This window comes from Eucyclogobius newberryi, unplaced genomic scaffold (assembly GCF_026437365.1).
Source record: "Eucyclogobius newberryi isolate DKJ021-1_F unplaced genomic scaffold, fEucNew1.0.hap1 SCAF_15, whole genome shotgun sequence".
Taxonomy (NCBI): Eukaryota; Metazoa; Chordata; class Actinopteri; order Gobiiformes; family Gobiidae; genus Eucyclogobius; species Eucyclogobius newberryi.
The window spans coordinates 34919074-34976573 of NW_027315779.1; the positions used below are offsets into that span (position 1 = coordinate 34919074).

Sequence of the window (57500 nt, forward strand, 5' to 3'; positions counted from 1 at the left end):
CACTCTATGTTCACTCTATGTTCACTCTATGATCACTCTATGTTCACTCTATGTTCACTCTATGATCACTCTATGATCACTCTATGTTCACTCTATGTTCACTCTATGATCACTCTATGATCACTCTATGTTCACTCTATGTTCACTCTATGATCACTCTATGTTCACTCTATGATCACTCTATGATCACTCTATGTTCACTCTATGTTCACTCTATGATCACTCTATGTTCACTCTATGTTCACTCTATGATCACTCTATGTTCACTCTATGATCACTCTATGATCACTCTATGATCACTCTATGATCACTCTATGATCACTCTATGTTAACTCTATGTTCACTCTATGATCACTCTATGATCACTCTATGATCACTCTATGTTCACTCTATGTTCACTCTATGTTCACTCTATGTTCACTCTATGATCACTCTATGTTCACTCTATGTTCACTCTATGATCACTCTATGTTCACTCTATGATCACTCTATGATCACTCTATGATCACTCTATGATCACTCTATGTTCACTCTATGTTCACTCTATGATCACTCTATGTTCACTCTATGATCACTCTATGTTCACTCTATGATCACTCTATGATCACTCTATGATCACTCTATGTTCACTCTATGTTCACTCTATGATCACTCTATGTTCACTCTATGATCACTCTATGATCACTCTATGATCACTCTATGTTCACTCTATGTTCACTCTATGTTCACTCTATGATCACTCTATGTTCACTCTATGTTCACTCTATGATCACTCTATGTTCACTCTATGATCACTCTATGTTCACTCTATGTTCACTCTATGATCACTCTATGATCACTCTATGATCACTCTATGATCACTCTATGATCACTCTATGTTCACTCTATGTTCACTCTATGATCACTCTATGTTCACTCTATGATCACTCTATGTTCACTCTATGATCACTCTATGATCACTCTATGATCACTCTATGTTCACTCTATGTTCACTCTATGATCACTCTATGTTCACTCTATGATCACTCTATGTTCACTCTATGTTCACTCTATGTTCACTCTATGATCACTCTATGATCACTCTATGTTCACTCTATGATCACTCTATGATCACTCTATGATCACTCTATGATCACGTGTCAGACGCGTGCTCCACCTCACGACACGCTGCATGTGCTGGAACTAATGTTTGATTAAACACGAGTTCAACTCTGACCAGACTCCTCGCTCATTTAGACGTGTCAGAAGATGTCTCGGACCTATCGCTTGTGAGTTTTTTGTCGTCATTTTTGTGAAAGTCCCGACATCAAAGAAAATAAAAGTTACGACCAGCTAAACGTGATGGCGGAGGGATTTCGCAGACCCGACCCGCTCGTTTTTGAAGGCGATATAGCCGAAAACTGCCGTGTTTTTGAGCAGGAATATGACATTTGAGGCGGCACACTCGGACAAAGCTGCGAAGACGAAGGCATACATTCTCCTCAATCTCACAGGAGCAGAAGCCATTGTCCGGGAGCGTTCATTTGTCTACGCCGCAGAAGTTAGAGCACCAGGTGATGGAGCCGTCCTCGCCCCGGCCGAGGCCAGAGAAGACCCGGAATGTCTCAGAAGGAAATTTAAGGATATGTGCAACACAACGAAACAATGGAAAGGCACAAGTTTCACACACGAAATCAAAAACAAGGTGAGACAATCGAGTCGTTCATCAGTGATTTGAAAATAAAAGCCAAAAGTTGTCACTTTGGAGCGCTAACAGATGAACTTGTTTGTGATAAAATCGTGTGGCATCAACAATGACAGTATCAGAAAACGTGATAGTGACTTAACACTTGCCGAAGCCATTTCCATCTGCCGCTTTTATGAAGTGACTGAGGAGAATACGAAAGCCTCAGTGGATGCACTACAACAAAGCTCCACTGGGGGGAGCCAAAGATCAAGGTTTAGACATGGAAACAAAGATGCAAAGTTGATCTCAAACTGTAACAATTGTGGAGGCAGCCACCCAGCACAAAGAGACAAATGTCCAGCATTTGGCCAACAATGCCACAAATGTAATAAGATGAGTCACTACAAAAAGTGCTGCAAATTCAAACCATCCAGTCAACGTTATGAAAAGAAATGTTTCACAAAAGGCTACAACAGGAAACATGTGCACAACTTGGATGTAGAGCAGCCAGAATACACCGTCACTGATGGTGTGTCTGTGGACGCTGTAAATACACAAATGGACAATCGTGATGAAGGTTTTGTGACTCTGCAGGTCAATCATAAATCCATTGAAATTACGTTGCTAAATGCAACGTAATGGCAAAAGACACTTTCCAAACACTTTCTGGACGCGAAATTGTGGCACAAACATCAACCTTGTTGCGTATGGAGGCAGCAAAATAGAAACGGTTTTGTCACACTGCCATGTCATTTTGATGGACAGCTACACACGCTACCTTGCTTCCTACTAGAGCGTGATGTACAACCACTGCTTGGATTTTGCTCATGTATGCGCCTTGGACTAGTCACACTGAGTCCTCACGTTCACCAGATCAGCACAGAGACTAAAGGGGACTAAAGGGGATCAAAGAACAATACAAGGATGTGTTCAACAACGAACTAGGGGAACTTCCAATAACGTACTCTATGACCCTGGATCCAGATGTTCAGTCAGTCGTCCGCCCAGCTCATCGCATTCCACTGGCAATGCAAACGAGGGTAAAAGCGGAGCTTGACAACATGAACAAAGGCGTCATTACTCCTGTCTCTGAGCCCACAGACTGGGTCTCGTCAATGGTCGCAGCACACAAGAAAGACAAAGAGGAGATAAAGACTTGAACACTGCTCTAAAGAGACCCCACTACCTGATGCGTAGTGTGGAAGAGGTTGTCCACTCAAATGCGACTCTATTTTCAGTGCTTGATGCTAAAAACTCGTTCTGGCAAATAAAGCTAGATCAAAAGTCGTCCATGCTAACTACATTCAGTACCCCTTTTGGGCGCTACAGGTTTCCCTGCATGCCATTTGGAATAAACTCAGCAAGTGAAGTCTTTCAACGCTCAATGGAACAGCTATTTGCCGGCTACCCATGTGCTATTATAGTCGACGATATACTTGTGGGAGGCCGGGATGCTGCTGAACATGGCTCTAACCTTAAGAAAGTGCTTGACCGCGCATGCGAGATAAAACTCAAACTAAACCCACAAAAGTGCAAATTTCGTCTAGACCAAGTATGCTATGTGGGACACATGTTCACAAAAGAGGGTTTAAAGGCATCCAACAAAGACTGAAGCGATCTCAAAAATGCCTGTCCCAGAAGATTCTCTTGCAACGTTTCCTCGGCATGGTGAACTATCTCGGAAAGTTTATCCAAAACCTCAGCAGTATTGCTGTACCACTCAGACAACTCACTCATAAGGACACTGAATGGTGTTGGTTTCCACAACAACAACAAGCTTTTGACAACCTCAAGTCATGTCTGTCTAGTGCACCAGTCCTGTCATACTATGATGTTAAAAAAACAGTGACTTTAACCTGCGATGCATCACGTTCTGGACTGGGTGCAGCCTGTTTTCAAAATGAAAAACCTGTTGCATATGCATCTCGAACTCTCTCAGACACAGAAAGCCGCTATGCACAGATAAGAACTGCTTGCAGTCGTCTTTGCGTGCTCAAAGTTCAAAGACTACATTTATGGGAAGCACACAATCATTGAAACAGACCATCAGCCCCTGGTCACCATCTTGAAGAAGCCAATCCAAACAGCTCCTGCTCGTTTGCAAAGGATGCTACTTCGGCTACAAGCCTATGACATCACCCTAGTCTACAAAAAGGGCAAACATATGTATCTAGCCGATACCCTGTCAAGAGCTCCAACCAACACTGGCTCCCAGATGCTAAGTCCAGACAAAACATTTGAAGTGATGTCTGTCAGTTTCATTTCTACAGCCAGGCTCGAAGAGCTCAGGGCACATACAGCTAGAGACAAACTTCTTCAAACTCTCAGCGCTGTGATTCAGAACGGATGGCCGAATAAGGAACACCAGGTACCTCTTGCTGTCCAACCATTCTTTCCCTACAGAGACGAGTTGGTAGTGGAGGATGGCATTGTGGTTAAAGGCCACAGACCAGTCATTCCAGACACACTGCAGCATGAGTAAATCCAAATAATGCACAGTGGTCTTGACTCAACAAAGTGCAGGGCCAGAGGCACAGTGTTTTGGCCAGATATGAACAAGGACATTGCAAAAGAGCTACTGTCTTGTGCAGAATTGTTACTGCAGTTTCCTGTAAACAATGATCAAGTTAAGAGTAACCAGGCAATAACTTGAAGCAGAACAGAACTCGTCCACACCAACAAAAAGAACCTCTGCAACCACACAGTTCCAACTCTGCCATGGTCCACAGTCGCCACCAACCTATTTGAATGGCATGGTCAAAAAATACTTAGTACTGGTAGACTCGTACTCAGGGTGGTTGAAATCAACCTTCAACCTTCTCCGTGACATTTTCTCAGCTAATGTGATCAAAAAGCTAAAGAGACATTTTTCTGTTCATGGAGCACCTCACACCGTGATCTCAGACAATGCGAGACAGTACACAAGCCAACGTTTCAAGGAGTTTGCCAGCACAATGCAGCACCAGCAGTCCGGAATATCCACAATCGAACGGACTAGCTGAACGTGCAGTCCGCAGCGCCAAACAGCTAATGGAAAAGTCTCATAAAGATGGATCAGATGTGTTTCTCAACCTGCTAAACATCAGAAACATCTCTCGTGACGTCACACTGGGCTCACCTGCGGAACGTCTTATGTCTTGACAAACACGTTCTGCATTTCCTCTCAACACTAGACTACTGGCACCTGCGCCAAGGAGCTCAGCGCGAGTCTCTACACAACTCCAAAAGAAAAGACTCATTCAAAAACAGTACTATGACTCAACCAGCCCACTAATGCTACTGACAGAAGGACAAGTCATCAGGCTTCGGACTAAAAAAGGACACGACCGCCATGGCATTGTGATGGAGGTGTGTAAAGAGCCACGTTCATACATTGTTGAATCAAATTGAGGGTTCTACCACAGAAATCGCCGCCACATTCTCCCTGTCACCGAGCCACCACCACCTCAATACGTCGACCCCACTGACTCTTGCCCACAATCGCCGGATGCGGTTAAGCCGGGCATTCTTCCGCCCTCACCGCAGACCCAGCAGGCGTCTCGCCCTTCTCAACCGGTTACTCGACAGTCCACCAGTGAACACTCGAGAGCTCGTTCTCGCACCAAAGTGTCACACAGCGTTACCTCTTATGTGACACGCTCAGGTCGACTTTGTAAGCCAAAGGTACGTACGTACAAGGACTAAATGTTTATGTGAAAAAAAAATGTGACAATGTTTATTTTCATGCCCGACAATGTATATTTGTATACCTAGAATTCATATTTTGATACAAATTTCAAAACTAATACATATGGCACTTGAATGTATTTTTTTGGTTATGTCTAGAAGCCCAATGACATGATACATTTACTTTCTAATTAGAATTACAATTCATTTTACGAATGTCACTCATTTACAAAGTTATGAACAAGTTGTTTGTATTTTCACTAAGCTGTTTGATACTGTTTGTTACGTCAGACTTAAGTTTTATTTTATACAAAAACACAGGAAATGTAGTTCTGATAGAATCTGCTCCACCCAACTTTAAGTTTTAATCTGAAACACGAGAAAACAAAAAAAGGGGGTGGAGTCTGTGCTGTCCTTAGGGATGAAATAATTACCCGCAGGTTGTCTTTTGGGTGTTTCATCATTTGAGTATTTATCCTTTAAAATGGAGCTAAAACAGTCTCATTCTTTTCATTGTTTTATACAAGCCTCTCCAGCACTGCCAAAGTTTTATTGATGATTTTACTGAGATGTTTCAGTCATATGCACAGACTTTGATGGTTTGGTCATTACAGGTGGTTTCAACGTGCATGTTGATAATATTTGTGACAGAAACGCTAAAGAGCTTGATGCTGTCCTAGAAACCTTCAGTCTTACTCAGCATGTGAGAGGCCCCACCCACAGCAGAGTGGCCCCACCCACAGCAGAGGGCAGACTCTAAATCTCATCATTACAAAGGGGGTAAATATTAAAAATGTCAATGTGGTCGATGCTGCTCCGTCTGATCATTTCTGTGTCTTCTTTGACATGTCTGTTTTTCCCAAACCACCGGCTGGTCCTGCAGTTGTTCAGAGGCTGGTCCTGCAGCTGTTCAGAGGCTGGTCCTGCAGTTGTTCAGAGGAGACATAAGTGATGGCACAGGTGCACTGTTTATGGAAATGATAAACTTTGAAAATGTCTCATGTTCCAATGTAAATGATTTGTTGAACTCTGTTACATCTAGTGTTTTGAATGTTCTGGACACCATCGCCCCTATAAAGGCTAAAATGGTTAAAAATAAGCAGAAGGCGCCGTGGAGAAATGATGATTCGGTCAGGGCACAGAAAAGGGAGTGCCGCAGGGCCGAACGGAAATGGCGCAAGTCAAAGCTCCAGGTTCAAAAAGAGATTAACAAAGAGAAGCTGAACATGTACAACCTAATCTTATGTAGAACTAGGGAAAGATATTTTTCTGAAATAATTGGAAGCTGCAGTAACAACTCGCGTGTCCTGTTTGCCACAGTAAACAGATTAACAAACCCTCCAGCTCAGCTGCCGTTAGAACTCATTTCCACATCAAGTGTAATGAGTTTGCATTATTCTTTAATGACAAAGTTCAGGGCATTAAAAATGCTATAAATCCCACAATGCAAAAAATTACCCTAAAACCACCAAGACACTTAGAGCTAACTCACTTTGCACCTGTAACTGACAAAACTGTCCATGAGATCATCACCAGTCTGAGTTCATCTACATGCTGCCTCCATGTGTGACCCTCCAGATTTATAAAGTCTGTGCTGAACAGTTTGTTAGCACCACTCACTCACATAGTTAACATGTCGCTTCAATCTGGAACATTCCCAATGTCTTTGAAAACTGCGGTCATAAAGCCTCTCCTAAAGAAGAGCAGGGGTCAGGGGGAGGGGTCAGTGGTTATAAAGCCTCTCCTAAAGAAGAGCAGTCTTGATGCTGCAGTCCTGAGTCATGACCGGACCATCTCTAATCTGACATTTTGGGGCAAAGTCCTTGAAAAGGTTGTTTACAACAGTCACAGATTTCTTCTTAAGAAACAACTCATTTGATGTTTTTCAGGTTTTAGACCTCATCACAGCACTGAGACTGCTGTTGTCATGGTGACTGAGACTGCTGTTGTCATGGTGACTGAGACTGCTGTTGTCATGGTGACAAATGACATCTGCCTGAACACTGACACGGGCAAAGCCTCAGTCTTAATTCTGTTAGATCTGATGCTGCTTTTGACACTGTCGATCATGTGACCCTCTTACAGAGACTAGAGGACTGGGTGGGCATCACTGGCCCCGCCCTAAACTGGTTAAGGTCCTATCTGGAAGACAAGAAGTACTTTGTGTCTCAGACCACATGACCCTGACCTGTGGGGTGCCCCAAGGTTCAGTCCTGGGTCCCCTTCTGTTCAACCTCTACATGCTGCCGTTAGGTCAGTTGATACGCAGTGAAAATGTGTCCAATCACAATGATGCAGACGAGTCAGATCTATGTTTCACTGTCGCAGATGAATATGGACCAGTGGATTCACTCTGTCACTGCATCCAACAGATCAGTGTGTGGACCGGCCTCCTGCTGGTGCCAGAGGGCCTCCTGCTGGTGCCAGAGTCAGGACTAAACATGGACCGGCCTCCTGCTGGTGCCAGAGTCAGGACTAAACATGGACCGGCCTCCTGCTGGTGCCAGAGGGCCTCCTGCTGGTGCAACAGATCAGTGTGTGGAGGCAGAACAACTTTCTCAGCTGAACTCAGACAAGACTGAAATCACCATCTTTGTTCCACAGAAACAAAGACAAAGTGTTAGCGTCACCTCGAGAGTCTCACTCTAAAACCTACAAACCAAGTTAGGAATCTGGGGGTAATAATGGACTCAGACTTGAACTTTAACACATCAAATCAATAACATCAGCAGCTTTTTACCATCTCAAAAACATTGATAAAATCAAAAATATAGTGTCAAAACCAGACTTGGAGAGATTTATCCATGTGTTTGTCTCCAGTAGATTAGACTGTAACAGCCGCTCACTGGTCTCTCCAAACGAGCTGTAAAACAGCTGCAGTACATCCAGAACGCTGCTGCTCGGGTCCTGACTAGAACCAGGAAGTACCATCACATTAGTCCTGACTAGAACCAGGAAGTACCATCACATTAGTCCTGACCAGAACCAGGAAGTACCATCACATTAGTCCTGACCAGAACCAGGAAGTACCATCACATTAGTCCTGACCAGAACCAGGAAGTACCATCACATTAGTCCTGACTAGAACCAGGAAGTACCATCACATTAGTCCTGACTAGAACCAGGAAGTACCATCGCATTAGTCCTGACCGGAACCAGGAAGTACCATCACATTAGTCCTGACCAGAACCAGGAAGTACCATCACATTAGTCCTGACCAGAACCAGGAAGTACCATCACATTAGTCCTGACCAGAACCAGGAAGTACCATCACATTAGTCCTGACCAGAACCAGGAAGTACCATCACATTAGTCCTGACTAGAACCAGGAAGTACCATCACATTAGTCCTGACTAGAACCAGGAAGTACCATCGCATTAGTCCTGACCGGAACCAGGAAGTACCATCACATTAGTCCTGACCAGAACCAGGAAGTACCATCGCATTAGTCCTGACTAGAACCAGGAAGTACCATCGCATTAGTCCTGACTAGAACCAGGAAGTACCATCACATTAGTCCTGACTAGAACCAGGAAGTACCATCACATTAGTCCTGACTAGAACCAGGAAGTACCATCACATTAGTCCTGACTAGAACCAGGAAGTACCATCACATTAGTCCTGACTAGAACCAGGAAGTACCATCACATTAGTCCTGACCAGAACCAGGAAGTACCATCACATTAGTCCTGACTAGAACCAGGAAGTACCATCACATTAGTCCTGACTAGAACCAGGAAGTACCATCACATTAGTCCTGACTAGAACCAGGAAGTACCATCACATTAGTCCTGACCAGAACCAGGAAGTATCATCACATTAGTCCTGACTAGAACCAGGAAGTACCATCACATTAGTCCTGACTAGAACCAGGAAGTACCATCACATTAGTCTCTGCACTGCCCCCTGTGGCTCAAAGAAGAGACTTTAAAGCAGCTCTGCTTGTGTACAAGTCTCTCCATGGCCTAGCACCAAAGTACATCTTGGACATGTTAGTGCCATATGAACCATCTCAGACTCTGAGGAACTCAGGGACCGACCTCCTGCTGGTGCCAGAGTCAGGACTAAACATGGAGCGGCCTCCTGCTGGTGCCAGAGTCAGGACTAAACATGGACCGGCCTCCTGCTGGTGCCAGAGTCAGGACTAAACATGGAGCGGCCTCCTGCTGGTGCCAGAGTCAGGTCTAAACATGGACCGGCCTCCTGCTGGTGCCAGAGTCAGGACTAAACATGGACCGGCCTCCTGCTGGTGCCAGAGTCAGGACTAAACATGGACCGGCCTCCTGCTGGTGCCAGAGTCAGGACTAAACATGGAGCGGCCTCCTGCTGGTGCCAGAGTCAGGACTAAACATGGACCGGCCTCCTGCTGGTGCCAGAGTCAGGACTAAACATGGAGCGGCCTCCTGCTGGTGCCAGAGTCAGGACTAAACATGGAGCGGCCTCCTGCTGGTGCCAGAGTCAGGACTAAACATGGACCGGCCTCCTGCTGGTGCCAGAGTCAGGACTAAACATGGACCAGCCTCCTGCTGGTGCCAGAGTCAGGACTAAACATGGAGCGGCCTCCTGCTGGTGCCAGAGTCAGGACTAAACATGGAGCGGCCTCCTGCTGGTGCCAGAGTCAGGACTAAACATGGAGCGGCCTCCTGCTGGTGCTAGAGTCAGGACTAAACATGGACCGGCCTCCTGCTGGTGACAGAGTCAGGACTAAACATGGACCGGCCTCCTGCTGGTGCCAGAGTCAGGACTAAACATGGACCGGCCTCCTGCTGGTGCCAGAGTCAGGACTAAACAGAAGATGTGAGACAGGTTCTACTCAGACAATGTTCAAATCTAAGCTAAAAACAGTTTTGTTTAGCTGTGACTGTGACTGAAAGGATTCTTATTTGCACTCTTCTCTTTTATCAATGTCAATTATTTACACGTTACCCTTTTTAATTTTATTTATTTTTTATTGTTGACATTTTAAATACTAAAATATGTATCTGGGACTATTTTGAGGTAGTACCCTGCACCTTTAAATTTTAGCTTAAAAATAGCACCTTTTAAATTGATTCAAATTAAAAAGAGAAAAGTAGAGAAATTCTCTACAATTCTAAAACTCATTTGAACATGTAAATACTTCTGCTGGACACAATAGTCCATTGTGCTGGTGTCCAAGTGCAGCAGCAGGAGCCTGGGGACAGGGTCAGAACACACGCTGGTCAGGTTGTCGGTCAGCACTAAGCCTTCTGTAAAGTCCAGGAAGCACTGACCCACTGACCAATAGCCAGGTTTAATACTAAAGGCTTTGGTCGAGTTTTTGTCTGAGACAATTAGTTTAGCTAAAGCTAAATCTAGGGCGGGGCAGACGAGACTGGGTCCATCGTTAAAGATACAAAGCTCCACATCAGGTGGAGGCGTCGACCAGAGAGTCGTGGTAAAAGAAACATACGCTCAGCACAGACGTGTGCAGTTTGCAGAAAGCGCGTAGATATGGGAACAAATCAATCTACAATTGATGTGTCCATCCCGGAGACGCATGTCACGTCCCGGAGACGCCTGTCATGCTGCAATGTCAAATACATATGGGAAGAGTGTCTGGAATGCTGCCAATGTGGTCAGATAAATTTGGATTTGGCTAGGTGTTTTTTATTATTTTTATTTTTCTATTTAGTTAATTTTATTGTATTTCTGTTTCTGTCATTTCATTGTGATTTTAATGCATTTTTCCTGCTGTGAAGCACTTTGAATTGCCTTGTGTACGAAATGTGCTCTACAAATAAACTGGATGTAGATCATTGCATGATTATATGTTCACTCTATGATCACTCTATGATCACTCTATGATCACTCTATGTTCACTCTATGTTCACTCTATGTTCACTCTATGATCACTCTATGATCACTCTATGATCACTCTATGATCACTCTATGTTCACTCTATGTTCACTCTATGTTCACTCTATGTTCACTCTATGATCACTCTATGATCACTCTATGTTCACTCTATGTTCACTTTATGTTCACTCTATGTTCACTCTATGTTCACTCTATGATCACTCTATGATCACTCTATGATCACTCTATGTTCACTTTATGTTCACTCTATGTTCACTCTATGTTCACTCTATGATCACTCTATGATCACTCTATGTTCACTCTATGTTCACTTTATGTTCACTCTATGTTCACTCTATGTTCACTCTATGATCACTCTATGATCACTCTATGTTCACTCTATGTTCACTCTATGATCACTCTATGATCACTCTATGATCACTCTATGTTCACTCTATGTTCACTCTATGTTCACTCTATGTTCACTCTATGATCACTCTATGATCACTCTATGTTCACTCTATGTTCACTTTATGTTCACTCTATGTTCACTCTATGTTCACTCTATGATCACTCTATGATCACTCTATGATCACTCTATGTTCACTTTATGTTCACTCTATGTTCACTCTATGTTCACTCTATGATCACTCTATGATCACTCTATGTTCACTCTATGATCACTCTATGTTCACTTTATGTTCACTCTATGTTCACTCTATGTTCACTCTATGATCACTCTATGATCACTCTATGATCACTCTATGTTCACTCTATGATCACTCTATGATCACTCTATGATCACTCTATGTTCACTCTATGTTCACTCTATGATCACTCTATGATCACTCTATGTTCACTCTATGTTCACGTGTCAGACGCGTGCTCCACCTCACGACACGCTGCATGTGCTGGAACTAATGTTTGATTAAACACGAGTTCAACTCTGACCAGACTCCTCGCTCATTTAGACAGCCCTTCTTATCCACAGTGGCTAAACCAGACTAAACCAGACTAAACCAGACTAAACCAGACTAAACCATCCCCTGGAGCCGGCCCTGGACCAGCTGAATATAAAAGGCACGTAGGGTCGTCGTTAGGCAGAGACTTGAAGTTAGCAAAAATAGATATGTTTATTTATACATTTGTCAATAAGTTAGTTTCTGGATGGACATTAGAGTTGGAGTAAGTTAAGCACAGTTCATTGTTCGACGCTCATGTCATTCACGTTCAGAAGTCAGATGATTGGAGCGATTGGAACAGTGAAAAAGAACAAGACAAGGCGGCGACGATGCACTCTAGCTCCATGGCTCAGATCTGCAGTTGTAGCTGGACAGGTGCGACGGAGGACTGGACAGACGGCCAACAATGACACGCCCGAGAGCCGGCGTAACGGGCGGCGTAACGGGCGGCGTAACGGGCGGCGTAACGGGCGGCACACAGCGAGCGCGGCGCAGCAGGAAGTGCAGGCTCATGGCAGCAAGCGCTAAAGGAAACAGTTACAGTGAGCGCTACAAATAAGGCTAACGCTCTCACATGTCTGAAGTTTGAATACTACCCGAGAGTGACGTCAGAGCGAGAGGTCAGAGGGCGCAAGGTAAGAAAGGAAGCGCTTTTAAGACTGGTTGACGTCACCGCCAACCAATAGCAAGTCTGATCAGTGGTAGAGCCGGCCTGCGGGCCACAGCGGGCCACAGCGGGCTACTGCGGGCCACAGCGGGCTACTGCGGGCCACAGCGGGCGACAGCGGGCTACTGCGGGCTACAGCGGGCCACAGCGGGCTACTGCGGGCCACAGCGGGCGACAGCGGGCTACTGGGGGCTACAGCGGGCCACAGCGGGCTACTGCGGGCCACAGCGGGCGACAGCGGGCTACTGCGGGCTACAGCGGGCCACAGCGGGCTACTGCGGGCTACTGCGGGCCACAGCGGGCGACAGCGGGCTACTGCGGGCTACAGCGGGCCACAGCGGGCTACTGCGGGCCACAGCGGGCTACAGCGGGCCACAGCGGGCTACAGCGGGCTACTGCGGGCCACAGCGGGCGACAGCGGGCTACTGCGGGCTACAGCGGGCCACAGCGGGCTACTGCGGGCCACAGCGGGCGACAGCGGGCTACTGCGGGCTACAGCGGGCCACAGCGGGCTACAGCGGGCCACAGCGGGCTACAGCGGGCCACAGCGGGCGACAGCGGGCCACAGCGGGCTACAGCGGGCCACAGCGGGCTAGAGTGGGCCACAGCGGGCTACAGCGGGCCACAGCGGGCCACAGCGGGCTACAGCGGGCCACAGCGGGCTACAGCGGGCCACAGCGGGCTACAGCGGGCTACAGCGGGCCACAGCGGGCTACAGCGGGCCACAGCGGGCTACAGCGGGCCACAGCGGGCCACAGCGGGCTACAGCGGGCCACAGCGGGCCACAGCGGGCCACAGCGGGGGCTACAGCGGGCCACAGCGGGCCACAGCGGGCTACAGCGGGCTACAGCGGGCTACAGCGGGCCACAGCGGGGGCTACAGCGGGGGCTACAGCGGGGGCTACAGCGGGGGCCACAGCGGGGGCCACAGCGAGGGCTACAGCGGGGGCCACAGCGGGGGCCACAGCGAGGGCTACAGCGGGGGCCACAGCGAGGGCTACAGCGGGCCACAGCGGGGGCTACAGCGGGCTACAGCGGGCCACAGCGGGCCACAGCGGGCCACAGCGGGCCGCAGCGGGCCACAGCGGGCCACATCGGGCTACTGCGGGCTACTGCGGGCGACAGCGGGCTACTGCGGGCGACAGCGGGCTACTGCGGGCGACAGCGGGCTACAGCGGGCCACAGCGGGCTACTGCGGGCCACAGCGGGCTACTGCGGGATACTGCGGGCTACAGCGGGCCACAGCGGGCGACAGCGGGCTACAGCGGGCTACTGCGGGCTACAGCGGGCCACAGCGGGCGACAGCGGGCTACTGCGGGCCACAGCGGGCTACTGCGGGCCACAGCGGGCTACTGCGGGGGCTACAGCAGGGGCTACAGCGGGCCACAGCGGGCCACAGCGGGCTACAGCGGGCCACAGCGGGCCACAGCGGGCCACAGCGGGCTACAGCAGGCCAGAGCGGGCTACAGCGGGCCACAGCGGGCTACAGCGGGCCACAGCGGGGGCTACAGCGGGCTACAGCGGGCCACAGCGGGCCACAGCGGGCTACAGCGGGCCACAGCGGGCCACAGCGGGCCACAGCGGGCTACAGCAGGCCAGAGCGGGCTACAGCGGGCCACAGCGGGCTACAGCGGGCCACAGCGGGGGCTACAGCGGGCTACAGCGGGCCACAGCGGGCCACAGCGGGCTACAGCGGGCCACAGCGGGCCACAGCGGGCCACAGCGGGCCACAGCGGGCTACAGCAGGCCAGAGCGGGCTACAGCGGGCCACAGCGGGCTACAGCGGGCCACAGCGGGCTACAGCGGGCTACTGCGGGCTACTGCGGGCTACAGCGGGCCACAGCGGGCCACAGCGGGCTACTGCGGGCTACAGCGGGCTACTGCGGGCGACAGCGGGCGACAGCGGGCTACAGCGGGCTACAGCGGGCAACAGCGGGCCACAGCGGGCTACTGCGGGCTACAGCGGGCCACAGCGGGCTACAGCGGGCTACTGCGGGCTACTGCGGGCTACAGCGGGCCACAGCGGGCTACTGCGGGCGACAGCAGGCTACTGCGGGCTACTGCGGGCCACAGCGGGCCACAGCGGGGGCTACAGCGGGGGCCACAGTGTGGCCCAGCGGGCTACAGCGGGCCACAGCGGGGGCTACAGCGGGGGCCACAGCGGGGGCTACAGCGGGGGCCACAGCGGGGGCCACAGCGAGGGCTACAGCGGGGGCCACAGCGAGGGCTACAGCGGGCCACAGCGGGGGCTACAGCGGGCTACAGCGGGCCACAGCGGGCCACAGCGGGCCACAGCGGGCCGCAGCGGGCCACAGCGGGCCACATCGGGCTACTGCGGGCTACTGCGGGCTACAGCGGGCGACAGCGGGCTACTGCGGGCGACAGCGGGCTACTGCGGGCGACAGCGGGCTACAGCGGGCCACAGCGGGCTACTGCGGGCCACAGCGGGCTACTGCGGGCTACTGCGGGCTACAGCGGGCCACAGCGGGCGACAGCGGGCTACAGCGGGCTACTGCGGGCTACAGCGGGCCACAGCGGGCGACAGCGGGCTACTGCGGGCCACAGCGGGCTACTGCGGGCCACAGCGGGCTACTGCGGGGGCTACAGCAGGGGCTACAGCGGGCCACAGCGGGCCACAGCGGGCTACAGCGGGCCACAGCGGGCCACAGCGGGCCACAGCGGGCTACAGCAGGCCAGAGCGGGCTACAGCGGGCCACAGCGGGCTACAGCGGGCCACAGCGGGGGCTACAGCGGGCTACAGCGGGCCACAGCGGGCCACAGCGGGCTACAGCGGGCCACAGCGGGCCACAGCGGGCCACAGCGGGCCACAGCGGGCTACAGCAGGCCAGAGCGGGCTACAGCGGGCCACAGCGGGCTACAGCGGGCCACAGCGGGCTACAGCGGGCTACTGCGGGCTACTGCGGGCTACAGCGGGCCACAGCGGGCCACAGCGGGCTACTGCGGGCTACAGCGGGCTACTGCGGGCGACAGCGGGCGACAGCGGGCTACAGCGGGCTACAGCGGGCAACAGCGGGCCACAGCGGGCTACTGCGGGCTACAGCGGGCCACAGCGGGCTACAGCGGGCTACTGCGGGCTACTGCGGGCTACAGCGGGCCACAGCGGGCTACTGCGGGCGACAGCAGGCTACTGCGGGCTACTGCGGGCCACAGCGGGCCACAGCGGGGGCTACAGCGGGGGCCACAGTGTGGCCCAGCGGGCTACAGCGGGCCACAGCGGGGGCTACAGCGGGGGCCACAGCGGGGGCTACAGCGGGGGCCACAGCGGGGGCCACAGCGAGGGCTACAGCGGGGGCCACAGCGAGGGCTACAGCGGGCCACAGCGGGGGCTACAGCGGGCTACAGCGGGCCACAGCGGGCCACAGCGGGCCGCAGCGGGCCACAGCGGGCCACATCGGGCTACTGCGGGCTACAGCGGGCTACAGCGGGCGACAGCGGGCTACTGCGGGCGACAGCGGGCTACTGCGGGCGACAGCGGGCTACAGCGGGCCACAGCGGGCTACTGCGGGCCACAGCGGGCTACTGCGGGCTACTGCGGGCTACAGCGGGCCACAGCGGGCGACAGCGGGCTACTGCGGGCTACTGCGGGCTACAGCGGGCCACAGCGGGCGACAGCGGGCTACTGCGGGCCACAGCGGGCTACTGCGGGCCACAGCGGGCTACTGCGGGGGCTACAGCAGGGGCTACAGCGGGCCACAGCGGGCCACAGCGGGCTACAGCGGGCCACAGCGGGCCACAGCGGGCCACAGCGGGCTACAGCAGGCCAGAGCGGGCTACAGCGGGCCACAGCGGGCTACAGCGGGCCACAGCGGGGGCTACAGCGGTCTACAGCTGGCGACAGCGGGCCACAGCGGGCCACTGCGGGCTACTGCGGGCTACAGCGGGCTACTGCGGGCTACAGCGGGCAACAGCGGGCCACAGCGGGCTACTGCGGGCTACAGCGGGCCACAGCGGGCTACAGCGGGCTACTGCGGGCTACTGCGGGCTACAGCGGGCCACAGCGGGCCACAGCGGGCTACTGCGGGCTACAGCGGGCTACTGCGGGCGACAGCGGGCGACAGCGGGCTACAGCGGGCTACAGCGGGCAACAGCGGGCCACAGCGGGCTACTGCGGGCTACAGCGGGCCACAGCGGGCCACAGCGGGCTACTGCGGGCTACTGCGGGCTACAGCGGGCCACAGCGGGCTACTGCGGGCGACAGCAGGCTACTGCGGGCTACTGCGGGCCACAGCGGGCTACTGCGGGCGACAGCAGGCTACTGCGGGCTACTGCGGGCCACAGCGGGCTACTGCGGGCGACAGCGTGGGTTTATCGAGGGTTTGAGTTTTTTGACGTGACCTGCAACAGAGGAGAAGACGTACGTCATTTATCCGCGTAACAAAGAATTGAAATGTGAACTCATATGACCGCCATTTTAGGTGTTCCGGCCAATAGAGTCCCCAGGGAGACGGAGCATCTTAATAAGGTTCCTGGGCAGAGCATGGTTGGGGAACAGGAGGTGTGTTTTGTTTTAGGGGGTCAAAGGTTTTGAAATGTAGTGTAAAGTTTAAAATGTGCACGGTAAACTAAACAAAGAATATTTTTTTCATTGGAATTAAGGGTGTATTATTATTTGTTAATTCTTTGCTGTTAAGATAAAGATTATGAATTGACCTGGTCCTAAGATTGAGAAGGTCCAAAAAAAAAGGTGCCCGGTCGCAGTTACGTGTGTGGTTGGTGCTGTGTGAACATGCTGCGTTTCAAATCTCTTTCTTTTTTGTTGTAAATGTCTCTGTAAATAAATTTACCATTGGAACTTGTCACAATCGCTCAGGTTGCTATCTGGGCGCTACAGCTCTAATGGTGTATTTTGGTACATCCAAAGCCATGGCGGGTTATACAAGTCCTCATAGGTCTTCACTTTTTGACAATAACGCTCGATCATGAATTGTAATGTCCCTTGAGAGCCACAAGTTAAAACTACAGTCATTTTTGGAGTGGGTTAAACTTCCTCCTGAACTTTGGTCTCCACATCAATCCACAACACACAAAGGTCAAAGGTCAAATCCGGCTTGTCTTAATTGTTTTCAACTGAAGAAGACACTTAATTTAACTGTGCTAACCATGTACTGCTGTGTGAAGGGCCAGGCATGCCCAGAGTGCCCAGAGTGCCCAGAGTGCCCAGAGTGCCCAGAGTGCCCAGAGTACACAGAGTACTGCTGTAAAAAAGTTCTTCTTCTAGTGGAGTTGTATGGCAGTTGGCAAACTTCAAAAAGTGCATTACCGCCACCTGCTGTTGCAAAAATGCTAACAATGTGTGAAAAATAAAAGCAAAACAAAACAAAATCATGCATGTAGTTCTGTATGTCCTCTAATCACTTCTGGTTGCAAAAACTCTCCTTATGCGTGTTGTTTAGATCTTCCCCCGTAATATCATCCACTTTTAGGAATCTTTTTGCAATATCAAAGTTGATATGCTTTTATTTTGAAGAAACTCTTCATACACGCGTGTTTCCGTGTATTTGTCACGGTAATTGCGCTAACTTCCGGGTTCGTGTTGACCTCCTCGGTGAAGTGTCGCGTGTGTGAGCGCCACTTGGGGCACGACCAATGAGCACGCTCCATAGGTTTCAATGGCGGCCATCTTGGCTTCCGGGGGCTTGGCTTAGGCTCACGTCGATGCTACATGCTAGGCTAGCCCGGTGGTGAAGCTACTAGCCGCAGAGATGTGCTCGCTGTTGCGGCTGCGCGCGGGGGCTCGGGTCGCGGCTGCAGCCTTGAACCGAGGACCGGGACCGGGACGGAGAGCCCGGACCCCCCTGAAAGTCGGGGACAGGGCGCTCCCGGGACATGTCCTCCTCAGTCAGAGCTTAGGCACGAGCGCGGCTCTCCGGAAGGACTTTATGAAAGGTAACCTCGTTTATGTCTTTGCGGGACAGTTTTACACAAGTGACAACTTGGATTTATAAAGACATATTGCGCTCCTTCTTCGTTTGACTTTGTGGCATTTAGGTGCATTTTCGCAACCTACTGTCGTGGAATATGAACCAGAGATTTTTACTCCGCACCAAAAGAAAGTAAGAATAAAAACGAAAAAACCATCAGTCCTGACTCCTTGAAGAATCTAATGAAGGTCTTGTGCTTAACTCCTTTAAACATGCTCATTGATAATACTCTTTGCTCTCTGTACTTGTCACGTCTTCATTGGCGCCCCCTGTTGGGCTGGAGTGTGGCTCAGAGGATCTGCACTTATGTATCTACACCTGAAATTCTATTTATCAGCTTTGTTTCCCTTAAGAATTGTATTATAGGAAGTCATTGCATTCCGTGGTTTTCAATATATTTAAATATAAACTAAACTCTTCTTCTCTGCTCCTGATAAAATCCCGCTTAAAAACCTCCCTCTTTGCTTGCCTGAGCCGCCAGCCCCGCCCACATTCTGTTCGAATGCGTCCAGCTTTACCGCTCCAACCACCGCCGCTAATTTGTGTCACGTGTCTCTCTAATGCGGAAGACGTTCTGTCACGTGTCTCTCTAATGCGGAAGACGTTCTGTCACGTGTCTCTCTAATGCGGAAGACGTTCTGTCACGTGTCTCTCTAATGCGGAAGACGTTCTGTCACGTGTCTCTCTAATGCGGAAGACGTTCTGTCACGTGTCTCTCTAATGCGGAAGACGTTCTGTCACGTGTCTCTAATGCGGAAGACGTTCTGTCACGTGTCTAATGCGGAAGACGTTCTGTCACGTGTCTCTCTAATGCGGAAGACGTTCTGTCACGTGTCTCTCAAATGCGGAAGACGTTCTGTCACGTGTCTCTCTAATGCGGAAGACGTTCTGTCACGTGTCTCTCTAATGCGGAAGACGTTCTGTCACGTGTCTCTCTAATGCGGAAGACGTTCTGTCACGTGTCTCTCTAATGCGGAAGACGTTCTGTCACGTGTCTCTCAAATGCGGAAGATGTTCTGTCACGTGTCTCTAATGCGGAAGACGTTCTGTCACGTGTCTCTCTAATGCGGAAGACGTTCTGTCACGTGTCTCTCTAATGCGGAAGACGTTCTGTCACGTGTCTCTCAAATGCGGAAGACGTTCTGTCACGTGTCTCTCTAATGCGGAAGACGTTCTGTCACGTGTCTCTCTAATGCGGAAGACGTTCTGTCACGTGTCTCTCTAATGCGGAAGACGTTCTGTCACGTGTCTAATGCGGAAGACGTTCTGTCACGTGTCTCTCTAATGCGGAAGACGTTCTGTCACGTGTCTCTCTAATGCGGAAGACGTTCTGTCACGTGTCTCTCTAATGCGGAAGACGTTCTGTCACGTGTCTCTCTAATGCGGAAGACGTTCTGTCACGTGTCTCTCAAATGCGGAAGACGTTCTGTCACGTGTCTCTAATGCGGAAGACGTTCTGTCACGTGTCTCTCTAATGCGGAAGACGTTCTGTCACGTGTCTCTCTAATGCGGAAGACGTTCTGTCACGTGTCTCTCAAATGCGGAAGACGTTCTGTCACGTGTCTCTCTAATGCGGAAGACGTTCTGTCACGTGTCTCTCAAATGCGGAAGACGTTCTGTCACGTGTCTCTCTAATGCGGAAGACGTTCTGTCACGTGTCTCTCTAATGCGGAAGACGTTCTGTCACGTGTCTCTCAAATGCGGAAGACGTTCTGTCACGTGTCTCTAATGCGGAAGACGTTCTGTCACGTGTCTCTCTAATGCGGAAGACGTTCTGTCACGTGTCTCTCTAATGCGGAAGACGTTCTGTCACGTGTCTCTCTAATGCGGAAGACGTTCTGTCACGTGTCTCTCTAATGCGGAAGACGTTCTGTCACGTGTCTCTCTAATGCGGAAGACGTTCTGTCACGTGTCTCTCTAATGCGGAAGACGTTCTGTCACGTGTCTCTCAAATGCGGAAGACGTTCTGTCACGTGTCTCTCTAATGCGGAAGACGTTCTGTCACGTGTCTCTCAAATGCGGAAGACGTTCTGTCACGTGTCTCTCTAATGCGGAAGACGTTCTGTCACGTGTCTCTCTAATGCGGAAGACGTTCTGTCACGTGTCTCTAATGCGGAAGACGTTCTGTCACGTGTCTCTCTAATGCGGAAGACGTTCTGTCACGTGTCTCTAATGCGGAAGACGTTCTGTCACGTGTCTCTAATGCGGAAGACGTTCTGTCACGTGTCTCTCTAATGCGGAAGACGTTCTGTCACGTGTCTCTCTAATGCGGAAGACGTTCTGTCACGTGTCTCTAATGCGGAAGACGTTCTGTCACGTGTCTCTCTAATGCGGAAGATGTTCTGTCACGTGTCTCTCTAATGCGGAAGACGTTCTGTCACGTGTCTCTCTAATGCGGAAGACGTTCTGTCACGTGTCTCTCTAATGCGGAAGACGTTCTGTCACGTGTCTCTCTAATGCGGAAGACGTTCTGTCACGTGTCTCTCTAATGCGGAAGACGTTCTGTCACGTGTCTCTCTAATGCGGAAGACGTTCTGTCACGTGTCTCTCTAATGCGGAAGACGTTCTGTCACGTGTCTCTCAAATGCGGAAGACGTTCTGTCACGTGTCTCTCAAATGCGGAAGACGTTCTGTCACGTGTCTCTAATGCGGAAGACGTTCTGTCACGTGTCTCTAATGCGGAAGACGTTCTGTCACGTGTCTCTAATGCGGAAGACGTTCTGTCACGTGTCTCTAATGCGGAAGACGTTCTGTCACGTGTCTCTAATGCGGAAGACGTTCTGTCACGTGTCTAATGCGGAAGACGTTCTGTCACGTGTCTCTCTAATGCGGAAGACGTTCTGTCACGTGTCTCTCTAATGCGGAAGACGTTCTGTCACGTGTCTCTCTAATGCGGAAGACGTTCTGTCACGTGTCTCTCTAATGCGGAAGACGTTCTGTCACGTGTCTCTCTAATGCGGAAGACGTTCTGTCACGTGTCTCTCTAATGCGGAAGACGTTCTGTCACGTGTCTCTCAAATGCGGAAGACGTTCTGTCACGTGTCTCTCTAATGCGGAAGACGTTCTGTCACGTGTCTCTCTAATGCGGAAGACGTTCTGTCACGTGTCTCTCTAATGCGGAAGACGTTCTGTCACGTGTCTCTCTAATGCGGAAGACGTTCTGTCACGTGTCTCTCTAATGCGGAAGACGTTCTGTCACGTGTCTCTCTAATGCGGAAGACGTTCTGTCACGTGTCTCTAATGCGGAAGACGTTCTGTCACGTGTCTCTCTAATGCGGAAGACGTTCTGTCACGTGTCTCTCTAATGCGGAAGACGTTCTGTCACGTGTCTCTCTAATGCGGAAGACGTTCTGTCACGTGTCTCTCTAATGCGGAAGACGTTCTGTCACGTGTCTCTCTAATGCGGAAGACGTTCTGTCACGTGTCTCTCTAATGCGGAAGACGTTCTGTCACGTGTCTCTCTAATGCGGAAGACGTTCTGTCACGTGTCTCTCTAATGCGGAAGACGTTCTGTCACGTGTCTCTCTAATGCGGAAGACGTTCTGTCACGTGTCTCTCTAATGCGGAAGACGTTCTGTCACGTGTCTCTCTAATGCGGAAGACGTTCTGTCACGTGTCTCTCTAATGCGGAAGACGTTCTGTCACGTGTCTCTCTAATGCGGAAGACGTTCTGTCACGTGTCTCTCTAATGCGGAAGACGTTCTGTCACGTGTCTCTCTAATGCGGAAGACGTTCTGTCACGTGTCTCTCTAATGCGGAAGACGTTCTGTCACGTGTCTCTCTAATGCGGAAGACGTTCTGTCACGTGTCTCAAATGCGGAAGACGTTCTGTCACGTGTCTCTAATGCGGAAGACGTTCTGTCACGTGTCTCTAATGCGGAAGACGTTCTGTCACGTGTCTCTCTAATGCGGAAGACGTTCTGTCACGTGTCTCTCAAATGCGGAAGATGTTCTGTCACGTGTCTCTCTAATGCGGAAGACGTTCTGTCACGTGTCTCTCTAATGCGGAAGATGTTCTGTCACGTGTCTCTCTAATGCGGAAGACGTTCTGTCACGTGTCTCTAATGCGGAAGACGTTCTGTCACGTGTCTCTAATGCGGAAGACGTTCTGTCACGTGTCTCTCTAATGCGGAAGACGTTCTGTCACGTGTCTCTCTAATGCGGAAGACGTTCTGTCACGTGTCTCTCTAATGCGGAAGACGTTCTGTCACGTGTCTCTAATGCGGAAGACGTTCTGTCACGTGTCTCTAATGCGGAAGACGTTCTGTCACGTGTCTCTAATGCGGAAGACGTTCTGTCACGTGTCTCTAATGCGGAAGACGTTCTGTCACGTGTCTCTAATGCGGAAGATGTTCTGTCACGTGTCTCTCTAATGCGGAAGACGTTCTGTCACGTGTCTCTCTAATGCGGAAGACGTTCTGTCACGTGTCTCTAATGCGGAAGACGTTCTGTCACGTGTCTCTAATGCGGAAGACGTTCTGTCACGTGTCTCTCAGAACATTCAAAACAAAATCTGACTTAATTTACCTCAGTTTAGTGCGTCGCTTGTTGAATCAGCAGAAGTGTTAATTTTTTTCTTTCCTCGTGATCCTCCATGTTTGTTTAGACACACAGGCACAATGCGTCTGTCTGATTGGTTAACCCGCCTGTCAATCACTCCCTTTGGAAATTGGCGCGACTGGGTTGGATCCCAGACCCTCAGGTTTTGTAAAGTCAGTCCAAACGTGTCGGGAGCGGCTGGTCAGGCAACGTCTTTACCTCAAACCTACTGCATCTTAAAACCAGTAACATTCTGTACTCGTCACACTGAACCATGCTTTATTCTTCTTCACTGCAGCGATCACAAAGTCTTGTCGGATGCTGGTTCGTTTCCACTCGCTCTTGTGACTTTGGACATTGTTCTTAACTATGGACTGTGTTAATTGGGTTAATTACATCATATTGACCTTATTCCGCCCCGCCCCCTTTTCCCTCTTTTCCCATGTGATCGCCACTTTCGTCGTAATCGCACGTGCGGTCCAGCAGGAGCTTTGTTGGTTTAAATGGAGAACGAGGGAAAAGTCTCTCCGCTAAAACATGTTGTGATGTAATAAAGTAGATTTATTTGTATATGATGTCCAACAGTGTACGGATTCCCTGGGCGGCACGAAAACTGCTTTTAGTCTGTGTAGAACTTCTTTTCTCTCAAGCTCAGCAGCCCTGTGTTCACTTGTATAACTGATCCATGATGGCGGCGCCCAGAGACGCCTCTGTATTATTATTGTGTCCTGCAACGACCAGCAACGCTATTTATTGCCAAATGAACAAAGCAGCCATGTCTATTGACCTTATTCCCCAGCACACTTTCCTCTTTTTCCACGTCATCCATCGTAATCGCACTTCTGATCCAGCAGGAACCCCCGGTGGTTTAAATGGAGATCGAGGGAAAAGTCTTGCTGCTAAAACATGCTCCAAAGTCGGTTGATTTGTGTAAAATATCCAACATTCGGCTTTTAAGTCTGTATAGAACTTATTTTCTCTGTAGGTCGGCAGCCCTGTGCGTTTGTGAGGCGTGGCGACGCCCACACGGGCTTCTGGAGGGAGCTGGATATGGTCAAATGTGACGGGCAGTAAACGTGTCGAATGCAAACATTGACCCGAAGCATTGTACCAGTCGTAGTGTAGTTGTCACTGTCATGTTTTCTCATGCGGTGGTGACGTGTGAGTCAGACACTATGTCCTGCATGAACGTGACATGTGGTTCACTTTCTACATGAACTAGTTCAGTTCTTTTTTTCAATATGTTGCGAGATATCTAAATTATTTCCACAGCCCAAATACAACCACAGCAGCAATTATTTTATTAGTTTAAGCTGAAAATATGTGTCGGATTCATCTTCATCCAATTTTGAATCCTTCCCCTGGATTTACATTCACACTGAAGACAGACTTCCCCAGAGGCAACGTTTACACAGAAGTGTTAGATCGTTCCATCCTCACCGACCGCATCATAAAACTCACTGCTCGTAGGGCGACTCCTTGTAACTGCTCGTAGGGCGACTCCTTGTAACTGCTCGTAGGGCGACTCCTTGTAACTGCTCGTAGGGCGACTCCTTGTAACTGCTCGTAGGGCGACTCCTTGTAACTGCTCGTAGGGCGACTCCTTGTAACTGCGCGTAGGGCGTCTCCTTGTAACTGCTCGTAAGGCGACTCCTTGTAACTGCTCATAGGGCGACTCCTTGTAACTGCTCGTAGGGCGACTCCTTGTAACTGCTCGTAGGGCGTCTCCTTGTAACTGCTCGTAGGGCGTCTCCTTGTAACTGCTCGTAGGGCGACTCCTTGTAACTGCTCGTAGGGCGTCTCCTTGTAACTGCTCGTAGGGCGACTCCTTGCTGCTCTGTTGCTGTTGCAGTGTGGTGCGACACTTGAAATCTCGATCTGTCTGCAATAGCGCTATCGCCTCTACAACTGGAGCTCTCACACTTGCCAGACAAGGCCGTGGCTGGAGAGCCGCGGCGCGGTCAAATGGCCGCGCAGTTTCAGGGACCGCGGCATTTCCCTTTATAGCCTCATGGCTAACCCTAACCCTAACCTTAACCTTAACCTTAACCTTAACCCTAACCTTAACCCTAACCTTAACCCTAACCTTAACCCTAACCCTAACCCTAACCCTAACCCGGTCTAAAACGGCGCTAAAACGCGGTCAAATATCGGCGCAGTTTCAGGAGCCGCGGCGCGCGGCCGGCACAAAAATAACATGGCAGTTTCGGCCGCGGCTCTGCAGACACTCCCGCCAGACAAAGGCTCTTTTTGGGCAACATAACGGTGTGTTTTTCACCTGGAAGTCTCTAGAAATCTGACACTTTATTGAATGAAATAGATAAAAAGAATGAACGTGCCGTTCACAGACACCAGAATGAACGCGTTCACAGTGTCGTTCGTTGGCAGTAATACAGTGCGTTCAGTTCACGTTCACCAAAATTCAATGAACACGTTCAGGCACAACACTGGTGGCATGCATAACCATAGTTAATAACAACATGCCAGACCCCCAAGGTTGAAGCTAGGACTGCACAATTTTGGGTTAAAAATGGCAATAGGGTCGTCAAGTACTTCACCGACCATTTTAACACCTCCTGGAGTCATGCCATGTCCCAGCTTCAAATCGTCCATGATTGTCCCTGTCCCCAAGAAGCCCCGGATCACTGGACAAAATGACTACAGACCTGTGGCCCCCCAGCCCCCCCTCACAATCACAGACTCCCCCATCTCCAATGGGGACTCCCTCCTTCCTCGGCACCACCATCACCCGGGACCTGAAGTGGGAGCCACCATCACCAGGACCTGAAGTGGGAGCCACCATCACCAGGACCTGAAGTGGGAGCCACCATCACCAGGACCTGAAGTGGGAGCCACCATCACCAGGACCTGAAGTGGGAGCCACCATCACCAGGACCTGAAGTGGGGGCCCACCATCGCCAGAACCTGAAGTGGGAGGAGCCACCATCAGCTCCTCATCAAGAAGATCCAGCAGAGGATGTACTTCCTGCGGCAGCTGAGGAAAGACAAGCTGATGATGAAGATAATGGTGCAGTTCTACACTAATCATTGAGTCCATCCTCACCTCCTCCATCACCTCCTCCATCACCTCCTCCATCACCTCCTCCATCACCGTGTGGTACACTGGAGCCACAACCAGGGACAAACAGAGACTACAGCGCCCTCTGCAGGACCTGTATGTCTCCAGGGTTCTGGGACGTACAGGTCAGATTATAGCTGACCCTTCTCACCCTGGATATGGACTATGGAGCCACTCCCCTCAGGCAGGGAGCCACTCCCCTCAGGCAGGAGGCCACTCCCCTCAGGCAGGAGGCCACTCCCCTCAGGCAGGAGGCCACTCCCCTCAGGCAGGAGGCCACTCCCCTCAGGCAGGAGGCCACTCCCCTCAGGCAGGAGGCTACGGTCCATCAGGACCAGAACCTCCCTCCACAGGAACAGTTTATTTCCCTCTGCTGTTGGACTCATGAACACTTCTTAACACTTTAACAATTATTCAACCAATACTATTAATCCGCCTGTCAATCACTCCCTTTGGAAACTGGAGCAACTGGATTGGATTCCAGATCAAAACTTCTTTGTGAATTATTTTCTAAGCGTGTGGTCTTGGCTGGTCAGGCGACCTTGTTTGCGCGTCAGTCATTAGCTTGTGTTCCGGCAGATTGAGCAGCTTCTACTTTTCCTGCAGGACGGTAACGGCGCGCCCCTCTACAGGAGTTCTCTTCTAAATGGCTGCCTGGACAATTTGTAGTAAATTAACATTGTTTAAAAGTATCGATACTGTGACTCAGTCCATGACGATATATTGCCGTATCAATTTTAACGCAACCCTAGTGTAAGGATCATCTTATGTTGTCTCATGTTTGTCGTTTGGTAATGAATCCTGTCTGATCATTGTGGATTAAGTTTGGAAATATTTGTTCCATTCTTTTGGACATAATTGAGGTGTATAAACGATAGTCCACATTCAGAATAGAAATAGTCTATATGAGGCACAGTCCAGTCGCTCCTTCCCTTCTTTTGGCATCAGGGATGTGATGGCCTCTTTCACACTAGGAGGAAGAGTTTTCTTAAGTGCCCAGTTGCCAGTTCAGTTGTTCAGCAGTGCCATTCACTTTGAAGGATGCTATTGTAACACCTCTGATGCCATTGGGGTTGATTTTATAGATTTTACCATTGATAATATTTGAATGTTTTTAATCGCTCTGGTCAAAAACACCATCATACACAAGAACCATAAGAACACTGAACAGATGAAATGATCAAATAAAACCAGCCCCGAACCCAAATTGTCTGAAATACGCTGCTCAGCTTCGTCCATGCGTGCTCCGCTTACTCCCCCCGATTTCAGCGCTGCGGCTTTGGCAGCTGTCATGTCGCCGTATCATGCAGCATTTTGCGTCTTCTTTCACAAATCATGAAATGATGATTCGTCATATTCTCTCCACCTCCGGATGTAAAGAAGGTGCGAAAATCTTTATCTTCTCCGGTGGGACCCCATTTCTCCAACGGGAAAGGACTGCGAGCCCGCTAGCCATGTGACCCTTGTAAGCTTGAGAATCGGACTGTTTTCCAAACCTCAAAACTCCTTTGTTACAAAAAAGAGGAGAACACAGACGGCTTCGACAATCGAGGACTGGACCAAAATTATAACTGACATCCGAAAAATGGAAAGGAAATCCCATTTGGACTTGAAAATTGACCTTTTTGACAAGACTATGGTCAAATGGTACTCCTATTATGATATGTACGTGCCTTGATTTTTTATTTTATTTTTTAGATGCTACGTACTTCTTGTGTCATTTTTACTTTGCTCTCTGGTCCGTGTTCTATGACCTGTATTAAAATGTTATTATTTAAAGAAAAAAAAAGAGAATAAAAATGGCATTGACTGCAAATAAGTCGCGTGACTGAACCCCATGGATATCTGTTGAATGCAAAAAAGTCTTCAGAAAGGAAGCTGAACTGTAAGCTGAAACCCATATATAAGAAAATGAAGAAGTGAAAAGTGTAGTTGACCTTTTCAGTTCGAACAGTCAAGGTCATTGACTATTTTGCAGACACTAATTTGGAGAATTTTTTTTTTTTCCCCAGAAGTGGAGTCCCAGCTGAGCTCCATAAAGCAGACCGCGCTTGACGCTTTGCCAGGCAGCAGCTGGACGCCCTTGCAGGTCAACCCTAACCTGCCCCCGGAGCGAGCGGACATCGTGATCGTGGGAGGCGGTGTGGTGGGCTGGTCCGTGGCCTACTGGCTCAAGCAGAAGGAGCGTGTGAGAGAAGAGGTCAAGGTGGTGGTGGTGGAGAGAGACCCCACGGTGAGACCCCTTCAGATGATGTGACAATATTCTATCGTCCAATATTATTTGATACAGATAAGGAGCAGATAACATTTATATTGTTAGAATGCATTATTTTGTTATAATAAAGGGGGTAAATGAGTCTCATCTGGTCAAATCATCAGGTTGAATATTTGTGAATTTTTCTGTAGGATATTTCCTGACAAATATAAGGTCATACATTACTAGGATTCAGATGACATCGCAGCATTCATAGTCCTAGTATAGATGTGTTGCTCTGCCTCGACAAAGCGCGTGGTGTGGTGCTGCCTCTTCCTGCCGCTTTCAGCTCTAGTATCCCTGCCTCTATTGGGCTCGCTGTTCACCGCTCTGACTCCCGCCCGGTGCGTACTCCACATCGGTGTACAGCAGCAGCACATTCTCGTCTCCTCATCGTCATTCTCATCTGCTCTTTTTTCATGGTCTGACGAGGCTCAGGCTCAAATATATGAGGCAGCAGCTGCAGGACATGTTCTTCAACATACGCTGTTCATCATCTGTTGAAATCCGCTCACTTGATGAGGATTTAGTTGTATTTTGCTCTCGCTCTCGCTGTCCACTTCAGTGTAAATATCCTCAGTGTTGGCTGGACAATGTCCCGCTGTGACCACACATTTCCGGGTGAAGGCAAAAACACGGACACAACAAAAGAGCGTAATTCTTTAAAAAATAATGGACAAGTTAGTCACGTGAAATAGCAGATTTAAACATGGCGGTTCATTCAATCTCGAGGCGCAGGGGTAGAATTGGGAAAGGGCTGCAGCAGGTCAGTAGTTAAGTTGTCTAAACCTTATTTATTCTGTGTTGACATCAACTTACTGTTCACCCAAACCTTTATAGAAGTTGTCGAGGTCATTTGATGCGAGTGTCATGCTCATATTAGTCACTTTGTGATGGTGAGCGTTTATTTACTAAATGCTAATCCGGCGCTAGCCGCATTCCATTCATTTAATAGCTTACCATTAGCTCGACATTAGCTGCTAACCATGTATTCCTATGGGCGCTGTTAGCTTCACGCTATGCTATGCTAACATTAGCTTTTGGCTCCGCATTGCTTTGATGTACTGAATAGCGTAACTTGAACAGTTACTAATGTAACCACAGTTCTTTGAACCACATGTTTATTATTATTTGAAATGTATTAGCATTATTATTATGACAAGAGTGCACTGTCAATGCCAATAGGTATTTTAAACATTTTGCATCTTGATATATTGTTAATGAATACAGGCTAAGTTTTCTCTTGACGGTGAGTTTACCAGACCAGGACTCTGAACAACCAATCAGCTGCTCCGCCAGTGTGGCAGGAGATGCGCACGCTGAGCCCATTGTCCCCTGTTTTAATCTCGGTCTATTACTCCATCTGCTGGATCATTGGACACTTGCTGTATAAACATTGTATTGATATATTCGGTAACCTAAGCCAAAATTGTAAATATGTAAATACTAACTTATCCACTTAAAAGAAAAAAACACCTGTGATTGTTTCGTTGGTTATTTTGCCAGATACTTCTGATTCTAGCCATTTATCATTTTATTCTGCCAAGGTTTTAGAGTACCTTAGTTGCACATTAATAGGTAAACTTTGTAGAAAAAGCTTCAGTCATCTGGACTCAGTTAGAAAAAATAGACGTTTCGACTCTCATCCAAGAGTCATTGTCAATAAAAGAATTTAGATCGAGAACTCCGATATTTATACTATTCTGTGGTAAGTCCAGCCCATTGGGCGGAGCCTTCCTGAAGTAGAAAAATTTGTTTGTTTCAACAGAAACTCGCCCCTTGTATCTACCGAGCCTATTCAGAATCTTAATGGGCTATTAGAATCCTCTTTGTCTTTGTGAGACCCTGGCTCACAAAGACAAAGAGGTGTGGTTGCAGGAGGAGGGGCTGAATGTTGGAGGAGGTGTGGTTGCAGGAGGAGGGGCTGAATGTTGGAGGCGGTGTGGTTGCAGGAGGAGGGGCTGAGTGTTGGAGGAGGTGTGGTTGCAGGAGGAGGGGCTGAATGTTGGAGGAGGTGTGGTTGCAGGAGGAGGGGCTGAATGTTGGAGGAGGTGTGGTTGCAGGAGGAGGGGCTGAATGTTGGAGGAGGTGTGGTGGAAGAAGGAGGGGCTGAATGTTGGAGAAGGTGTGTTTGCAGGAGGAGGGGCTGAATGTTTGAGGAGGTGTGGTTGCAGGAGGAGGGGCTGAATGTTGGAGGAGGTGTGGTTGCAGGGAGGAGGGGCTGAATGTTGGAGGAGGTGTGGTTGCAGGAGGAGGGGCTGAATGTTGGAGGAGGTGTGGTTGCAGGAGGAGGGGCTGAGTGTTGGAGGAGGTGTGGTTGCAGGAGGAGGGGCTGAATGTTGGAGGAGGTGTGGTTGCTGGAGGAGGTGTGGTTGCTGGAGGAGGTGTGGTTGCTGGAGGAGGTGTGGTTGCAGGAGGAGGTGTGGTGGCAGGAGGAGGGGCTGAATGTTGGAGGAGGTGTGGTTGCAGGAGGAGGGGCTGGATGTTGGAGGAGGTGTGGTTGCAGGAGGAGGGGCTGGATGTTGGAGGAGGTGTGTTTGCAGGAGAAGGGGCTGAATGTTGGAGGAGGTGTGGTTGCAGGAGGAGGGGCTGAATGTTGGAGGTGTGGTTGCCAGGAGGAGGGGCTGAATGTTGGAGGAGGTGGGGTTGCCGGGAGGAGGGGCTGAATGTTGGAGGAGGTGTGGTGGCAGGGAGGAGGGGCTGAATGTTGGAGGAGGTGTGGTTGCAGGAGGAGTGGTTGCAGGAGGAGGGGCTGAATGTTGGAGGAGGTGTGGTTTCACGAGGAGGGGCTGAATGTTGGAGGAGGTGTGGTTGCAGGAGGAGGTGCTGAATGTTGGAGGAGGTGTGTTTGCAGGAGGAGGGGCTGAATGTTGGAGGAGGTGTGGTTGCAGGAGGAGGGGCTGAATGTTGGAGGAGGTGTGGTGGCAGGAGGAGGGGCTGAATGTTGGAGGAGGTGTGGTTGCAGGAGGAGGGGCTGAATGTTGGAGGAGGTGTGGTTTCACGAGGAGGGGCTGAATGTTGGAGGAGGTGTGGTTTCACGAAGAGGGTCTGAATGTTGGAGGAGGTGTGGTTGCAGGAGGAGGGGCTGAATGTTGGAGGATGTGTGGTTGCAGGAGGAAGGGCTGAATGTTGGAGGAGGTGTGGTTGCAGGAGGAGGGGCTGAATGTTGGAGGTGGTGTGGTTGCCAGGAGGAGGGGCTGAATGTTGGAGGAGGTGTGGTTGCAAGAGGAGGGGCTGAATGTTGGAGGAGGTGTGGTTGCAGGAGGAGGGGCTGAATGTTGGAGGAGGTGTGGTGGCAGGAGGAGGGGCTGAATGTTGGAGGAGGTGTGGTGGCAGGAGGAGGGGCTGAATGTTGGAGGAGGTGTGGTTGCAGGAGGAGGGGCTGAATGTTGGAGGAGGTGTGGTTGCAGGAGGGGCTGAATGTTGGAGGAGTTGTGGTGGCAGGAGGAGGGGCTGAATGTTGGAGGAGGTGTGGTTGCCAGGAGGAGGGGCTGAATGTTGGAGGAGGTGTGGTTTCACGAGGAGGGGCTGAATGTTGGAGGAGGTGTGGTTGCAGGAGGAGGGGCTGAATGTTGGAGGAGGTGTGGTTGCAGGAGGAGGGGCTGAATGTTGGAGGAGGTGTGGTTGCAGGAGGAGGGGCTGAATGTTGGAGGAGGTGTGGTTGCAGGAGGAGGGGCTGAATGTTGGAGGAGGTGTGGTTGCAGGAGGAGGGGCTGAATGTTGGAGGAGGTGTGGTTGCAGGAGGAGGGGCTGAATGTTGGAGGAGGTGTGGTTGCAGGAGGAGGGGCTGAATGTTGGAGGAGGTGTGGTTGCAGGAGGAGGGGCTGAATGTTGGAGGAGGTGTGGTTGCAGGAGGAGGGGCTGAATGTTGGAGGAGGTGTGGTTGCAGGAGGAGGGGCTGAATGTTGGAGGAGGTGTGGTTGCAGGAGGAGGGGCTGAATGTTGGAGGAGGTGTGGTTGCAGGAGGAGGGGCTGAATGTTGGAGGAGGTGTGGTGGCAGGAGGAGGGGCTGAATGTTGGAGGAGGTGTGGTTGCAGGAGGAGGGGCTGAATGTTGGAGGAGGTGTGGTTGCAGGAGGAGGTGCTGAATGTTGGAGGAGGTGTGGTTGCAGGAGGAGGGGCTGAATGTTGGAGGAGGTGTGGTTGCAGGAGGAGGGGCTGAATGTTGGAGGAGGTGTGGTTGCAGGAGGAGGGGCTGAATGTTGGAGGAGGTGTGGTTGCAGGAGGAGGGGCTGAATGTTGGAGGAGGTGTGGTTGCAGGAGGAGGGGCTGAATGTTGGAGGAGGTGTGGTTGCAGGAGGAGGGGCTGAATGTTGGAGGAGGTGTGGTGGCAGGAGGAGGGGCTGAATGTTGGAGGAGGTGTGGTTGCAGGAGGAGGGGCTGAATGTTGGAGGAGGTGTGGTGGCAGGAGGAGGGGCTGAATGTTGGAGGAGGTGTGGTTGCAGGAGGAGGGGCTGAATGTTGGAGGAGGTGTGGTTGCAGGAGGAGGGGCTGAATGTTGGAGGAGGTGTGGTTGCAGGAGGAGGGGCTGAATGTTGGAGGAGGTGTGGTTGCAGGAGGAGGGGCTGAATGTTGGAGGAGGTGTGGTTGCAGGAGGAGGGGCTGAATGTTGGAGGAGGTGTGGTTGCAGGAGGAGGGGCTGAATGTTGGAGGAGGTGTGGTTGCAGGAGGCCCATCATTATCATGTATTTAGGGACTGTCCTGTTGTACAGACACTACGATCCCGTCAGACTTTAGATCCATGTATTTGGGTCTCAGAACTCCTGCCATGGACTTTGGGAATGGATATCTCTGGAGGACACTTTTGGCGGCCGGGAAAAAGGCCATCACAAAAAATGGATGAGACATACTGGACCGACATCTTACTGGACGTACGGAAAATGGAAAAAATCACTTGGAAATGAACAAATTGGACATAAACAGGACTAAATGGGACTCACATTATGGATCAGGTGCTTTAACCTTGTATTTTATTTTCATCTGGATGCATTTGTTTCATCTCAAACAATACACACTTAGTATTTTCTCTGGTTCCGCCCACTCCGCCCTTTTTTTCCATTTTTTTTTCTCTTCTTCCTCTCTTTTTGTCTTTTTCTTCTCCTGCCGTTGCTGTTGTTGACAATGTTACTGGACTGTGTCTTTATTTACACACAAGTTTTGATTGCTCGGTGTTTTTTCTTTCAATTAAAAATAAAGAATAATTCTAAATACAACTTTGAGCTGGTAAATGAGAAGGGAAAGCTCTTAAACATGGTTGAAATCACTTCAAAGGAAATGTGCATGATGATCAAATGTCAACTGTCATTTCAGTAATAAGGTTGGTGGTGCTGTGTGGCCCTAACACCATCTGTGCTGTTTGTGTTGCAGTACTCCCGGGCCTCCACTGTGCTGTCAGCTGGAGGCATCAGGCAGCAGTTCTCCTTGTCCGAGAACATCCTCCTGTCCTTGCACTCTGCTCACTTCATGAGGAACATCAATGTATGTCATTTTCCCCTGACCACAACTTGTAATCACACTGCAGTAGGACTGCAGCGATTGATTGGAATTATCCAGAGTAGTCCACTATTATTAAAATTATAGTACTATTTTGATAATTGAACACATCAACATTGGGATCTAACTGGGACTCAATCTGGATAAGACAAGAGGCCCAAACAATGAAGCAGGCTGAACATATACTAGATAGGTTGTATCATTCATGGTTAAAACAGACTCATACAAACACACAAACACACAAACGCAAGCAAACAAATGCAAAGAAAGAAAGAAAGCTAAGATAGCAAAGATAGCTAAGATCTACCACTACTGTGTACTGTGTTCTGCTGTGCAAAGGGACCTGAGACAATCCCTCACATAACGGCAGGTGCAGATGCTGCAGGTGCAGATGCTGCAGGGACAGCACACATGGAGCTCCATCACCAAGAGGCTGGCATAGTGAACAGAAACATCTGTGCAGAGCACGAGCTGGAGACCCCAAGGACAAAGTGGGAAACACCACCAAAGGTGGACATACCACTTTGGGCAAGAACTCTGCACCCTCCCGGAGGGGGCGGGGCTATTCACGGTTGAGAACCATGGCCTCGGATTTGGAGGTGCTCATCCCAGCTGCTTCACACTTTGCTGCAAACCGTCCCAGTGCATGTTGCAGATCTGTTCAAACCAAATTCAATACATTTTTGTACTTTTCCGGTGCGCCTCCCTTAGGAGATACACAATGTATGCACTATGCACTAGGACTATGTAAATAGTGTGTAGTATTGTTAAGTTCCTTGTTCTGTTTTGTTTATTGTATATAAAAAGAAAAAAGATTAAACAGTGCAATTTGTCCTAGTTGTTTAGTAAGTGATGTGGACTGTGCTCTCAGGATCATCTGGGTGTGCTGCATGAGGAGCCTGTGGATCTACACTTTAACCACTCCGGTTATCTGTTTTTGGCCAGTGAAGAGGGGGCTCACATCATGGAAGAGAACTACAGGACACAGAGGTCATTTAAGAAAATACTTTCATAAGACAAAACATTTGAGCTTTTACACAAGTCTTCAACATAAAAGTGAAATTCTTGTTGATATTGTGAACACAGATATGCCGGAGCCAAAGTGTCCCTTCTCTCTCCTACTCAACTCAAAGAGAAGTTCCCTTGGATCAACACAGATGGAGTGGTGCTGGCTTCATATGGTGAGCCCACATACGCTGTCTTTACATACAACAACATGAAAGAAACATATTCTTTTTTCAGGTACTTAGTTTTGAACCATTAAAAGTATTTGTACCCCTGGAACTCATTTTGTCATGTCACAACCACAAACTTAATCAGAATAGGTTTATTGGCATTGTCAGGGAACAAAATTCATAAACTAAAAACTTGCTTTGGCATTAAGATGCAACATTCACCAATTATTGATAATAATGATAATAATAATAATAGCAAAATATATCAAATAAGGCATGCATAAAATTAAGAATTTACTACGGTCAGAACAGTCAGAATAGTCAGAAAAAAGTAAACAGTGCAATGAATAGTTATTGGTTTAAATAATAGTTAAAGTGGCAGGTGTTAAATGTTCATGAGTCCAACGACAGAGGGGGTTCATACTGAGTCAGACCTGGGCAAACTACGGCCCGCAGGCCATATACGGCCCGTTTGTCTTTATAATCCGGCCCACCAAACATGCCAAGTAATATTAATATTATATATTAATAATATATAGGAAGATTTTTTTGCCCTTAGGCCAGACCTGGGCATTTGTGGCCCCAGGGGAAAGATGTGGCCATGTTTTAATCTGGCCCCTAGAAAGATTTTAGTTTCTTTTTTCTGACTGTAACATCTGTCTGCACTTGTATCCTTAATAAAGATGACATGAAATGAAGTAAATAATAGATCCAATTGCCTATATTTGACAGAAAAGTTATATTTTATTTGATATTTAATAAATATATATATATTTATTTATTTTTTCACACCAATGATTGGGGCCGGCCCTCCGCTACTTGCCTGGATTTGAATATGGACCTCGGAGGAAAATAATTGCCCACCCCTGGTCTAAGTTCAGGATGAGAAGGTCGGCTGTGATCCGACCTTCTCATCCCAGAGGCCTGGAGACGTACAGGACCTGCAGAGATGCAACTCTGCAGAGTTCTCAGCAGAGGGCGCTGTAGTCTCAGTTTGTCCCTGGCTGTGGCTCCACCGTACCACACGGTGATGGAGGAGGTGATGGAGGAGGTGAGGATGGACTCAATGATGACCGTGTAGAACTGCACCGTCATCTGCACTGCCCATCAGTTATGGGAGTAGACAGTGAAAGTTATTAAGAGATTATTATGTGTCCTAAAAATTAGTTATGTATACATTGGTTTTATTTGCCACAGCAGTGGTCATAATTATGATCATTTACAGTACATATTTTCAAACATTTGGGATTATATGTAATTAAGGTGGAATTCCTTGGGTTTCTAAACTAATGTCAGTGTTGTGTTGGTCTGGTGTCGCTCTCAGGGCTGGAGAACGAGGGCTGGTTCGACCCTTGGACCCTGTTGAGTGCTTTCAGGAGGAAAGCCATCTCTATGGGCGTGATCCCCTGCAGCGGAGAGGTCACAGGTCAGCTCAGGCTCATTCACACAGTGCAGCTCCAGACAGTGGTCATGACCCTTTATGTCCTACAGGCTGTCAGTACCAGACAAACACAGTGTCCACTCGGGATGGAGACCAAGTCACTCTGCGCCGAATTAGATCCGTCAAAGTAAGTCACAGTTACTTACTCGCATGAAAAAATAAATCTCAAAGTTTATTCCTGCTTATTTATAATTGCGAAAAGTACCACTGACACATTATATTTATATTCCGTTACTTGTATCAATGAATCTGTGCATTAGTTTTACAGTAAAATGTGTCATGTATGCATGGATGCAGACCTAAAGCCACGTTCAGGTTCAAGTCCGGATTCGAATCCAGAGGTTCAGGTTTAGGTCCGGACTCATTAGGTCCGGACCTAAACCAGGCCATATTTACATAATGTTATAACAGTGTAACACAAGCTACTTCACTAAATTAAGTTGAAGACACATGAACAAGGACGACTATCAAACACAAGGCTTAACTGTCTGCTTTATTCACTGTTTTTAACAGAAGCTACAACTTACAAATCACAAGCTACGAGCTAAACTATAGCTTAACATTTAACACACATTCATGTGTTTTACTTGAGGAACAAGAGCATGTTGAGTATTGTTAACGGGGTCAGTCTGGGTCAGTCGGGGTCAAGGGTCAAAGCAGCTGTTTCATCTGATACTATGTTTTGTCTTTAGACACATTTCACTCTTTAATGTTCAGATCCTTTAGCATCAAAAGTCAGATCAAACCTTCAAACACAAAACACCAGTGTAAATAAGTCAGTGTAAAATAACAGTTACAAAAACCAGCATAAAAGTCAACACGCTGACCCCGCCCCTTTAACACGCGGCCACGCCCCTTTAACACGGTGACCCCGCCCCTTTAACACGCGGCCACGCCCCTTTTGTACGAGGCGCTCCCGTCTCTCACACGTACGAGGCGCTCCCGTCTCTCACGCGTACGAGGCGCTCCCGTCTCACACGTACGAGGCGCTCCTGTCTCACACGTACGAGGCGCTCCTCTCTCACACGTACGAGGCGCTCCCGTCTCTCACACGTACGAGGCGCTCCCGTCTCTCACACGTACGAGGCGCTCCTGTCTCACACGTACGAGGCGCTCCTGTCTCACACGTACGAGGCGCTCCTGTCTCACACGTACGAGGCGCTCCTGTCTCACACGTACGAGGCGCTCCTGTCTCACACGTACGAGGCGCTTCCGTCTCTCACACGTACGAGGCGCTCCTGTCTCACACGTACGAGGCGCTCCTGTCTCTCACACGTACGAGGCGCTTCCGTCTCTCACACGTACGAGGCGCTCCTGTCTCACACGTACGAGGCGCTCCTGTCTCTCACACGTACGAGGCGCTCCTGTCTCTCACACGTACGAGGCGCTCCCGTCTCTCACACGTACGAGGCGCTCCTGTCTCTCACACGTACGAGGCGCTCCTGTCTCACACGTACGAGGCGCTCCCGTCTCTCACACGTACGAGGCGCTCCTGTCTCTCACGTACGAGGCGCTCCTGTCTCACACGTACGAGGCGCTCCTGTCTCAGACGTACGAGGCGCTCCTGTCTCACACGTACGAGGCGCTCCCGTCTCTCACACGTACGAGGCGCTCCTGTCTCTCACGTACGAGGCGCTCCTGTCTCACACGTACGAGGCGCTCCCGTCTCTCACACGTACGAGGCGCTCCTGTCTCTCACGTACGAGGCGCTCCTCTCTCACACGTACGAGGCGCTCCCGTCTCACATGTACGAGGCGCTCCTGTCTCACACGTACGAGGCGCTCCTGTCTCACACGTACGAGGCGCTCCCGTCTCTCACGCGTACGAGGCGCTCCCGTCTCTCACACGTACGAGGCGCTCCCGTGTCTCACACGTACGAGGCGCTCCTGTCTCACACGTACGAGGCGCTCCTGTCTCACACGTACGAGGCGCTCCTGTCTCACACGTACGAGGCGCTCCTGTCTCACACGTACGAGGCGCTCCTGTCTCACACGTACGAGGCGCTCCCGTCTCTCACACGTACGAGGCGCTCCCGTCTCTCACACGTACGAGGCGCTCCTGTCTCACACGTACGAGGCGCTCCTGTCTCACACGTACGAGGCGCTCCTGTCTCACACGTACGAGGCGCTCCTGTCTCACACGTACGAGGCGCTCCTGTCTCACACGTACGAGGCGCTTCCGTCTCTCACACGTACGAGGCGCTCCTGTCTCACACGTACGAGGCGCTCCTGTCTCTCACACGTACGAGGCGCTCCTGTCTCTCACACGTACGAGGCGCTCCTGTCTCTCACACGTACGAGGCGCTCCCGTCTCTCACACGTACGAGGCGCTCCTGTCTCTCACACGTACGAGGCGCTCCCGTCTCACACGTACGAGGCGCTCCCGTCTCTCACACGTACGAGGCGCTCCTGTCTCTCACACGTACGAGGCGCTCCTGTCTCACACGTACGAGGCGCTCCCGTCTCTCACACGTACGAGGCGCTCCTGTCTCTCACGTACGAGGCGCTCCTGTCTCACACGTACGAGGCGCTCCTGTCTCAGACGTACGAGGCGCTCCTGTCTCACACGTACGAGGCGCTCCTGTCTCACACGTACGAGGCGCTCCCGTCTCTCACACGTACGAGGCGCTCCTGTCTCTCACGTACGAGGCGCTCCTGTCTCACACGTACGAGGCGCTCCCGTCTCTCACACGTACGAGGCGCTCCTGTCTCACACGTACGAGGCGCTCCTGTCTCACACGTACGAGGCGCTCCCGTCTCACACGTACGAGGCGCTCCCGTCTCACACGTACGAGGCGCTCCCGTCTCACACGTACGAGGCGCTCCCGTCTCACACGTACGAGGCGCTCCTGTCTCACACGTACGAGGCGCTCCCGTCTCACACGTACGAGGCGCTCCCGTCTCACACGTACGAGGCGCTCCCGTCTCACACGTACGAGGCGCTCCCGTCTCACACGTACGAGGCGCTCCTGTCTCTCACACGTACGAGGCGCTCCCGTCTCTCGCATCTTTAAATTTATTTCGCTGGGTCTGCCCTGAAGACGCGTGCGTCACTAATTATGGTCCGTGTGCGACATTGACAGCGGTCAGCATCATGTCAGAGTTTACGTCTTTTCCAGTGGTTCCAATTTGGCGATGAATGGAAGGTTTAAGATGGTCTAGATTCTACAACGAAAAGGATTTTATTTATTTTGTAGGATGTGATTTTATATATTCCACAAGATCTCCTTGTGTCAAATGCTGTAAACAGTATTTATTTTGTATCTAAGAAACATGATTATATTAAATTAAACAGTTTTAAAGATCATGATCTCTGGTTTAGATGATTCACTATTTGTGCTTTTCATATCAAATAACAGATAAAAGTACTTTAAATTGTTTTACATGCTAATAACAAGGTTTAAAACACATTTATCTTGTTCTTATGACGCCTCGGGGCCGCGTGCGCTTGTGGGCCCCTGAAATTGCTGGGGGGGCCCTAACTTTTTTAGATGGGGGGGGCCCCCTGGCCTCTAGTCTGCTGAGTGCTCGGTGAGATGCCGCGTGGTCCGGAGGGCGTGATAACGGAGCACACACTGTGGTCAGCTCAGTCTCACGTGCAGATCTCGTGCGGTCAGTCTGTGCCGCTTTTAAACAGACTGAAACAAGGATTTTGGGTGAATGGGACGTGACAGTGGGTATTTATCCAGTTTGCAAATGTACGTTCCTCTCCAAGCTGAGCACATGAGTCTTTACGGTCCAGTCTAGCCCACAGTATCAGGTGTCTAACACGGGAGGTGTCCCGCGGTGAGTGCTTTCCAGGGGCAAAATATGGCCCTCAGATTGAAGCTGGAAATGGGCAAATTTGACCAAGTTTAGACTAAATGGGACTTGTATGTAGTAAGTAAGTTGTGCCCTAATTCTATTTGTTTTATCATGATGTGATGTTTGTGTTGCTTTTATTATTTGCAGTTATTATTATTTTGGTCTTGTTTTGCTCTCTGGTTGTGTTTTCATTTTTTTTTAAATTTATATTTAGTTCTTTTTTTGAGAAAAATGTAATTGCCATGACAATGATGCAGATTGTTCATCACTCTGAAGCACATGGACTGATTGTAGGTGGACTCTGATGTAAGAATGTGCTGGTGTGAACAGGTGCAGATGCCCAACAGCCTGGAGTACCAGCCCATAGAGTGTTCTGTGGTGGTGAATGCAGCCGGGGCCTTCTCCGCAAAACTAGCCCAAATCTTGGGCATCGGCAACGGGCCAGAAGACTCCATGGCTGGCCTGCCTGTGCCCGTGGAGCCCCGGAAGAGGTAACACCTCCAGGAGACCTTTACAAATCGTATTCAAAGTTTCCAAAAGTCCCACTGATTAATAATGTTCCATGTCTAAAAAGATTATGCTAAATTTGAGCTTATTTGGCTAAAAAACAAAACAAAAACGGGACTAGTTCGTTAAATATTTAATGAGTGAAATTTGTTTCAACATTTCAATAAGTTCGTGTGACATCACAACATTATACAAACCATATATTTAAAATTGAGCTGTTTAACTGTCAGATGTTAGATTTGTTGACTTGGTTTATGGTTCATACATCTGTAATTACTGGAACTATCCACATGAACAAAAAACAGGCCCAATGTTCATCCATCTCCTTCCGCTTTATCCGGGGCCGGGTCGCGGGGGCAGAAGTCTGAGCAGGGACTCCCAGCCTTCCTCCTCCCCAGACACTTCCTCCAACTCCTCCGGGGGGATCCCGAGGCGTTCCCAGGCCAGCCGAGAGACATAGTCCCTCCAACATGTCCTAGGTCTTCCCCGGGGCCTCTTCCCGGTGGGACATGCCCGAAACACCTCCCCAGGGAGGAGCCCAGGAGGCTCCGGAACAGATGCCCGAGCCAATTCAGCTGGAGGAGCAGCGGCTCTACTCCGAGCTCCCCCCGTGTGGCCGAGCTCCTCGCCTTATCCAGGGCTCAGATGAAGGATTTTCACTTGTATAGCAGCAGCTGCTAAACAATCCGTTATTTTTTTCAAATTTGTATAGCAATTTGATAATTGCCAAGCAAAACACGAAATAACATTCGGATCAGTGTAATTCACTGAGCCCAAAACACACATCTGATGTTAAAAACGAGGTCGTGTCACTGCAGTGTAAATATGAGTGTTTTGGCAGTGAATGATCTGCAAAGACTTTTAAGTTTAGGAGTTATTGACCTCTGACCTCTGAGTCTGTGACACTAACTTTACCGCACGTGGCTCCTCCCACTTTCAGACTCGTGGTCTGAGACTGCAGCGGGAGTCGTCATGACAACACAGTGTCCTACATGTGTCATGTCCACACAGCGTCCTACATGTGTCATGTCCACACAGCGTCCTACATGTGTCATGTCCACACAGCGTCCTACATGTGTCATGTCCACACAGCGTCCTACGTGTGTCATGTCCACACAGCGTCCTACGTGTGTCATGTCCACACAGCGTCCTACGTGTGTCATGTCCACACAGCGTCCTACATGTGTCATGTCCACACAGCGTCCTACGTGTGTCATGTCCACACAGCGTCCTACATGTGTCATGTCCACACAGCGTCCTACGTGTGTCATGTCCACACAGCGTCCTACATGTGTCATGTCCACACAGCGTCCTACATGTGTCATGACAACACAGCGTCCTACGTGTGTCATGTCCACACAGCGTCCTACATGTGTCATGTCCACACAGCGTCCTACATGTGTCATGTCCACACAGCGTCCTACATGTGTCATGTCCACACAGCGTCCTACATGTGTCATGACAACACAGTGTCCTACATGTGTCATGACAACACAGCGTCCTACATGTGTCATGTGTCATGTCCACACAGCGTCCTACGTGTGTCATGTCCACACAGCGTCCTACATGTGTCATGTCCACACAGCGTCCTACATGTGTCATGTCCACACAGCGTCCTACATGTGTCATGTCCACACAGCGTCCTACATGTGTCAGGCCGTTATTGACAATCGATTGACAGTGATCAGTACTTTAAGGCACTTTCGTTACACAATTGAAAACACATTTTTGTATCGCAAAAGCTGCGATACAAAAGCTCTCTTTTCTGACGAACGCATCACATTGAAATTGAGAGAAATTGCGTCGCATTTTGCGATACGGCTTATTCTGAACCCTGATATCTCTAAGGGAGCGCCCAGCCACACGGCGGAGGAAACTAATTTCGACCGCTTGTATCTGCGATCTTGTTCTTTCGGTCACTCCCCAAAGCTCATGACCATAGGTGAGGTCAGAACGTAGACCGACCGGTAAATAAAGAGCTTTGCTTTTCAACTCCTACTTCACAACAACAGCCCAACTGATTCATCCAATCATAAACTGTCGATCTCACGCTCCATCCTTCCCTCACTCGTGAACAACACCCCGAGATACTTGAACTCCTCCACTTGAGGCAAGGACTCCCCACCCACCTGAAGAGGGCAAGACACCTTTTTCCGGTCGAGAACCATGGCCTCAGATTTGGAGCTGATTCTCATCCCAGACGCTTCCCTCTCGTCCCAGTGCAGCTGCAGGTCCGGGTTGGATGGAGCCATCAGGACAACATCGTCTGCAAACAGCAGAGATGGAATCCTGTGGTCCCCAAACCGGACACCCTCTGACCCCTGACCACACCCTCCGACCCCTGACCACACCCTCCGACCCCTGACCACACCCTCCGACCCCTGACCACACCCTCCGACCCCTGACCACACCCTCCGGCCCCTGACCACACCCTCCGGCCCCTGACTGCGCCTTGAAATTCTGTCCATAAAAACCATGAACAGAACCGGTGACAAATGTTCAATGTGATTTTTTTTTCACAAGAGCAGCACAACTGCCTTTATTCAACTCCAAAAACGTGATTGTGGTCAGATGAAAAGACTGTAACCTTATGGTATTCAGGAGTGTAAAAAATTAGTCAGTAATCACACGTACGAGGCACTCGTACGTGTGAGACTAAATAGCTTTGCGCTTAAATAGTTTTAGTATTTTTCATAATACGCATATAACAGGAGTGTCCAATACGTCGATCACGATCTACCGGTCGATCTCAGAGGCAGTGAGGGTCGATCCCTCCGGAAAGCACCAGAAAGTGCCGAAGCGAGCGCTGTGTAACGCAGAGGAAGGAGGAGAGAGGAAGGAGGAGAGAGGAAGGAGGCGAGAGGAAGGAGGCGAGAGGAAGGAGGCGAGAGGAAGGAGGCGAGAGGAAGGAGGCGAGAGGAAGGAGGCGAGAGGAAGGAGGAGAGAGGAAGGAGGAGAGAGGAAGGAGGAGAGAGGAAGGAGGAGAGAGGAAGGAGGCGAGAGGAAGGAGGCGAGAGGAAGGAGGAGAGAGGAAGGAGGCGAGAGGAAGGAGGCGAGAGGAAGGAGGCGAGAGGAAGGAGGCGAGAGGAAGTTCTGGTTAAGCTCAACCTTCTATCATTAGCGTATATTTTATTTTCAAAATACTCTGCTGTATTAAATGGTCGAGTTAAACAGCAGATATTCTCTCTTCTTTATATATTGCACATTTGTATATGATAAACAATATTAGGCTCTTAATGAAAGCATACATTGTGTTTCTATTGCCTAATTATGGTTCAACACAAATAAAAACCTGTTTAATACTGGCAATAAAAGTAATACAAAATAAATGATACAATCATTTTGATCTATAGGTAGATCTTCGGGCTTTGTTGAATATATAAGTACCTCTCTGGCCCTGTGGGGTTTAGGGTGTATGTTTGTACAATGGCCCTGTGGGGTTTAGGGTGTATGTTTGTACAATGGCCCTGTGGGGTTTAGGGTGTATGTTTGTACAATGGCCCTGTGGGGTTTAGGGTGTATGTTTGTACAATGGCCCTGTGGGGTTTAGGGTGTATGTTTGTACAATGGCCCTGTGGGGTTTAGGGTGTATGTTTGTACAATGGCCCTGTGGGGTTTAGGGTGTATGTTTGTACAATGGCCCTGTGGGGTTTAGGGTGTATGTTTGTACAATGGCCCTGTGGGGTTTAGGGTGTATGTTTGTACAATGGCCCTGTGGGGTTTAGGGTGTAAAACTGTTTGAACTGTTCATTCTCCTCATGTTTCATATTGTGTACAGGTACATCTATGTCATGCACTGTCCGGACGGGCCCGGTCTGGACACACCCTTCCTCATCGATTATTCCGGAGTGTACTTCAGGAGGGAGGGGCTTGGAGGCAACTACATCGCTGGGCTTTCCCCACAGACGGTGTGTGTGTGTGTGTGTGTGTGTGTGTGTGTGTGTGTGTGTGTGTGTGTGAGAGAGTATTATAATATTTATATTGTGTGTGTGTATATTTTATATATAAGAGCTGAACTTGAAAGGGACTACCCGCGAAGGTTGAAATTCTATTATATATAACATAAAATAAAACTCTTCCTCACCCTCTGCAGCTGATCATTTTTTCTCCCCCTTCACGCTCGGGTCCTCCTCCAGAGGCCCCTGGGAGCTTGAGCTGTTCCTGCACTTTTCTGGACCGAGATTTCTGATGTTTTTCCTGGATCTGCTCAAGTCACTCCTCCAGTTTGAGGGTCATTCCTCCAGTTTGAGGGTCATTCCTCCAGTTTGAGGGTCATTCCTCCAGTTTGAGGGTCATTCCTCCAGTTTGGGGGTCATTCCTCCAGTTTGAGGGTCATTCCTCCAGTTTGGGGGTCACTGCGCCAAGTGCTCCGGTCACTACAGCACCACCTTCACGCTCTAGACCTTCTCCAGCTCCTCTTTGAGGCCTTGGGATTTCTCTAGTTTCTCATCTTCCTTTTTCCGGATGTTTCCATCCCATGTACTGCAATGTCCACCACCACGGCCCCTCTGACCCTTGAGACCACCACTGTGTCCGGTTGGTTCCATTACCATTCGGTCTGTCTGTATCTGGAAGTCCCAGAGGACCTTGGCCAGGTCGTTTTCCACCACCTTTGGAGGTGTTTCCCACTTTGTCCTTGGGGTCTCGAGCTCGTGCTCTGCACAGATGTGGTGGGCTCTGAACCCTGCTGTGGTGGGCTCTGAACCCTGCTGTGGTGGGCTCTGAACCCTGCTGTGGTGGGCTCTGAACCCTGCTGTGGTGGGCTCTGAACCCTGCTGTGGTGGGCTCTGAACCCTGCTGTGGTGGGCTCTGAACCCTGCTGTGGTGGGCTCTGAACCCTGCTGTAGAGGGCTCTGGACCCTGCTGTGGTGGGCTCTGAACCCTGCTGTGGTGGGCTCTGAACCCTGCTGTGGTGAGCTCTGAACCCTGCTGTGGTGGGCTCTGAACCCTGCTGTGGTGGGCTCTGAACCCTGCTGTGGTGGGCTCTGGACCCTGCTGTGGTGGGCTCTGGACCCTGCTGTGGTGGGCTCTGAACCCTGCTGTGGTGGGCTCTGAACCCTGACTGGAAAACTGCAAATAAGTGATTGTCCTGTCGGTGGCGACAAAGCTTTTTAACTACAACTTTTTCAAGGATTTTAGAGACAAAGGGAAGATTTGAAATATGAATGAAGCTCTCAGTGGAGCTCTCAGTGAAGCTCTCAGTGAAGCTCTCAGTGAAGCTCTCAGTGGAGCTCTCAGTGGAGCTCTCAGTGGAGCTCTCAGTGAAGCTCTCAGTGAAGCTCTCAGTGGAGCTCTCAGTGGAGCTCTCAGTGGAGCTCTCAGTGGAGCTCTCAGTGAAGCTCTCAGTGAAGCTCTCAGTGGAGCTCTCAGTGAAGCTCTCAGTGAAGCTCTCAGTGAAGCTCTCAGTGGACCTCTCAGTGGAGCTCTCAGTGGAGCTCTCAGTGGAGCTCTCAGTGGAGCTCTCAGTGGAACTCTCAGTGGAGCTCTCAGTGGAGCTCTCAGTGGAGCTCTCAGTGAAGCTCTCAGTGGAGCTCTCAGTGAAGCTCTCAGTGAAGCTCTCAGTGGAGCTCTCAGTGGAGCTCTCAGTGGAGCTCTCAGTGGAGCTCTCAGTGGAGCTCTCAGTGGAACTCTCAGTGGAGCTCTCAGTGGAGCTCTCAGTGGAGCTCTCAGTGAAGCTCTCAGTGAAGCTCTCAGTGGAGCTGTAGTGAAGGTCTCTCCTCACCTCCTTCTGGTAAAAGGAAGTCCTGACACAGCAACTTTCAATTCATTCCAATCTTTTAATTAAAACCAAAGAAATTCCTTTAGTTTGGAAATCCGCTTTTTTTCCACCTTTCTTAAAAGAGGTGATCTCTGACTAATATAGTTATAGATCTATATTTATAGAATATTCTGGAATCTGTTTGTGATCAGTTGAAGGAGTTCCTGTGCTCTAATGTCATCCTGCACTGTACCATCACTGCTACTCTATAGAAGATTTAACTACATCAAATGGAGTTTGATGTAGTTAAACTAGGACGGCCTTCTTTAGCCACTAGGACGGCCTTCTTTAGCCACTAGGACGGCCTTCTTTGGCACTAGGACGGCCTTCTTTGGCACTAGGACGGCCTTCTTTGGCCACTAGGACAGCCTTCTTTAGCCACTAGGACGGCCTTCTTTAGCCACTAGGACGGCTTTCTTTGGCCACTAGGACGGCCGTCTTTGGCACTAGGACGGCCTTCTTTGGCACTAGGACGGCTTTCTTTGGCCACTAGGACGGCCGTCTTTGGCACTAGGACGGCCTTCTTTGGCACTAGGACGGCTTTCTTTGGCCACTAGGACAGCCTTCTTTAGCCACTAGGACGGCCTTCTTTAGCCACTAGGACGGCCTTCTTTGGCCACTAGGACGGCCGTCTTTGGCCACTAGGACGGCCTTCTTTGGCCACTAGGACGGCCTTCTTTAGCCACTAGGATGGCCTTCTTTAGCCACTAGGACGGCCTTCTTTAGCCACTAGGACGGCCTTCTTTAGCCACTAGGACGGCCTTCTTTGGCCACTAGGACGGCCTTCTTTGGCACTAGGACGGCCTTCTTTGGCACTAGGACGGCCTTCTTTGGCACTGGGACGGCCTTCTTTGGCCACTAGGACGGCCTTCTTTAGCCACTAGGACGGCCTTGTTTGGCACTAGGACGGCCTTCTTTGGCACTAGGACGGCCTTCTTTGGCCACCAGGACGGCCTTCTTTGGCCACCAGGACGGCCTTCTTTGGCCACTAAGACGGCCTTCTTTGGCACTAGGACGGCCTTCTTTGGCACTGGGACGGCCTTCTTTGGCACTAGGATGGCCTTCTTTGGCCACCAGGACGGCCTTCTTTGGCACTAGGACGGCCTTCTTTAGCCACTAGGACGGCCTTCTTTGGCACTAGGACGGCCTTCTTTAGCCACTAGGACGCCTTCTTTGGCACTAGGACGGCCTTCTTTAGCTACTAGGACGGCCTTCTTTAGCCACTAGGACGGCCTTCTTTAGCCACTAGGACGGCCTTCTTTGGCACTAGGACGGCCTTCTTTGGCCACTAGGACGGCCTTCTTTAGCCACTAGGACGGCCTTCTTTGGCCACTAGGACGGCCTTCTTTGGCACTAGGACGGCCTTCTTTGGCCACTAGGACGGCCTTCTTTGGCCACTAGGACGGCCTTCTTTAGCCACTAGGACGGCCTTCTTTGGCCACTAGGACGGCCTTCTTTGGCACTAGGACGGCCTTCTTTGGCCACTAGGACGGCCTTCTTTGGCCACTAGGACGGCCTTCTTTGGCCACCAGGACGGCCTTCTTTGGCCACTAAGACGGCCTTCTTTGGCACTAGGACGGCCTTCTTTGGCACTGGGACGGCCTTCTTTGGCACTAGGATGGCCTTCTTTGGCCACCAGGACGGCCTTCTTTGGCACTAGGACGGCCTTCTTTAGCCACTAGGACGGCCTTCTTTGGCACTAGGACGGCCTTCTTTAGCCACTAGGACGCCTTCTTTGGCACTAGGACGGCCTTCTTTAGCCACTAGGACGGCCTTCTTTAGCCACTAGGACGGCCTTCTTTAGCCACTAGGACGGCCTTCTTTGGCCACTAGGACGGCCTTCTTTAGCCACTAGGACGGCCTTCTTTGGCCACTAGGACGGCCTTCTTTGGCACTAGGACGGCCTTCTTTGGCCACTAGGACGGCCTTCTTTGGCCACTAGGACGGCCTTCTTTAGCCACTAGGACGGCCTTCTTTGGCCACTAGGACGGCCTTCTTTGGCACTAGGACGGCCTTCTTTGGCCACTAGGACGGCCTTCTTTAGCCACTAGGACGGCCTTCTTTGGCCACTAGGACGGCCTTCTTTGGCCACTAGGACGGCCTTCTTTAGCCACTAGGACGGCCTTCTTTGGCCACTAGGACGGCCTTCTTTAGCCACTAGGACGGCCTTCTTTAGCCACTAGGACGGCCTTCTTTGGCACTAGGACGGCCTTCTTTGGCACTAGGACGGCCTTCTTTGGCCACTAGGACGGCCTTCTTTGGCCACTAGGACGGCCTTCTTTGGCCACTAGGACGGCCTTCTTTAGCCACTAGGACGGCCTTCTTTAGCCACTAGGACGGCCTTCTTTGGCACTAGGACGGCCTTCTTTGGCCACTAGGACGGCCTTCTTTAGCCACTAGGACGGCCTTCTTTGGCCACTAGGACGGCCTTCTTTGGCACTAGGACGGCCTTCTTTGGCCACTAGGACGGCCTTCTTTGGCCACTAGGACGGCCTTCTTTGGCCACTAGGACGGCCTTCTTTGGCCACTAGGACGGCCTTCTTTAGCCACTAGAACGGCCTTCTTTGGCACTAGGACGGCCTTCTTTGGCCACTAGGACGGCCTTCTTTGGCACTAGGACGGCCTTCTTTGGCACTAGGACGGCCTTCTTTGGCACTAGGACGGCCTTCTTTGGCCACTAGGACGGCCTTCTTTGGCACTAGGACGGCCTTCTTTGGCCACTAGGACGGCCTTCTTTGGCACTAGGATGGCCTTCTTTGGCACTAGGACGGCCTTCTTTGGCCACTAGGACGGCCTTCTTTGGCCACTAGGACGGCCTTCTTTAGCCACTAGGACGGCCTTCTTTGGCCACTAGGACGGCCTTCTTTGGCACTAGGACGGCCTTCTTTGGCCACTAGGACGGCCTTCTTTGGCCACTAGGACGGCCTTCTTTGGCCACTAGGACGGCCTTCTTTGGCACTAGGACGGCCTTCTTTAGCCACTAGGACGGCCTTCTTTGGCACTAGGACGGCCTTCTTTGGCCACTAGGACGGCCTTCTTTGGCACTAGGACGGCCTTCTTTGGCCACTAGGACGGCCTTCTTTGGCACTAGGACGGCCTTCTTTGGCCACTAGGACGGCCTTCTTTGGCACTAGGACGGCCTTCTTTGGCACTAGGACGGCCTTCTTTGGCACTAGGACGGCCTTCTTTGGCCACTAGGAGGCAGGGCATTGTAAACATTTATTTACAGCTCGTGCTCTGTTCTTTTTGCTCGCACGGCGCTGTTCACTCAGCTCCTTTTGACTTTTTTCCTGTCCGTAAATGCTTTTAAGTCCAACTTGATAAATATGTGCAAATGATTTTCTCGAGTGATTTTGATGTTCATGTTGTTTGTTGTTTGTTGTTTGTGTGTAACTGCTGCCTCCTGGCCAGGGCGTCCTTGTCTTTTGCATCATTGTCCTGCTGCAAAACCCAATTGGTCGGCTGTAGCTGCAGGTGTCAGGAAGCATGTTTCATGATGTGTCTGATGCTGTGTCTGCTCCGCTGCAGGATGAAGAGCCAGACACCAGGGACCTGGAGGTGGACCACCAGTTCTTTGAGGAGCAGGTGTGGCCCAGCCTGGCTCATCGTGTCCCTGCCTTTGAAAGTCTCAAGGTACCAACTCATTTCATGTGATTCACTTTGATTATGTTGGACAGAACAAAGAAAAAGACCAGAGAGTTTAAACAAAATACCAAAGAACATGTAGAGAATTAAATCACGGCACATTTAAAACAATAAGTCTGGTCCAAATATTTTCAAATTATGTCCAAACTTATTTTTTTCCATTTGTCATATGTCAATTATAGGGTTAGTGTGGGCGGCAGGACAGTCCCACAGCACATGTGTCTGAGCGGCAGGACAGTCCCACAGCACATGTGTCTGAGCGGCAGGACAGTCCCACAGCACATGTGTCTGAGCGGCAGGACAGTCCCACAGCACATGTGTCTGAGCGGCAGGACAGTCCCACAGCACATGTGTCTGAGCGGCAGGACAGTCCCACAGCACATGTGTCTGAGCGGCAGGACAGTCCCACAGCACATGTGTCTGAGCGGCAGGACAGTCCCACAGCACATGTGTCTGAGCGGCAGGACAGTCCCACAGCACATGTGTCTGAGCGGCAGGACAGTCCCACAGCACATGTGTCTGAGCGGCCCCTGGGAGAGGCTCCAGAACGAGCAGTAAAAGATGAATGTTTGTGCCGGTCACTTTAGTCGGCCAGGACGCTCTTGGAAAAGAAATTTTAATCTCAATGAGCCTTTTGGTGGTGGAATAAAGGATGAAATAAATGAAAGCTGTGTTAAGCGCCTCCGTCCCGTACGTGGCAGCAGCGCTGACCTCTGACCTGTGCGTGCTCTAAGGTGACCAGCGCGTGGGCGGGCTTCTACGACTACAACACCTTCGACCAGAACGGGCTCATTGGGATGCACCCTCTAGTAAACAACATGTACTTTGCCACGGGCTTCAGCGGGCACGGGCTCCAGCACTCGCCCGCCGTGGGCAGAGGCGTGGCCGAGCTCATCATGGAGGGCGGCTACAAGACCATCGACCTGAGCGCGCTGGACTTCAGACGCATCCTCCACCAGGAGCCCATGCTGGAGAGGAACATCATCTGAGCTGTGCAGCACATGGACACTTAGCAGGGCTGCAGCACATGGACACTTAGCAGGGCTGCAGCACATGGACACTTAGCAGGGCTGCAGCACATGGACACTTAGCAGAGCTGCAGCACATGGACACTTAGCAGGGCTGCAGCACATGGACACTTAGCAGGGCTGCAGCACATGGACACTTAGCAGAGCTGCAGCACATGGACACTTAGCAGGGCTGCAGCACATGGACACTTAGCAGGGCTGCAGCACATGGACACTTAGCAGAGCTGCAGCACATGGACACTTAGCAGGGCTGCAGCACATGGACACTTAGCAGGGCTGCAGCACATGGACACTTAGCAGGGCTGCAGCACATGGACACTTAGCAGGGCTGCAGCACATGGACACTTAGCAGGGCTGCAGCACATGGACACTTAGCAGGGCTGCAGCACATGGACACTTAGCAGGGCTGCAGCACATGGACACTTAGCAGAGCTGCAGCACATGGACACTTAGCAGGGCTGCAGCACATGGACACTTAGCAGAGCTGCAGCACATGGACACTTAGCAGGGCTACAGCACATGGACACTTAGCAGAGCTGCAGCACATGGACACTTAGCAGGGCTGCAGCACATGGACACTTAGCAGGGCTGCAGCACATGGACACTTAGCAGGGCTGCAGCACATGGACACTTAGCAGGGCTGCAGCACATGGACACTTAGCAGGGCTGCAGCACATGGACACTTAGCAGAGCTGCAGCACATGGACACTTAGCAGGGCTGCAGCACATGGACACTTAGCAGAGCTGCAGCACATGGACACTTAGCAGGGCTGCAGCACATGGACACTTAGCAGGGCTGCAGCACATGGACACTTAGCAGAGCTGCAGCACATGGACACTAAGCAGGGCTGCAGCACATGGACACTTAGCAGGGCTGCAGCACATGGACACTTAGCAGAGCTGCAGCACATGGACACTTAGCAGGGCTGCAGCACATGGACACTTAGCAGGGCTGCAGCACATGGACACTTAGCAGGGCTGCAGCACATGGACACTTAGCAGAGCTGCAGCACATGGACACTTAGCAGAGCTGCAGCACATGGACACTTAGCAGAGCTGCAGCACATGGACACTTAGCAGAGCTGCAGCACATGGACACTTAGCAGAGCTGCAGCACATGGACACTTAGCAGGGCTGCAGCACATGGACACTTAGCAGGGCTGCAGCACATGGACACTTAGCAGGGCTGCAGCACATGGACACTTAGCAGAGCTGCAGCACATGGACACTTAGCAGAGCTGCAGCACATGGACACTTAGCAGGGCTGCAGCACATGGACACTTAGCAGGGCTGCAGCACATGGACACTTAGCAGAGCTGCAGCACATGGACACTTAGCAGAGCTGCAGCACATGGACACTTAGCAGAGCTGCAGCACATGGACACTTAGCAGAGCTGCAGCACATGGACACTTAGCAGGGCTGCAGCACATGGACACTTAGCAGAGCTGCAGCACATGGACACTTAGCAGGGCTGCAGCACATGGACACTTAGCAGGGCTGCAGCACATGGACACTTAGCAGGGCTGCAGCACATGGACACTTAGCAGAGCTGCAGCACATGGACACTTAGCAGAGCTGCAGCACATGGACACTTAGCAGAGCTGCAGCACATGGACACTTAGCAGGGCTGCAGCACATGGACACTTAGCAGAGCTGCAGCACATGGACACTTAGCAGGGCTGCAGCACATGGACACTTAGCAGAGCTGCAGCACATGGACACTTAGCAGGGCTGCAGCACATGGACACTTAGCAGAGCTGCAGCACATGGACACTTAGCAGGGCTGCAGCACATGGACACTTAGCAGGGCTGCAGCACATGGACACTTAGCAGGGCTGCAGCACATGGACACTTAGCAGAGCTGCAGCACATGGACACTTAGCAGAGCTGCAGCACATGGACACTTAGCAGGGCTGCAGCACATGGACACTTAGCAGAGCTGCAGCACATGGACACTTAGCAGGGCTGCAGCACATGGACACTTAGCAGAGCTGCAGCACATGGACACTTAGCAGGGCTGCAGCACATGGACACTTAGCAGGGCTGCAGCACATGGACACTTAGCAGAGCTGCAGCACATGGACACTTAGCAGGGCTGCAGCACATGGACACTTAGCAGGGCTGCAGCACATGGACACTTAGCAGAGCTGCAGCACATGGACACTTAGCAGGGCTGCAGCACATGGACACTTAGCAGGGCTGCAGCACATGGACACTTAGCAGAGCTGCAGCACATGGACACTTAGCAGGGCTGCAGCACATGGACACTTAGCAGAGCTGCAGCACATGGACACTTAGCAGGGCTGCAGCACATGGACACTTAGCAGGGCTGCAGCACATGGACACTTAGCAGAGCTGCAGCACATGGACACTTAGCAGGGCTGCAGCACATGGACACTTAGCAGGGCTGCAGCACATGGACACTTAGCAGGGCTGCAGCACATGGACACTTAGCAGAGCTGCAGCTGCCCATTATTTTGGTATTCGAGTAATCTATCCATTATTTTAAGTCATTTAGTCATTTTCTTACGTACATTAAGAAAATGACTATGGATAAACCAGTTATTCACGGATTCTGAAAGTGTGAAGTCAAAGCTTTCAATGATGTGTCACTCATGTAGATCTGATCATATTTGAGTCAGTTGTGGTCATTTGAATGTTACAACTCTCAAAACCTTTCACTGAGAAAACGGCCTCTAAAGATTCTCACCTGAGAGAGCCCAGAGTCACAGGGGGCGGGGCTCATTTGCATCTCATTGAGATAAGCCCTCCCCCTGTCACACTGACAGCACCTCCCCCTGTCACACTGACACCACCTCCCCCTGTCACACTGACAGCACCTCCCCCTGTCACACTGACAGCACCTCCCCCTGTCACCCTGACAGCACCTCCCCCTGTCACACTGACACCACCTCCCCCTGTCACACTGACACCACCTCCCCCTGTCACACTGACACCACCTCCCCCTGTCACACTGACAGCACCTCCCCCTGTCACACTGACAGCACCTCCCCCTGTCACACTGACACCACCTCCCCCTGTCACCCTGACAGCACCTCCCCCTGTCACACTGACAGGACCTCCCCCTGTCACACTGACACCACCTCCCCCTGTCACACTGACAGGACCTCCCCCTGTCACACTGACAGGACCTCCCCCTGTCACACTGACACCACCTCCCCCTGTCACACTGACACCACCTCCCCCTGTCACACTGACAGCACCTCCCCCTGTCACACTGACAGCACCTCCCCCTGTCACACTGACAGCACCTCCCCCTGTCACACTGACACCACCTCCCCCTGTCACACTGACAGGACCTCCCCCTGTCACCCTGACACCACCTCCCCCTGTCACCCTGACAGCACCTCCCCCTGTCACACTGACACCACCTCCCCCTGTCACCCTGACAGCACCTCCCCCTGTCACACTGACAGGACCTCCCCCTGTCACACTGACACCACCTCCCCCTGTCACACTGACAGGACCTCCCCCTGTCACACTGACAGGACCTCCCCCTGTCACACTGACACCACCTCCCCCTGTCACACTGACAGGACCTCCCCCTGTCACACTGACAGGACCTCCCCCTGTCACACTGACAGCACCTCCCCCTGTCACACTGACAGGACCTCCCCCTGTCACACTGACACCACCTCCCCCTGTCACACTGACACCACCTCCCCCTGTCACACTGACAGCACCTCCCCCTGTCACACTGACAGCACCTCCCCCTGTCACACTGACACCACCTCCCCCTGTCACACTGACACCACCTCCCCCTGTCACACTGACACCACCTCCCCCTGTCACACTGACACCACCTCCCCCTGTCACACTGACACCACCTCCCCCTGTCACACTGACACCACCTCCCCCTGTCACACTGACACCACCTCCCCCTGTCACACTGACACCACCTCCCCCCGTCACACTGACAGGACCTCCCCCTGTCACACTGACACCACCTCCCCCTGTCACACTGACACCACCTCCCCCTGTCACACTGACAGGACCTCCCCCTGTCACACTGACACCACCTCCCCCTGTCACACTGACACCACCTCCCCCTGTCACACTGACACCACCTCCCCCTGTCACACTGACACCACCTCCCCCTGTCACACTGACACCACCTCCCCCTGTCACACTGACAGCACTTCCCCCTGTCACACTGACAGGACCTCCCCCTGTCACACTGACACCACCTCCCCCTGTCACACTGACAGCACCTCCCCCTGTCACACTGACACCACCTCCCCCTGTCACACTGACACCACCTCCCCCTGTCACACTGACAGCACCTCCCCCTGTCACACTGACACCACCTCCCCCTGTCACACTGACACCACCTCCCCCTGTCACACTGACAGCACCTCCCCCTGTCACACTGACAGCACCTCCCCCTGTCACACTGACACCACCTCCCCCTGTCACACTGACACCACCTCCCCCTGTCACACTGACAGCACCTCCCCCTGTCACACTGACACCACCTCCCCCTGTCACACTGACACCACCTCCCCCTGTCACACTGACAGGACCTCCCCCTACAGCTGTCACTAAAGACTCAAGAGGAGTGTTGTTATTGATGTGAACTGGACTTGAATCAGAATTAGAAGTTACTATATTAAAATGGAAATACTTGGATTACAAAAGGACCTGAAGCATCAAAGAATCAGAATCAGAATCAGAATAGGATTTATTGCCATTGACTTCACAGGTGATATGCACATAATAAAAATGTATTAATCCAAGAATGTGAAAGTTATTTTCACGTTAACAAATCACATCTACCATCCAGAAGTTGAATTTAAATGTTTACTTTTGATTCAGCATCAGGGATTAGCCAACTTTTGATTTCATGAAAACTGAAGAACACTAAACCGGCTAAACAAAAGCACCATAAAACACACATAAAGCACGACCCACGGGTCAAGAAATACTACATAATTATATCATTTGTACAGAACAACGTCGAAAAATAAGCCGATAACATGGTGCTAGCCTAGCTTAGCTTCCAACTTAGCCCGCGGCCCGGAGCTCTGGGCCGCAGAGACATGTGGTTGTAAGATAAGATAAGATATTCCTTTATTGTCCCACATGGGTAAATTTCATTGTTGCAACGCAGGTAGATACAGAAGAAAAGAACAGATAACTTATAGGAAGTTTGAAAAACACTTCCCGTAGAAGATCTTGGGACCGTTACCCCTGTTCAAGAGCCCAGCGGTTAGCGACTCGGCTTTGCGTGTAGAGGTTCCTGAGATCGACTCCCGACGTGAAGTATATAAGTATATCCTACTGTTTTCCCTCGTCTCCTTACTACATAGTAAAAGAGAGGAACGCTGCCAAAAGCCCTGAACTAATATTGTTTTTGATCGTCACTGGTCATTTGTTATTGAAATAAATGGAAAAATTAAAATAATTTGTTGTTTTTATTTGTGTTTCACTTTTCTCATATAATCTAGGTCTATATTCAACAAAGCCTAAAGATCTACTATAGATCTAAATCATTGTATAATTTAGTATTATTTTATTGTCAATTTCAACAGGTTTTTATTGTTGTTGAACCATAATTAGGCTGTAGAAACACACATTAGCCTAATATTGTTTATCATATACAAATACAAAAAGGAGAGATCTGCTAAATCTGCCATTTAAATTAGACCATTAATACAGCTGAGCATTTTGAAATTAAAATATACCGAGCACAACTGCGCTAAATGAAAGAAGGTTGAGCTTAACCAGAACTTTCGCCGCTTCCAGACCTTTGGGCGCTTCGGCAGGTTCGACTGCCTCCATCGCAATCAACGGGCGCCCATATGTCATTTGATTTACTTTTTTGTATCAATAGTATTGTTATTATTAATATCTTTACAAATCTCAGAGGGCCTACATAAGTATATGACATTTCATTCACTCTATCTTGTTTATCATGGAAATGTAAGAAAGATATTTGAAATCCCCGTGATTCAGATGTCAATTGAAACAAGCCAAGGACAAGGTCAAAAGACGTCTACTAAGACGTCAACATGGAATTCAGCCTCTGTTCAAACTGT

General features: G+C 50.6%; 1 protein-coding gene across 1 annotated transcript; it reads left to right on the plus strand.

The window, feature by feature from the left end:
• Positions 1-18426: 18426 nt before the first annotated feature.
• foxred1 (FAD-dependent oxidoreductase domain containing 1) lies at positions 18427-51487 on the plus strand. The gene is made up of 11 exons (XM_072447025.1): positions 18427-18684; positions 28350-28570; positions 33958-34068; positions 34955-35073; positions 35170-35264; positions 36583-36684; positions 36750-36826; positions 40833-40993; positions 44788-44917; positions 50296-50400; positions 51147-51487. Exons 1-11 carry the CDS (start codon positions 18501-18503, stop codon positions 51399-51401), a joined length of 1560 nt encoding a protein of 519 aa, XP_072303126.1. The 5' UTR covers positions 18427-18500; the 3' UTR covers positions 51402-51487.
• The last annotated feature ends 6013 nt before the right edge of the window (positions 51488-57500 follow it).

Bases quoted from the DNA above. Each gene is read 5' to 3' on its own strand.
- foxred1 (XM_072447025.1), top strand. From the start codon at position 18,501: ATGTGCTCGCTGTTGCGGCTGCGCGCGGGGGCTCGGGTCGCGGCTGCA. The intron at 35,074-35,169 runs GTCATTTAAGAA...TTGTGAACACAG, and splicing joins GAGAACTACAGGACACAGAG to ATATGCCGGAGCCAAAGTGT. The intron at 36,827-40,832 runs GTAAGTCACAGT...TGGTGTGAACAG, and splicing joins GCCGAATTAGATCCGTCAAA to GTGCAGATGCCCAACAGCCT.